This window comes from Pyrgilauda ruficollis, unplaced genomic scaffold (genome assembly GCF_017590135.1).
Source record: "Pyrgilauda ruficollis isolate IOZ18807 unplaced genomic scaffold, ASM1759013v1 scaffold99, whole genome shotgun sequence".
Classification (NCBI taxonomy): Eukaryota; Metazoa; Chordata; class Aves; order Passeriformes; family Passeridae; genus Pyrgilauda; species Pyrgilauda ruficollis.
Genome location: NW_024532043.1, coordinates 1065126 through 1137214, shown reverse-complemented (window position 1 = coordinate 1137214; position 72089 = coordinate 1065126).

Sequence of the window (72089 nt, the reverse complement as noted above, 5' to 3'; positions counted from 1 at the left end):
TTGGTATTAAGAGGACTTCACAGGGCAAAATTATTCTCACTTTAGGAAACCTGAATTTCATGCTTGCTGAAACCAAAATTGCTCTGTAAGTGCAACTTGGTCTGTGCTGATTTGCATGAGAGTGAACATATCGCCAGCAATGCACAGCAAAACAGCTCACGGCAGCAGGCTGACATGTTATGTGTCTCCAGGCAAAGTGAGTCTTATGACAGATCTGAAAGTTCAGTACATAATTCAAAACATTGCTGTAAGAATAGTAAATAAGCCATTAAAGAAAATTCCTCACTTATCACTTAAACTCTTAATACAGCTTAGCAATTCATACATTCATTCTATTCATTGCTCAGTGGTTACAGCTACACCACACTTCACTGAAAACAGAATGAGCAGAGATAGCAATCAAGCTGACCCAATGGGAGCAACTTGGTTTTTATTGCTTGTGGACAATACCCTCAAGAGATTACAGACTCTTAAGAGAAAGAGTTTCAGGATATTTTTCAGGACAAATCCGAAAGGATTTGATCTTTCACTCAATGGGTCACAGATTGGCACTGTAAACAATTTCCTGGTTTCTAAGATTTTCAGTTCTATTGATGGCTGAGGCTATCTTCTCAGGATTGCTTCACCTGTATGGATCAATTTATTCTGAGAAGCCACGCTGGATATGTTCCTTTTTATGTGCCCAGCTGTCAGCTGCAGAACACTGGGTGAGGCTGGAGGGGTTCCAGCATGCTGTGCTCCACACACCCCTCACACCAGACAGGACTGCACGAGGTCCTGAATCACAGGGTGAACCTGAGCATGTTCCTTTAAAGCTCGAAAGGTCCACATTTCCTAAGTGTGAGGCTATTTGTTTAATAATATATTTGGTTTATCTCTGTTTTCGCACATCTCCTGATAGCTGCCTGACGAGTTTCTGAGGGAAACGAAGCCCAGGCTGGTTACAAAGGTTGTGAACTAGGAGGAATTATTAACAAGAGTCCACTGAGTCTGGAGCCTCTGATTGCCTGACTTTTGGCCTGCAGCACGCTCCTGTGAGACAAACAGTGCTCAGTGGGAGTACAGCAAGTGACCTTCTACCTGGGATATGAGGAGGCCTGACAGATGCTCAGGTGCCATGTGTTATTTGTGACACGTGGCAGTTCTGACTGCCCTTCACTTGCCAGCAAGATTACAAGACCCAGAAAAACAAGGAGCCTCAGGTTTTGGGCCTGATGCCAGTTGTAGAGCTGAGTTTGAAGCAATAAGTCTTTCTTTCACCAGCTCATCTCCTGACCCTTATTGTCTTTACCCTCTACTTCTGGAAAAAGTGCAGAGGAGCAGGCATTCCTCCTCTTTCCTTCACATGGCCAAAACTTTTTAAGGTTCATTTCTCTGGACATGGATCCTCTTTTTCTGACCCTTCCCATAATAACTCACTTTATGCCTGCTTTTTCCTTCTTCAGTCTTGCAGGTCTGTTTAGGAGTGTGGTGTTTCTCTGTGCTAAGATGAATTTCACCCTATTCATCATAGCCCCATTAGCAACCTGCAGCTGCAGGGACAGGCGTCTGGTGCCCCTGTCTTTTCTGGGGGACAAAGGGAAGAGCTCAAGCACCAAGCACAGCCCCAGGAATGTGCACAGGAAGCTCAGAGCCCTGGACCAATGTAAGCCACATTTTCTTTCTCTCTTTCCTTAGAGGCTGAAAACTTTGCTTGTGTGAAGGATGCCAGAAAACAGAAGCAGCCTGGGAAAAGCTCCAAATTGCTGCTGCCACTAGGCAAGTGGGAGGAGATATGGAGAAAAAAGGCTTTAACCTAGGTTCTGGCATTGCCAATGTCAGATCTCCTTGTCTCAGCCAACAGGACTACTAAAGGTAGTAAAAACGTTGTCCCTTTCTTTTTTAGAAGTTGAGGAGGAAATTCAACTGAACTAAATCTGTCCCATCTTGTTTATTATTGTTCTTTACACTATCACCTTGTATATTCCATCCACCCACCAGATTCCACAATCCTTTTCCATTTCTTTTTTTTTAGAGAAGTTTTTAAAGTTGCTTTTGGGTCTCATGCAATATTTTATTTTTGCACAAGTGCATGTGATTGAAGCCAGCTTCTGCAGTGCAGGTGTTTACAGATGTTGCTGTAGTGGCCTGGAGTACCCTGGTCCTGGAAAACCCTCTGAGAAACGTCTCACGTGTTTTTAGAGAAGAAATAAACTTTTTCTTGTTTACATAAATCAAATTCAAATATAAACCACTGAGAGCTTTGTTGGCCTTGAACTAATACAACCAGAGTTCATACACTCCAGTACTATATAAATAAGAAGAAGATTTGAATGCCCTATTTTGACTGCAATGGCCTTCAAATATGCAAGCAGTACTTGTGAAGAATGTGCCTGACATTTAAGTCTGTCAAGGTTCCTGGGTAATTCTTTCCTTTATTTCCTTGTCCCAAATTCTGCTCCTCATCAACTTTTAGATGCAGTTTTCTCTTTTTTCCCCCATTCTCTTCTGAAGATGCAGAATAGAGTTTTTGACATTCTTTGGAGCTTTGAGGTGCACTGTATCATAGTTCAAATCTACAGCTATCAAAGCAACATTAAATGAATGTTCATACTGGAGTTTAGTGCATTAAAAAGCAGCAATAAGTAAGGAAAAAATAATGCAAAAATATTTTATTTAAGATAGGAATTTAACTTCTGGGGGAGGGGGAAGTTTCTAGCTAAAAGAAAAAGGATAGCAACTCCTGGTTGATGGGCAATCTTTACAGTCTTTGTTGAGACAAACCATACATCTGTTTAATAGGAGGGAGGCACCACACAAAAGTAGTAGGTTAATTCACAGTCATGCATGCTTGATTTACTACAGGTCACAGATCATGTTGTGTGCAGGAACATGTCCTTGAAAGGGCAAATAAATTCACTAAGTTTTCTGATTTTACTCTGGTGTCGTAAACTATTAGCTGGAGTAAAAGATATTTAGTGCATTTGTACTCCCTTAGGGAGAAATCTGAATTCCATTTTAACTGCTTCAGGGTGATCAATAGAGGAGGTAGAAATGAAGGCTCTCAATGTCTCTCTATTTTTTATGTACTGGCAAGTTAAAAAAAACCTAAATCATAATAGAGTTTTATTTTTTCACAGAAAATATGAATCACTTGAGGATGATACTTAGAACTTAAAATTCACTAGAAGTTAGAAATATCTGCTCACTTGCAATATAAAAAATTTCACCAATATATTTAGAATTGTGAACAAATAAAAGTAGGCTTTGGAGTACAATTTCAAACATACAATGGAAGAATCAAGGAAAAGTTGTGGCGGTCTTCCCTGCTGTGAAAACAAGGCAAGGACAGTATTCAAATAATGGTTAAAACCCTTTCCAGACCACTAGTTTTTGGGTGATGAACTCTCTTCATACACCTATGAATGTAAAACTAGGTTGGAAATTCCACTAAGTAGCAAGCACTGAAAAGTATTCACCCTGAAATCTTAAATCTGAGTGACCTTTGAGAAAATATAGGCCACCCATAGGATTCGGGAAATTACAGTGATTAAACTATTATGTTCATGAACTTTCATTTGATTTTTGTTCATCCTGCATGTGCTGCTTTTGGTCAGGGTAACTTGTGGGCATAGCAAATTTGGGTACAGAAGAGGAAACATTTGTCTAGATTGCACATTAAATAAAAGCAACTCTAGAGAATTATGTTAATCTGTTGCAACTGTCCATCTGAGATAGATTGAAAGCTAATGCATAGGAAAAGGTAGAGTAGACTAAACCATATATACCTTCTACCTGGTATATCCTGCCATTTCTACAGGGGAAGTAAAGGGGAAAGCACATGGTGTGACTCGGGGCTCCTAAGCATGGCCTGGAGTTGGACCAGCTGATCCTGATGGGTCCCTTCCAACACTGATATTCCAGACATCCTTCAAAAACAACATATTCTCTGATTCTATGATTTCATTGCCTGTATTAGGAACATAAGCAACAAATTCCTATATTTATCCTTGAAGGAGTTATGAGATCATGCCCATTGTCACTTGGGAGGAAGCATTCTGTGGAAGCACATTGTTTTTTTCTGATTGGAAGATGACTGTTGCTGCGAGGTCTTTTACTTCATACATGTGGTCTGGGCTTAACTGACGCTTCAGTGAAGATTTTCTTCAGCAATTGCTTTGTTTCCTCCCTGTGAAATGAGGATTTCTCACTTCTGTTAGCCCAAACTATTGAGAATGGAAAACAAGATTTTTCCCTCAAACACACAAAAAACCCCTAGAATAGGACTCAACTGCAGTCCATGTCAGCACATGCATAACAACAGTGGTTTTGTTTATTATCTGCTGGCTCCTCTCCATAGATTTTCTTGAAGACACAGGGTAATACACAGTAGTATGTATTTAGACTGTTTCAAATGATCTGCATATGGGGTGAAGTGGGAGGGGAAAAAAATAGTCATCGACGTGTTAACAATCACCTTTAATTTTGCCCCGTGAAACTGTAAGTGCGTCCAAAAACTCCGTGCTCCGAGTACAGTGTGGCTGGGCTCCAAGCACTCCACCATGCTGCCTTTTAAACACGTGATTGATCTCAATCACCTTTTGTGTGAAAGCTGAGAATGGTAGCAAATACATAGCACACATTTACATTATACTTCATCCCTGTTCTTTTTTCTTCCCAGAACATCTGTTCATTGCTGGCCAAAGCCCCAAAAGGCTCAAGAAAAGCAGACATAATTCTTGAAGATTTTCTAGATGCTGATTCCTGTTAGGAAGTAATTCTGATTGCTGAAATTTAGTTCATTATACCAAGAATCAAATAGTACAAGTGAAATGGATATAAAAAGAAATAACATTAAGTACATATTATATTTGCTAATATGCATAGGCACTCAAAATAGGCTAAGAACAATTAATCTAGGGTTTTAATATTCTGTGGTAAAGTATCTGTCTCAGTTCAAAACTGTATTACAGTTTTGACTGTAAACTCAATAAAGATTTCCTGTATAACAGTGTAACTGAGAGAATAATCTGACCTGTTTTGTCTGCTTTTTGGGACAAATATGCTCAGATTTAGATAAAAGAGCACCACCTTAATCCATTCATCAATCAAGATTGTTTAACATATCCTTCTGTTATTTAAAAAAATTATTATTTTTCTTGACATTGTCAGATGTTTTCAAGAAGTCTGTGAAGTTAGGAAAGTCACTCTGTATGGTTGTCACCCTTTTCCAAGCTACTGGATCATCTGCTGTGGAAGAAAAAAAAATGACATAAAAGCTGTTTGAAGGATTTTCAAAATAGAGAGACACATAGTGTATCTGAATCATAGCTTTTAGTTTATTTGTGGGATTGGAGCCAGGTTGTGGTTATATATATCTGAATTTCAGTTGAGAAAAGACAATATATATTTCTCTTCATATCAGTCTCCCCATTAACAACAAAGGGTAGCTAACAAAGAGAAGAAGAAGCAACCCTGCGAGGAAAATACCTCAGGTTTTCTATAGAATTCTTACCACTCCTTATATAAGACTATGACTTGAACAAAACATCATCTGATTTAGAGTTCAATAGAAGATAATAAAAGGATTGTTTTGCTTTCATCAGTCTTTTTTTTTTTTCATCATCCAGTCATTCCATATGGAACATAGAACAATGTAAGGAAAGATGTGCATAACCACATCTCTTTTTATTTTTTTTCCCTTTTCTCCTGGGGATGTGGGAAGGGGAGGTTGCTTCTCCTTTTCTTAGAAGGGAAAGTGACATTATGGAAAATAAGGAAGCAAAACCCGGCTGTACCCATAGTAAATTCCTGATTCAAGAGGCAGGAAGTTGTGACTCTGCCTGTCCCTTAGGAGTCTTTGTTTCTCTTGATCACCTGATTTACCCACAGGAATGAGTAAGCTTTTGTTAGATACTACCAGTGATTCACATGATTAAACATTTTTTTTTCCACTTTCAAAACACAAAACATAATCCTCCAACTAATTAATCTTGTTTACCTACTTGGCAAATGAATCTGGGTGAAGGTGCAAATGTGAAATAGCTCTCTGACTGTTAATATTTAGTGTCTATTTCATAGCAACGAAGTAATTCCCCTGAGACAAATAGATAATAGGCTTGTTTAAAGTATTGTCCCTAAGCTTTTACTCACTATAACTCTGATTTCAACAATAGTTATCCACTTCTTTAGGAATCTGTCATTTTGGTGGCTAGGGTGTAATATATATTACATAAAATGATGAATACTAGCAGTAGATGAATATTTAGGTAGGACTTAATCCTCAAATTAAGACACTCAAATAGGGTTATACAGGCATTAAATATATGTCTAAACAGGCTTTGTAAATAATTGAGATTTGTTCACTACTGTCTATGAAAAATCAAGACTGATAAACAAAACTTGGGTGTCAAGGTGCCATCTCTCATCTCTAGATTCCTAAATGCAGCTTTCCTTTGTGATTAGAAGTCTGTGCTTAGGGTGGGATTCAGCTACCAGAGCAGGAATGTATGGTGTTTTAGTTCACTGATGGGACAAACCTGGCAGGTGTGGCTGATACTCCGGGGTGCTGTGCAGCCCTTAAGAGTGGCCTTGGCAGTTTGGAGAGATGGACAGAGAAGCCTGCATTTGCCTTTCTTGAATTCTGAAATTCGAGAAAGGCAAATGCAGCTCCTGCACCTGAGGAGGAGCAACTCCACATCCCAGTACAGGCTGGGGTCCAGCCTGCTGGAAAGCAGCCATGTGGAGAAGGCCCTGGGAATCCCGGTGGACACCAAGCTGTCCATGAGCCAGCAGTGTGTCCTGGGGGCCAAGAAGGCCAATGGAATCCTGGGGTGCATTATGAAGGGCATTGCCAGCAGGCCAAGGGAGGTGATCCTGCCCCTCTGCACTTCTTTAGCAAGGCTGCCCTGGAGTGCTGTGTCCAGTTCTGGGCTCCTCAGCACAAGAGAGACATGGAGCTCCTGGAGAGGATGCAGGGGAGGGCAGCGAAGATGATTAAGGGACTGGAGCATCTCTTTTATGAGGAAAGACTGAGGAAGCTGGGCCTTTTCAGCCTTGAAAAGAGTCTCAGAGGGGACCTCATCAATATCTGTCAGCATCTGCAGGGAGGTGTCAGACAATGGACGGGCTCTGCTTGGTGCTGCCAACAGGCAATGGAACAAGAGGCAACAGGCAAAAACGGATGCACAGGAAGTTCCACCTGAACAGGAGGAAGAACTTTTTACTGTGTGGGTGACTATGCACTGGAACAGGTTGCCCAGGGAGGTTGTGGACTCTCACTGGAGATATTCAAGAGCTGTCCAAATGCAATTCTGTGCCTTGTCCCCTGGGATGATCCTGCTTGAACAGGGAGATTGGACCAGATGACCCACAGTGGTCTCTTCCAACCTGATCCATTCTGTGATTCTGTGACTCTGTAGCTCTGTTTTGCTACTCTTGTGTCAGGCTGTCCTTTTTAGAAGATTGTCTGTTATTCCTCTGTCACATCCAGCCCTCACTGACTAGTTAAATGCTGAAGACTCAGAAAATATGCATATGACAATATTTTGATGTAAATGAATTAAGCCTTTCACAGACTGGAGTTAGTAACACTTGAGCAAAATTTTGGAATTTATCAAGACAAAAATTAGTGTGTGCATGCTGGTATAAAAGGCTCCCAGTTAGCAAAGCAATTTTAGTAATTTTGCTCCATATTACAGCAATGGCTTATATAGATGAAGTTGAGACTATCTCCAGGCTATGGGGTTAGACAATACTGCTTAGGGTGATAGTTCTGCCAGCCTTGTGTAACCAACCCATCTGTGGCCCTATCAAATTCTTCACTGAGGTTTTGGATTTGTTCAGCCTCCATCTACCTCACACAGAAATGTTGTTGCTAGCTTGGGACAGCTGAAACCAACACAAAAATTACAGTAATCTGTTTTTATTTATATTTAAATTTTTAATAGCTCTGTTTACCATTTTATCACTGCTTTTCAGACTTATTATATGCTACTATGCAAAATCTCTGTTGTTTTATTTTCTTTGTTTTGTTGTTTTCCTGGACACTTATCTGTTTTTTCTTAGAATATTCTGTTTAGTCTCCCACAGATATTTAATCTTTATGACACTATGAGCAAAACATAACAGTATAGCATCCAGTACACAATAATTTGACTGAAAATAGCTGTAATACACTGAATATATGGCTAGCTAGAGCAGTGTCCATCTGCTGGCCCTCGTTTTTTTTCTGGTGGTCACCAGAGGTCAGTTCAACAATGCCTCCATTGATCCCTTTCTATCCATTAAACTTTCACTACTAAAAGAACAAAACTCTAAACATACACACAAAAGAGAGAAGGAAGAATGTATTCATTGTGGTTCAACCGGAATTCACAAATACAGAAAAGATCCTCTCTACTGGCTGCTTCCTCCTGCAACTTCCGAAATAGAACTATCTTTTTGTACAAGACACAAAAACAAAAATGCAAAAAAATCCCACCAGAAAGCATGTGACTTCCAGAATTGCCTGTAGCTTTCCTGGCACTGGGTTGAGAAATATTTCTTCATCTCATATTGCATAATCATCCTTGACGCATTGTTTGTTCCAGCTCAGTGCTGTTTTCATCAGATAAGAACCACAAATCTAATGGAATATGAGGAGTGTCCCCCAATGTGTATGGGGGATTTTTGTGGCTTTTTTTTTTTTTTAAGTTTCATAATTATGAAAGGTATTTAAAAATATGTGCTGGAGCAGATAATTTTTGAAGCCATAATTCTTGTTAGCTAAAGTTCACAGTGCACATTTCCTGTCTTTTTCCAGTAAGCACACTGATTACAGCAAACTAAGATCTCATTTGAATGAATGAATAAATGAATGAATGAAAGGAAGAGCTAGTAAAGGAAAGGAGGAATCTATATTGGACAAAACAAGCTCCAACGATAAATTTGATTTAGGTAATAATTTATCCTGTAATGTTTCAGTAACACACTCTAAGGGATTTACTCCAAATCCCATAAAATTATGTAAGGTTTTTGTTGGTGTCAGTGGGTCTGGATCAAGTTTCAGAAGGATTAAATAGCTGCTTATTACTTCTTTTTTATTCCCAAAGTAAATATTTTTATGCAGGTAAACCACTTCACTGGATGATCATTTCTTGAGCCTTGTATCTGTCATTGCTCTCTTTTCTGTCCTCTGTGAAAATATCTGCCCAACATTCAGCATTTATTCTTACTTCAAACCCAGATCGCAGTCATGATTGCTCCAAATTTAATATAGAAATCTTCCTCTTACATACACTCCAGGAGCCCTGTGATATCCTCCAAGTCCTTTCATTTAATATTCTAACGATTGATTTCTTCATCTTCCTTGACACTGTATCAAAATTTCTACTTAATATTCCAGAGCATATACTTTGCTCCTTCCATGGAAAAGACTTATGCTGGACAGTATTACATATCTACCCAGAAGCTGATCACAGTGCCTCAAGAGAACATGAAAAGTCAAGTTGCGCCTGACTCATAGCCTGATCACAGGTTTTCCTCTTGTTTCAGTGAGGAGGGAAGTAAATTGGCTCAATTTACAAATTATCACAGATTGTTCCATCAAGTTCAAACATAAGGATGCATTTAGTGAAGCTTGTGGGATGTGTATCTGGCCCTGATACTTGATATTTTCACTAAAAATCCCAAGTAATAGAAAAAATATTAAGTTCTAAAGGACTGAAAGCATTTTTGAAGATAGGACCAGAATTCAAATTATTTTAGTTATTTGAAAAAATCACATGGAAAAAAAAAAGTCATCCTCCTAGGAAGAAGACCAAAATCACACTATTGGCAAATAATCTTGATAGGGCAGGAAGTGGTAAATAAGTTTAACTTTAGGAAAGGTGGTAAAAACTGTGGTGAGTTACTCTGAAGTCTGTGTGTCCAGACCACAAATTTCACATGTGTTTTTACAACCAAATGCAATGGTTTTAAATTTCAACACGGGATCTTAATTTAACATGTCAAGTAGAGGTTCCTAACAATGAAATGGTGAAACCCTGAAATCTGTTGTGTGGGATGATCATGAGAACTCCAGTTTTGAAGACCTCTCAGGTTAAATTAAGTAAGGTGTCAGGAGTCCCATAGATAAACTGATCCTTTCTTGGGTAAGGAGACTGACTGAGTGATTTTCTGAGGTGTTTTCTAGCTCAACCACATCAGTTATGTCTAGCGCTATTCTGGCGCTGTTTGAGCTGCTGAATCTAAGGCTTCATCTTCTTCTTGTTGTCCAGTCATGCTCCATGTAACAGTGTGAGACAGGTAAAATAATTATTCAGAACAGGATATTCAGACCTCCAATTTCTGAAGGAGGGAACATAAATGAGTAAAGAAGTTTAAACAGCATGGGATATTGTTTGACGATTTGAGGTGGAACTTTACATTGTTGCTTTGGGAAATCTAATACCATATCAAGGAAAACTGATAAAACCTAGAAAAATTCAAGTCCTTTATTGGAGACAATAAAGGTAGACAAGTAAGAATTTTGGTCTACATCAAAGGTGTTAACATCTGGGAATTGAAGACCAAACAATACTTGAAAAATACCATGAAGTTATGAAAATGTTTCACCATGTACCAGAATCATGAAACCCAAGTCTAAAAAGGTCAGTGCCTCTTTTTTTTGTTCCTTGAAATACTTTATTTTTATTCAAGATGATATGGCCACCTTGAATAAAAAACCCTTTTCTGTCTTCATTGTAACTATTTTGTTTATGTAACAGAATATCTGAAAGAGAAAGCTGCTGGTTCATGGGCAATTCCAATGGCTGTACTCAGATTAGGAGAATACTTCTGTAAAAGATACTTTGCTTTTACTAGAGAGTGACTTTTCTGAACTTCTCTTTCTCTTGTATAATCACTTTGGCAAGTTTTCTGCCAAAGGTTCAAGTAAACTGAAGAGAGTGGTGATTGCATAGGGAATAATATCGCAACTGTTTTAATCACAAGAAATTCTCACTGAATCATCCTGGGTTTCTTTTATTGCTTTCCAGGGTAGAGGTACCAAAACCAATAGCTTGAAGAGGGTCCTCAAGTTTACACCATCCTGCAGCCCAGCTATCCATCAGGGACTACTGCACTGTTTTCAGACACTTCACCCAGGAGCTGATCTCAAGCCTTGGGTTCTCAAAGGCTCCATGTTTGCTGCCCAGCAATCACTGAAGTCCCTGGGCCTCAAAGTTTTCCTTGACAGTCCTGCAGTGTGCTGGGGAGATGCTGATGATGACTCCAATCGTGAATTTGCTCAGGTACAGCAGTTGTATGGACCATAAATATAACCCAATCAGAAGTCTCTACAAATCTGAGCTGTTTCCAGTGTCCAAGATGGATTGTTTAGTGTTGCTTAGGCAGCTGTGTGCAATACTGCATTATTTCTACCACTAGCAGGGAGTCATGCATGTTACCCTTTTCTAAGAGGGAGAGAGCACATGTGTGGTCTCTGAGCTGTGTATTACCTAGAACAATGCACAGGGAAACAATAATAATACTTTCAACACTATTATTTTCTGAGCAGGCATACAAAATTATGATTAATTACAGGGTGATTCTGATTTACACACACCTGAACAAAATGTTCTTAGGGCAAAAACTCATTTCCAAACCCTATTAAAATCACATTATAAGGTAATTTTTACATAAAAAGGTGAATAACATAAATGTAAATAAATAAATATAGTGTATACCAGGGTGAGAGAAGAACAAATGTCTTGGTTGGATTTTAAGCTGGGCTTCAACTGTTTAGTAAATTTGATTAATTTAGATGCTAGAAAATTGATTGTACTGACTGTTAACCAAACTTCTCCAATTTGCAATCTCTGTGCTGGTCTTGGAGAGTGCACAATGACAGTAAGGCTATGTCAGTGCTGTTCCTGCACCCATGGGGTGCAGTTAATAGTGTCAAACATGTCAAAATTAGTTGTATACCATGAGGTTCAGTTTCTATAGGCCTTTATGTTCACTTTTACTGTACAAGTACAGAACTGCACAGCACAGAGAGAAACAGAGCAAAGTTTACAAAGAAAAATTAATAACCAGAGGTTAACTGTTCTTATTTCCAGACTTTCTCTGCAGTGAACATGAAGACTGGGTTGCTTGCACTTTAAGCAAGCGTCTGTCATGCTGTCCTTCACTTCTTTGAGGAGCTCCCTATGAAGTCCGAGGCAACAATTCTCCTGGTCAACAGATCCCCTTTCCCTCTGGAAAGAGTCATGTGCTGCCTTCAAGCAGAGTCAGAAAATCAAGCCAGCTCTCTGATATTAGAACATACTGAAGGGGAGGCCTGAGAAGTGGGCCAATTTTATTTGCTCAACTGACAACATGATAGTGGTTACTGTCAAAAGGAGCCATTGGATGATATAAAAAGCTTCTCTACATTCCCTGCCAAATCCTCCTATCAGGCTTGCATGAGTTCATATCAGGTCACTATGAGATTCTTTTCATCTCATAACACTGAACTCATTAATTTCCATGACTGATCTGAAACAGTAGCATGTACGGAAAAACCCCTAAATTTAGATGTATGACTAATCTGCTTTTGTTTTCCCTTTCCTGGATCCTCTTTCACATACAAAGTGGAATTTCAGCTTTGCTACAAAACATCATTTTGCTTGTTATATTTCCAGAACATTGGCCTTATATCTGGTGTTCTTTGTTCATATTGACACTAATTGATACTAGCAGGGCTGTGACACTGCAGTAAGTTTTCCCACAGTACAGGCAAAAGCACTGCAGGTTAGGCTGCCCGCCAAAGCAGTTAATGCTTCTCTTTGCATTCTTTTCAGCTCCCCAGAGAAGAGCTAGTTTACGGACACCTGGCACTTAAAGGCCCAGGACATTATTGCCACTGTTGTTGCTCTTAAAATACTTACCTAGAAATGGTGTCACTGCACAATGACATTTCAGAAGCTTAACCTATGAAGGAAAAATTATCTGAAAGTCTTCAGCTACACAATTTGTGATTAAAGCTTTAAGCTATTTTAATTAAACTATATTAGACCATTAAAAATAAAAACCACCAAATGCACTACTTGACCTAGGATTGATAAACATAACAATGAGATGAACAGAGAATATTTTTCTGTGTGCAGATATTAACTCCATGCACTATCAGTCGAATGTATGACAAACTTATTTTTCTGCCTTTTACTGTCCCCACCTGTGCTGCAGTTCCAAGACAGAGGGGTGTGAGAATAAATGGCTACCTGGACCATACAGCTGTTTACAAACTTGATATGCCCCATTTCACATAACTGAGCTTGTTGATTAGTTACTGCCCTAGTATCTGTGTATACAGATTTGTGTGAGTGTCCTCAGAGTAACTCTAGTAGAAAAAGAGTCTCAAAGCGCAAGCATAAAGTCATGTGATGCCTTTTGATTTTTGTTTTCCCATCCCTTAGATGAAAATGTGAGGATATAAAATTTGGCCTACTTCTTTTTTGCCTGACCTAAAACAGCTTTTACATACACAAAACAGACCATTTTCTCCCAGACAATCAAATTTTGGATAAGTTCCCAAACACAAATAAAGACATTCCCTTGAGTCTAATATAAATATTGACATAACATAATTAATCAGAAGAAAAGGGGATCCATATTCAAAGGTCAGTCTTCTAATAATCCCAAACCACACCAATCCCAGAAAGGATGTAATGTTTATTAAATAGAGCAGAGAATTGAAGAATCAGTTCCAGATTCTATACCTGATCAGCAGGGAAAGTAATCTTCCTCTTTCCTGGATTTTAGACCCAAGGTTATCCTGTTTCAGCACCAACAAGCAAGAATCAGGCCAAGCCAGAAAAGCATACAATAAAAGACATGGAAATGATCAGAGATAAAACTGAGAGCAAAAATAAAAATAATTTAGAAAATAATTCACCTTTTCACCCTAGAAGACTTTTTCTTTCTGCAAACATCTGTGTTTGACTTCTAAACTCCATGGGAGCCAAGGTTTCTCTGCATATGTACAGACTGCATCAGCCAGAGCAGCTTGGTCTCTAGTACTGGGATGCAGCTAGTAGTCATTACTTTGTTAAAATTTTCAGGAAGGGGTGGAGGAGTGTCAACCCAGTGAGTGGGCTTCAAACATACTCCTATTAAGACCCTCAGAAAATACATCCTTAAGCAGCACCTTTTTGAAAGAGTGGGTGTTGGGACAGCCCCCTCCAACACATGCACACAGGGACAGACTCTATTTTTCTTTTCTAAAAGTCTGCCAAGTGATTGAAGATCTGTCAGCAGATATAAGGCAAATTCCTCCCTCAGGCAGGCAGGGAGCTAGTTGTGCAGTTCTGCATTCTACCCAGGGTTGTTCACTGTAAGATATGTGAGCCCAGAGGGAAGGACAGGCACCCCAGGCACCCTTTCTCTCTGGCAGAAGCTTAGATCTGTCCAGCCTTGCACTCTTCACCCTCACAAAATCCTGCACTCCCACTTGACAGTTGGAGACTATCCTCCCTCTGCTTTTGTTCATGACTGAGATTGAACTGAGAGAAAGGAAATGTCAGAAGACCTAGAACACTAATCTGAGCTCATAATGTCACACAGAAAAAACTCATGCATGACACTGCTAGTCATCCTCACTGGTTGCCTATCAGCATAGCCTGGCTCAACTTTTGTGCAGATTAGACCACATTTGACCACATCCTCAGTCTCATGCTATACATAGGCATTGCTCTGATGGGTTGCACCACGACTTCTCCATTTATTCAGGCAATTCCAGTGAGAAATAAGTGAACATCATAAGAAAAGATTCCATAAAGGTCTTTAGGAATACCGCTGTTGGATAAAAAGTGATGCAGAGCCAAGTGGTCTGTTACATGGATATGATCAGTCTGTACAAGTTGGTCTGGTCCTAGAGACAGATAGCAGTCCCATGCTTAGCTTTACTTTGTGGCCTAGACCTGGTCGATGGCTCCCAGTTGTGACTAAGTGCTCCCACTCTGAAACTGTCCTTTGAAAAAAGCACTGTGTCCGTATACAAAGGTATATATTTTCTTAAAAGTAATTCCCGCCAAGTTCTTTGAAACTGTCCTCACGCTCACTCTCTAGGAAGAGTATGATAGGAAGAGACAGTGATGGCTTCCTGCATCTCTAAATGAAGAGCTCAGTTTCAGGGGAGGGATCAGCTTTCTCTATTTGATAGCTGTAAGCAAATTCCACCTTTGAGTGAATGTCATTCTGGGGTGCCTACCTTGACTTCTGCATTCAGTCCAGAACTTTGGTGTCCTTAACTGTGTCTGGGTCACCTTCTTGACCTGACTCCTAAACTACTGGCTGCCTTAGCATCAAAGGTCAGTGCAATCACGTCTTTCATCAGCTCTAAACTTGCAGAGAACACTATGGAGCAGTCACTAGGAACAACAGGAAAAACATTAGGACAGTAATGGAGCTTTACACTGGCTTTAGTTTCATGTCTTCATGCTGCTCCATGCATTGCTGGCACCCAGCAGCCCTTAGAAGTGAGTGTGCAGATGGCAGCCTGGCACAAGATTAGACCACATCTAATCAAATGTGGTCAAATGTGGTCAAATCTACACCAATCATGTGTCTTGGTGACAAGAGGCAACGTGTGTTGGTGAACTGTACCTCTGCTAACAAGAACTTCCCCTTCAGTAAAGAAATCCACAGTGTCACAATGAATGTATTTTTCCAGGTCCTGTGATCCATCACACTGATTCCTTTTTTTTTTTTCTCTTATAGCAAGCTTCTGAAATTATACCCTCTGAAATTATACCCTTTATTTTATTTGGGGCTTTTGTTTGGTTCTGTTTTTACCTGTCTTTCCCCTATCTCCTTTACTGTCGCTACCTTTTCTGCAAAAATATTCTTCCTCCTGGTAGTTTGTTACTGGTCTATTTACACCATTCCAGTGTTTGGGAAATATTTAGAGTGGTTAGGTAAATATATCACAGAATTCCCAAGAGACATGTGTCTGTTACGGATGTATGATCCCACCTCCTCTTGGTGCTAGATTATGGCAGTTCCATGTGGGGCAGCTGTCTCTCCACCGTTGCCAGGTCTGCTCATCCATGACAGACATACTCTGGAGTACAAGAGTGAGGGGGAGGCTCTACATGCTGCTTACTCAAGGGTAGAGTTGAGACTGCAGACTAGTGAATTTATCCAGTGTATTCAGAGTCATCATCTACCTGATCCGTGTGAAAGTTTGAGGGAGAGCCTTTTTATTTCAAGTAAAGGAGGGATACAGTCAAATGGAATCTGGCCCTTTTTTTCCATGTGTGTTGATAAGCAGATAGGCAGAAGCTCTTCTGTCTTTATGGTCATCTTCACTTTCTGGAAAACTTCTGTAATACTTGAATTTCCTGCAAAATTTATAACCTTCAGCAATAGACTCAAAAGAACTAATTAAATTCACCAACACCTTAGTGCTATTTGAAATACAATGGTTTTTCCTAGACACAGGGAGTCATTGTCTTCATCACTTCTCAGGAAATCTGCTTGGAAGGCCATACACATGGCACATATTATAATTAATTAAAAATATCACATTGGGATCTCCTCTGAAAAATAAAACCTTCAAATTTTTTGGACATACTGGGGTTTTTGGTATGTTTAATAGTGTTTGAGACAGAGTTTTGTTCCAAACTAGCTGCTGATGACAGGGCTTGAGGTAATCACATTTTACTGAGCTACCATAAAGAAAGCATGACCAAAAAAAAAAGAGAAATGACCTCAAGATCTTTGCTGCTGCAATTTTTTTTTTTTTAATTTGCCTGAAAACATTGTCATGTCAAAAAAGAAACTGAGGACTGTGACAAGAAAATGGGATAAACCCTGACAAGTCAGGAATAGAATGAGTTTTACATATTTGTGTTTGCCTTAAAAGTATTTTAATTTGCAGAAAGATTACTCCATTGTCAATCCAATGCAGAAAAGCAGTTATTAGTGGCTAATAACCAGGGGCACAAAGCTCTTTAACTTCAAGATTTTTAAGTACTTGGCATAATATTTTTCAGATTTTTAAATTTGCATCTAAATAGTACATTCTAAAGTAGATTAATATTATTTAGAAGTATTTGTTAGCATTTGTTAAACAATTTTTGCCTTAAAAATAATCCTTTTCTTTTAAATTTGGAATGCATAATTTCAATGTTTTTTTGTGAGATACACTTTTATTTTTCTATTTGGAAATGTTCATTTGAAGACTGAAGCATCAAACAAGAAGATTGATAAAGAAGAAATACAAAACTTTTAACTGATCTGACACCATGCTTATAGTGCTCTTATCAGTTATACTTTAAGGAGAGGTTCTGCAGGGTAAGGGACTAAGCTTCAACTGGGATCCCTTTCCCAGTCAGTCTTCTTGTCAAAGGACTGCATGAGAGAAAAGTAAGAAATGGGGATTTTTAGAATCATGATTGTTTTGATCTAGGAATATTTTTTATCCATTTCTGAAATGAAGATGAAAAAATTATGTATTTAACAACTTGTTTGCCATCAAGAATCACAAGTGTATTTGATCACAGTTTCTTCCATCAATACTCAGATTCAAAGCAGCAGAAAAGAAAAAAAAGTATAAATTATGAATCAGGAGAGTAAGTTTTGTTGACACCAATGGATCCACAAAATAAGTTTCCTCTTTTCAGCTGTAAACTTTAAGAAAGAGATAAGTAAATGCAACGATGTACCATTTATCTTGTGTCTGGAATGAAAATTAGGTTTAATAGGAAAAACAAACCTACCATCTTCTGCTTAGGAAGTAAAAAACAATCCATTATATCATAATATTATTTGTTTGAGGATTATGAAGCAGTATAATTCTTTAACAAGATCATGCTGTGTGCTCTTGATGTGGAGCACATTGCTAATTCCATTTTGTCTGCTCTCCCACACAACATAACTTGTGACAAAGTATTGTGTTTGTTTCTTTTTTGTTGTTGTTGTTGTTGTTTTTTATTTCTGGAGAAGTCAGAAGTTGGTGTAAGTGACTTTAACCCCTTCAAGTAATAAAAGACAAAAAATACTGATGAACCTGTGCCATCTTATTATAGACTGGTGTCAATAATACATATCATCAGCCACAGCAAACTTGTGTGATCTCATTAATTAGATTTCTGTTCCATCAGGGATTGAGGTCAAAAAAAGCAAGAAATTCATCTTTACCATCTAAATGCAACAGGAAAAAGGAGTCAGTCGACCCAAATATAGTCATTACATGTCCCACCTCTGGAAAATACTACAAACAGTTTCTAGCACAAACATCTTTGCCCCCCCGTAATGTCAATAAGAATCATTATCTACCATAAGCTGTGGGCTGTTTGTTGAATATGTTTAATGGTAATGCTGGAGGGGAATTCATATAAGCTGTGCTGGCAGGAGGGCACTAAAATGTGTGTAGAAGTTCTAATGGCATGCATAATGAGAGCAGCTGTATGTCAACATGCTGTTTCATAGTGCTTCTTTGGGTCTGCTCATGCTCCTGTCGGGACTTTTCAGACAGATTTCTTGTGCTACATTTATTTCCTTGATGCCTGAGGGGTTTTCCTCCATTCCCAAGTTAGAACCTGCTTTGTTCTGTTCCCGGGTCACATCTCACAGTAACCATTTTGGGAGATACACCTTTCATGGGGGCACTGGCACTGTGCCAGAGTCAATCCATGACAGGGATTTAGGTGTAAATCCCAAAATTAAAGGTAAGCATTGTATGCACATTGCATATCTAATATGCAAAACTGATAAGCACATAACACATCAGTCCTAAAATGGCATGAAGTCAGGGAAGAAGTTGAAATCCAGAACTCCCAGAAAAGTAGTTTAAAGTGGAAGAGCTTCTTATACCCTTGGGAAAGTCCAGCAAATGCAGCAGAAGTTTAATCTATGCACATGAGGACAGACTTGGAGAAACTCCTATTAAAAGGCTGCTGTCCATTCCAGAGTCAGGTGGCAAATATCCTTCTGTGGTTCTTTTGACATCAGATTACACATTCTGCAAGTCTTAAAGATAGGTCCCACTCCAGTACAGCTGCTGACTCAGACTGCAGGGAGATAGGGTTTCTGTTTACAGAATCAATGTGGAGCTGATGGGACGACCCAGTGACATATTGGAGTTCATCTGGGGGAGCAGGGCTTGAAGTGACACTGCATGTGCTACACTGCCAGGCTGCAGATCTTATAAAAAGAGCTGCTGTGAAGCAGATGGTTCACTTCCACCACAGACACCATTTTGAGAGAAACAACTGAGAAACAGATCCTGATGATATGCACATATATGCATATACACACACTCTGTGTGTATCTGAGTGTTAGCTAGCAAGTGCACCTGGAATACAGGCTATGATACAGCACTTATGCTTTTGTGACTTCCTGAGGGTTCCCCCCCACACTTTTTTTTTTCTTTTTTTCTATAAGACAGAACATGCCTTTATGAACAGTTTTATATTTCAGCAATACATATATTGTAAAATTTCCATTCTTCCACTTCTCACTCACCTACATGTTAGTCACTTGGGAAAATTCCTTTTCTCATCACCTCAGCTCAGAGGAGCAGACCATGGGCTTTGGAATAAGCCTTGAAGAAAATTCAGGGATTTTTGGGTGAAAGTGCATAGCCACAAAACTGTTGGGAATAAAGGTGGTGTGGTTGGTAGGGGATAAGCAGGAGGTCCTAGGAATTGTAGGCTTCTCTTGTCCCTAATGATAAATTAAAGATGAGGAAGGCTTTATAGTTTTCTCTTGAGGTGCCATACAATCCTACTCTTCACCTCAGCTTCTGGTTCACCTTTGTCAGTCCCTCCTCATAGCAACTTATCCAGGAGTTTTCTGGGAAGGCAAGATGGGAAAGGAGCACTAGGGAAATACTGAAGTGTTGTTGGCTTGTGACAGACCATGTACAAAACACCTGACTGTCTGTCTCTCCCAGTCTAGGCCTACTTTGTCCTACTAAAGCAGCAACAAATGACACAAAACAATACACATAACAGTATGTTGATAAAAATATGAACTGTAAGAACTACCTTAGCTGATTTTGCCTTGCAATTCAGTGCAGGGATAGTAGAAAAATCACTTTGCACTCAAAATTTGGGTAAAGAAGCAAATCCTCTGGGTGTTGCCTCAGCCACATATGTCCACTCCTTGGACCAAAAATGGAGAAAAGGTAATTGATTAATAATTAAATTTCAAAATTGAAATGGATCTCCTTAAGAAAAGTTGGAAGCTAAAAGCGAAAATTTATACTAAAAAGCCACAATTTAGGAACTGTTTCACAAAATGAAATTTTGAAAATGCTTTAGTATGGGTCATATGACCTAAACATGAATCAAAACCACTTTACTTAACTCTTTTGTGGGGTTTTATACCTTTTAAGTTTGAAATAACAATCATTAAAAAGATGGAAAAGGGCTAAAAGAGAGAATTTTTTTCTGGTCTTTCATTTCAAGATCAAATTTCATCATTATTTACATATTTTAACAAAAACCTGTTAGCTCTCTTTAAAAAGATTTTTCTTATGAAATCCAAATTTCTGAATTTAGGAAGAAAAAGCTGTGTCTAGCCCCTGTACCTACAAGGAGATTATCAAATTCCTGCTTGGAAGCTGTATGTTGGATTTTGAGTGATATTTGTGTGACCACTTCACCAGAACCCAGTCAGGTCAGCTCTTTCGATCATCTTTAGCTTATAGTGAGTGGTCTGACAGCTTGTATTTTCATTTCCTTGGGGTGCTCTCTCTGTATTCACTTGCACTGTCTCTCCTGAAGCACAAATACCTGTATTTATACCTGTAAAGTAAGGAGCATCCTGGGATTTGTACAGAATATGTTGCATGTGTTCACCCTGAATAACTCCTGCCTGTGAAAACCAAGTTAAAATACATAAGAAGAAGGCAGCTCACCTGTGAAAGTGAGCAAAAGGAGAGAAAACAGTAGTAACACAAAGTCTGCTGGTAAGTCATGAGTAGACATGAGAGTTTAGATCCTTCTCATGATGAAACCCATTCCCACATGGCAGTGCCTATGTTTCTGTAAGGAGACACCCTGCTGTGGCTGTGTTTGAGGGTCCTCAGGATGAGGGAAGAGATGACAATCTTGACTCCATGTTTCAGAAGGCTGATTTATTATATTATGATATTATATTACATTAAAATACTGTACTAAAACTACGCTAAAAAAAAATGGAGAGAAAGGATCCATCAGAAAGCTAGAAAGGAGAGGAATGAATAATAAAAACCTGTGACTCTCAGAGAGTCTGACACAGCTGGACCATGATTGGTTATTAAGTAGAAACAACTCACATGGACCAATCAAAGATGCCCCTGCTGCATTCCACAGCAGCAGATAATTATTGTTTTCCTTTTCCTCTGAGGCTTCTCAGCTTCTCAGGAGAAAAAAATCTTGGCAAAGGGATTTTCATAAAATATCATGGTGACACCCCACCTTTGCACCTCAAGCCATTCTGGCCAAGTGCAGGGCACAGAGCAGCCACAACATCCACTGGGGCTGCACAAGGACACAGGGGCACAGCAGTCGCTTGAGAAGCTCAAGTTCCTTTGAAGCAGTGGTGGGAATGAAGAGGGAGGCAAACAGGTGCAGATATACATCTGCTCCAGGAAAGTATGCGGAGACTGCCAGGATAACAGCCGCATTCCACAGGCACCGTGATGCATTTCGGAAATACTCTGTACTCACAGGGACTTGGGCATGTGGACCAGCAGAGCCACACAAGTGCAGCTTGTCAAGATAACAAACCTTTGGGAGGCCAACATGTAACTTTGACTTTTGATCTTTAATTACAAACTTTCTCAGTTTGTACTGTGTTTGTTCAGTAGCTGGATACCTTATGCTCCTTTTCAGTTCAGAAGAACTAAAACTGTACCTTGGGGTACTTATCTCAAATTCCATTCAAAAACCACTCTAGAGAGCTCCCTCATGGCTATCATTAAGCTCCCTTCCTGCACACACAGGCAGCAGGTATTAAATTCAGAGAACCTGAGTTTAGTGCCTGACTTTGCTAACAAGTTGAAATCATTGTATATCACTGTAACATTGTATATATCACTTTTGTGCTTGCTTTTTTTCTTTCTTGTCCTTATCATTCGAGGAGGTGTTGATTTTGGTCTGTAGCATTTATACATACATTGAGTCAATGCTTTTAGCAAGAAGGTATTTTTTTAAAGCAGGAAACATCAAAGCTGGAGGGCACTTCTAGGCAGGGAACCAGATAAAGTCTGTGACGGCACTTCATTTAACCTATTGCCTCATGATTTTAAGATGCCCAGTATTTTATGGTGCATAAAGATTGTTGGGAAGTCTATTTAGTCCTGTACCAGGAAAATTTTTTTTGCCTCTGCATTATACTGTTCAGATAAGATGCTGACCATAGCTTCCCAACAGCAGCTCAGAACAAGTATCTTACCTTGTCATTTACCCAGGTCCTTTATACTACTTTCTCATCTTGACCTAAACTGTTTAAAATCAACTTAGGTATCCTCACAAGAAGTGAGGATATCCCTTTGAACTCCATTACAGTCATACCCTGAAGAAGATAAACAGGTAGCTATACAGAGCTTCTCAAGATCTGGTCATGTACCATAGTAGGTAACAACATGACTGTAATATAAATCAACAGCAAAAATTATGTGGGGAAATAGTTGGGTTTGGAACTTGGAAGTGTATCAGATTTGGGACTGCAATTTCCTTTTTATAATATAAAAATTTCTCTAGTCTTCAATATTTAAATTAAAAACTTTGTTTCACTTTAAACTCTCATATAAGTATTTTTTTCATAATTTCACATGAAGCACTCATGAACAAATATCAAGCATTGAAATATATAGATAAACAGCAATCCATGAATTTGTTTTCTTTTTTCCATCTATCTTACTTCCAAACAACTCAGCAAATCCTTTACATTTTAATAAGCCTCATTCTAGCGCAGAAAGAAACAAAGCACTATTACAAGAAATTGTGAAAAGGGAAACTGTAATGACACAGTCTTGACCTGGATTTCATAAAAGGAATTAAATTACTCCAATTATTTAAAAGCATGTGTTATTCGATTATCTAAATCTATATAAGGAGCAGAATTTCCTGCACTAAATTTCTTTTGACCACAAAATAAAAATACAGTTCTTATCCCTTGAAATTTAAAATCCTGATTTACAACCAGATGCATCAGGCACATGGAGGGACAAACAAGACAAGATGACAGCGTCACCTTCTAGTTTGTAGGCAAGGACTTCCGTCCAGCATACATTTAAATTGGTGTGCACAATTTAGGCTAGGCCAGCACTTCAGAGCCCCAAGGAGACTGCAATTAGCCTGTGGATAACTGCACCCATGTTAGGGCTCCTGTGGAGCCAGACAAGTGGTTATGAGCAGTTTCAAGTGACTTCAGGGCTCCTATGGCACTTTCACCTTGGCCTCTACTTCAAGTCCTTCAAAATAAATCAGTGGCACCAGGCATAACCATCTGGAAAGCGGAGCTGGAAGCAACATGCCAAGAGGGGATTGACCTTTAAAAATCCTTTGGAAGTGACCTCCTGATCAACATTTAGCAGAGCACTTGGATGCAGGATCTGTACCCTTATGTCCCTGAAAAAAAATTCTTAATACCAATTTTATGGAATAAAATTACTACTGTAAATGTGATTCTTGGCCTAATTTGCTAAGAGTGGCAGGTATTTATTGTTCCTCTGAGGGATGATTGTCTTCATATTGCTAAGGGTTTGTTTTCCCTAAAATTGTCAGACAAAAGCATAGTTCTTCCAAAGCAAATTGAAAATATGGCTCAGTGTTCTGCAGCCTCTGTGTTTACCCAGCTCCCTGCACACAGGATTGCCTATTCCTGCTATCTCTTCCTCAAGCAAGCTCGCTGCTCCCAGCACAAATACAGAGCAATAGTTTAGATTATCTGACAGTGTTTGGGTGAGCACGGGCTGGAGCTAGAAGTACCTGCCTCACTGAATAACATCAGCATTGATATTTGCTGATGTCTCATAACTCCTGCTCTCTTATTGCAGCTTTGTCAGAGCTGGAAACCACTGAAGAATACAACCTAGTGTGTGAAAGTCCCAATAGTTTAGCAGTGTCATAAAGGTTTTGGAAGAACTGGCTAAGATTTCACATACAGCTTTCTTCATTTTAACAAAGGGCAGAGCCTGGCTGGACAATTTACGTACAAGCTTTGCCTTAAATTTCTTCTTAGCTATACATGTGCATCCAAAATATTTTTGCAACTAGAAGACGAAAAAGCCACCTAAACTTAAGGAGATAAAAGAGAGGACAGATGTCATTGATGTTGTTTAGTTATTCAGGGGTCTGAATAAGAATTCATCACGTCATAGACATGGCTGCTTTACTATCACAGAGCACCAGATCCAAGAAATTTAATTCATCTTTTGGGAATGAGATGCTGGGAAATTTTGTCTCTTGAACTTTTGAAGCAGTAAAATTAAAGATAATTAAAATTAGCTGTGATGAATTGGCACACAAGAAGCAAACAGATATTTTGTCTCTGAACCATGAGTTTTCCTCCTAGAGGCAGCTCCATGTTTTGAATACAAAGCTGGATTATCCAGGTTAATGGGGGAAGAAGGTCTTCCATTTCTATTGAACTCACTGGAAACTGTGCAGACATTGCTCCACAAACTTTTAGAGATTTTAAATCAAAATATACTGCAGTGACCTATTTTCTCCATGCAAATGCCTCACCACCTCAATGTGATTCCTGTCACAGGGACTAACATATTTTACCATTTGTCTCTGTCTGCAGATCCTCTCTAATGTGCTAGATTGATGCTGCTTCATCCATGGATGCCTCTGATGGTCAGTGGAAGTCGAGCCCATATGAGAATCCTAGACATATAGTTCAGCCACCAAGTGTCACTATGCTTTTCAGCTGCTTGCATCCAGCTCAGATGAAAACAATATTATAAACATTATTAATAATTTTGTCCTTTACAAAAACCCACATGTTTTATTGAATTGAAGATCCTGAAAAACATGAAAACATGACAATAATAAAACATGGCTGGAGTGAAATAGTAAAATGCTTGTTCTTAAAAAAATTGCTTTGGCTTCTTTAATTGCTTGAAGAGTTTGGGACTGCAGCTTGGCTTTTTACCACACAAACCATCTGCCTGGCACTGGCCTAGTGCTGACTTCAAGGGACAAATCCTGACTGACTCACCGCTGATGAATCATTGTCTCACTTGGGGATTTCCTCTGAATTGTTCCACTCCAAATCATCATGAAAAGGACATTCTACTCATTCAATAGCATAAATAAGTATCAAGGAAAAAAAATTAAGCAATATATAGTTACTACGGCATAGTAAATCTGCTTAGTCCAGGAGTTTCAATATCAGTTTTGCTAAATGCAGTGCTTTCAGCTGAGGTTTTCGGGTTGTTTTGTTTTTTTTTGTTGTTGTTTCTTTTCTTTTCTTTTCTTTTCTTTTCTTTTCTTTTCTTTTCTTTTCTTTTCTTTTCTTTTCTTTTCTTTTCGTTTGAGGAACTAAGGCCTTTAGAGCAGTCATTTAGTGTGACAGTTTTACATATCACTTTAATCACTTCAGAAGTCGTCTATTTATATAAGCTACTAATTGTTCTCCCCTCAAGCAGTAGCACTGCTCTCTGAGGTGTGCAGGTAATCGATCCTGCTAAAGACATGAATATTTCCACTAAACGCCAATCTAGAAAAAGTAATTAGATCAACAGTGGTAAAAGTGGGGGTCTGTTGCCAGGCAGAGGAAAGGCAAGAAATGAGGGCATTGATATTAAGAACAATTAGAAATGAGCAATGTAGGCAGTGGGAACTGTAGCAGAGAGAGGCAAGGTGAATGTTGTGGTCAATGCATGGTATCGGGAAGGGGAGTGATTTGCAGATAAAAGGAATGACAGAAACATAAACAGCAATTTGGATGGATCAGAGAGAGTCCAAAAATCTCTCAAAGATCTTATGTATTACTCAGGTGGGAGAATGAAGTCTTTTCTACTACATTTATTATTATTATAGACTGCAAATTATCTTGGGAGGGTCTGCAGCTTATGATGTTTATATAAAATGTTATACAACATAGTTGCTGATGTTCTGTAATGTCACGCAGTATAGTTTGAAAAGATGCTGCATGTATTAGTGAAACAACATACCTTTACCTTCTGTAAGGGCAATTTTCCAGTTCTGGCTCAGAAAAACGTTGAGGCAGTCCTGGAAGATCCTCTTTTGGGCACATCTATCCCAGCCCACATTTCTCTGCATTTTGTTCTGTTGAAGAATAAAATATTCAATGAGAATTTGAATTGGTTTTCCTTTGCATGTGACTATGAAACACTGAGGTTATATCATATAATATTGATGTTTTAAAAAAAATTTCATTCTGGCTCTGTAACTTTTGGCAGCTGGCAATATGTGTGAGCCCTTATACCTCTGTTTATGCTGAGCACACTGTGCCTCAGCATGGTTCTGAGGTGGTGAAGAGGACTGTGTGCACTGTAAGGTATTACCTCATAGAAACACCAAATGTTGAGATTTGTATTTACGTAATTGCTGCGTATTACATAAGAGGATAATATCTAGTAGCTGGCTTTTGGTTTTGTTGTTAATTCTTTTTCTTAAGGGAAGTGTCAAATTTGTTCCTGTTTGCTTAGCTGATTTAGAATAGGAGGTCAGTTCGTGCTGAACTTCCAAACAACACAAAGCTAAAGAGGTTTTAAACAACCAAAGGCCAAGGGTTAACAAACACAACTGGTTCCAGGCAAGCCTGTGGGCTGGCAGGAGTAATGTGTTACTTAATGGACAAATAATCCCAAGCAGGGATGCCCAGTGGATTAAAACTACTTGCAAAAATGTCACACTATAAAACTAAATAGGAAAATGGTTAGTAAACTGCAATTTGCTATGATATATGTAGTACTTGCTCATAAAATAACCAATGACATTATAGAATTTGTGCAACCAGGGGTATCAGAGAAGTTTATTGTCTTATAATTCTAGCATAAAAGTTTACATTTTGGTCTCTTGCTTTTTACAATGCCAAATACAAAGAAGCTCTTATTCTGATCTAACATAAATTTAAAAATATAAAGTTTTGCCTCTTCTTTACAATCTTAACTTTATTTTTTCTTAATAGTAAGGAGCAGCAATAAATGCACAGCCAATAAGCAATCAATTTTCCAAATTATTCCTATATTCCAATGGCCAAATGGTAAACCTGATTTTGACTTTGTATAAAAATCACATGGGTATCTACTGAAACTCTTTTAAAGGTGTCTTCACTTTAATGAGGATGTGGAAGAAGAAAACAACAGAAAATGAAGCAATATCTAATGTCAGCTCTTCTGCTGATAAAAATTGTTTTATAATAGTGATTCATTATATTTAAAGTAACTCATTACATGTCAGGTACTGGCAGTATATGTGGCAAAGCCTTTATTTCTAGATTGTCCAGAAGAGATTGTAGGTTGATTACCTATGAGCAGCAATAATCAATTTAAAATATTCAATTATATTACAACTTCTTTTAGAGAGGACACCGACTGCATGTTTTGCTACAAAGTCTGGGCCTAATGAGAGTCTCTGGCTGCCCTCAGTGAAATTAGGATGGTCACTGCCTTAACCTATCTGTCAACTTCCCTCTTACCTCTCTCTACACCCAGGTGCTCCAAGGAAAGAAATATTCACTGTGGAAGAATATTGTGTCCAGATAGAAAGGGCAATGACATGTGTCTGTTAAGCAGCAGAAAAAGTTTCTCATATATAACTCATTTCTGGCTACCTGTAAGAAAATTTCGATGTTCAGGAAAAATTCTCTTTCTAATCACCAACCAGATTTACTAACAGTAGCAAGTAGCATCGGAGATTAACCCCACAGAGGATATACAGGGACTCCTCTGATTACTACTGTATTCAGGCTCAGCTCCAAGTTTGTTATAGTTGGTATGTGTAACTTACAGCAATTAAATTAACCTTTGACTGATGAAAATTAATATATAATGAAACCAAATAGAAACCAGGGGATTAATTTTTAAACCTATTTCAGGATAATTATCTTTTTGTCTTTTACTTCTATATGAAACTTTGTAATATTGCAGGTTTTTAGGGATTTTTTTTTATTTTCCCTTATTCAGATCCAATGAGTGAAGACAGGCAACCTTCAACTTAGGCAAGATTTGGCCTTTTTAATGTGGGTTCTGTATTTATGCTACAGAAACTGGTTTTCAGTTAGCATAGATTCAAATTTATTAGCAGGGTAATCAAATGAAAAAGTTATATGAGGTTTGCCCAACTTGCTTTCAAACAGAAACACAGCTTCCAAAGTGATATTAAATTCATCCCAAGGTTTTGACCAGTTGCTGATCCAGTAACGAACAATTTCAGCCAGGCCACAGCACCCCCAGGTGTGAACTGGAACCTCTGGGAAACACATTGCTTCATCCTCGATTTAGACTAAATCTTCTGCAGCTGAAAGAAACACCTTCAGCTGTTCAGGTCAGAATGGATGCAATCATTTTAACCCTACTTAGCCTGGATAAGATATTTGATCTATTTTCCAGTCAGCAAATACAAGATTACATTCTCAGCTCGTGTCAACCAAATTCAGTGGAGCCGTGTCAGTTTATACCAGGTGGGGAATTAGCCTGGGCTTTTGTTTTCTCTTAAATCAAAGTTAGACCAAAGACAAACCCAAAGCCTCATCACATGGATTGGGAGTTTGTTGATAATCTTTGCAGGTGTTGTCTGTGGTGACCTCTGTATTGTCTAAATATGAGACAAAGCAAAATGCCTGTGTTTATTATCTCTACTTTTCAGCACTGTAGCTGCACAGATACAGGGTTAGCCAGCCTGTTTGTCTATAGGCAAAACAATGTGTATCTTACAATAAAGCTCACACAAGAAAATAAAAGGGAAATTAACAGCACGTGATCATCTTATAAAGTAGATAAACTTTAAAAAACTAAGGAAAAAGAAATAATGATTATCTTCATTAGAAATCAAAAATATTATCCAATTTCCAAAAAGTATTAAATAGAAGTTAATCTATAAAGGTAGTAATTTGTTAATAGAACGTAGCATAAATGTCTTTCTAAAATCTTAAAGAAAAAAAAAAATATCATTGAAGAGGGAGGATATTTAATTGTGACCAGTATATTTCTCAGTAAAAGCCAGAATCAAATATAAAAAGTCCCTCTGGATATCACTGCAACCATTTGTGAAACCTCTCTGCTCTGCAGACTTGCTATCTGGTTGATACCAGCAAAAGCTTACTGTCAATCCGTCTCATCATCATTAAGGTAGACCAGCTGAGCATCACAGAAAAGCAGCAACCAGGAGCATAGTGTCATGTTTTGGAGGAAACTCATTTAGTAACTGAAAGCAGAAATCAAAAATGATTGAAAATTTTTGTCAGCATACTTTGGAGGATAATCATCTTTTAAGAACATCTCAATCTATATTCACTTTTCAGAATTAATGCTATTTTCTATTCTTCATTTTATTTCTTTAACACTTTTACATAGACACATGCAGGATTGTGTTTGATGCATACATGCAAATGTATAAAGGTACATGAAACTTTGGAAACTGTTGAGTAGAGAACGTAGCATCATATGCTCTGTCATGAAAACCTGAACTAGTATTTGCCAGTATCATTAGGGAGCTGTGAAAACAAAAGTAACTTCAGAACAAGAATGAGAACACGTGATCATGAAGTCCTGCACTCAAGTTAATTGAATTCCAGTAGGAAGAAGCTCATGTGTCACTTTTAGTCACTTTAGTCTTTTTAACAGTAGAAAGAGCCAGCCCCTGAATAAATCACAACTCAGTATACTGTTTTAAACGAACTACAGACAGAAGACAAAAGCTTTGCCTTGTGAAATTCCTCATCGTATCTGACTGTTGTTTCACTAGTACACTATTAGGTCTCTGTTGAAATGTTTAACAAACTCATACATGGGTCTTCTTGTTTTTCTTAAGGATTCAAGGTGTCCCATGATTCAAGGTCCCTTGTCTTATCAGACGAACACCAGCATTACTCTCTCCTTGCAGGAGTAGTCCTCTAGGGCATCACAGGTTCTGCATTAAGTAGTGCTTTTAAATCCTCATGCTAAATTTCTCTCTGTTCCACAATTCCTCTTTGGATATGTTAGACAAGTTACCATAATAAAATAAACCAAGTTTCTTTCTCCCAAATTCTTGTTATGGTCCAAACACTGCAGAGCAAGGTTGGTTACCACTAGCTCTGCTGCAATATCTCAAGAAAACCTGTGATCTTTGCTGCAGCAGAAAAACTTCACTGAGCTCTTTCTCGTAACAGTTGGGAATTTAAATAATCATACAATATTTTGTGTTGGAAGGTACCTTCAAAGATCATCCAACTGTCCTTAGGCAAGAATGACTGCCCTGCAGGCTGCTCCACCTACCCCAGGGGCACAGAAAGTGTGGCTGAAGTGCTCACAAGGATTAGTTCAAAAGCCGGTGGGACACTTACAATCCAATCACTATGTCTCACAGGTAACTATCCCTAGCCAGAGCTGATGTATGGTATGAAATTAAAGGACAATTTTGTAGTGGGAATTTGAGGAAGTGGGGGCCCTGCAGATCTCTACTCCCCAGAGATATGGTTTAAGCATCTCATGCAGCTCCCAAATCCACAGCTTTTCTTGCACAATAGCTGTGCATGTAGCATGTGTTTCATCCATCGCTGGATTTCTGCAGTTTTACCAAATTAAGAATGGCTGGCATACCTTCTGGATTTAACATGAGCCAATTTTTCTCCCCAGCAAGGCAACTGAACCTCTCACACACTTCAGCTGACACTAGGCAATATCGCCGCAGCGTTTGCAGTATTTCCTAGGAATTCCCTGTAGGCCAGAAATAGCACAGCAATGCTAGTTGCTTATCAAAGGAAAAGTGGTGAGGTTGGAAAGCTGACCTCTATAATAGAGAACAGCAGATTGTGGTCTGTAAGCAGAGTGTCATGTGTCACCAGCACTCAGCACATAGGTGTGCAGCCCCTGAAGCACAAGCCCGAAGAGAAGGAGCTAAAAGGAGAGTCTGAGGACAGCTATGGCAGCTGTTTGCACCCCCCTGCACTGCTGGCTGTCACAGATGGAACCAAGCGGTCACATGCACTGGACTATGGAAAGAATGTGTGCTGCCTGGGACAGAGAAGTGTCACTTCGTGTGACTTCCCCACAGACAGCGTTTGGCAGTAGTTAACAGAGCTGTCTCCCCAGCTGACCCCTGAGCATAAAGGTGTTCTCCATAAAAGCTGTACCAGCCTTCTCATAGTGTATCTTTTGGATGTCTAAGGCAGTTATTTGAAGCTAAAGAGCAGAGCTTCAGGCTGTATTGGACTCTGGTATGGGCACCCCCAAGCTACCACTAAGTGGTTCATTAATTCAGTGAAGGAAAAATTTCAGTCTTGAAATGCATCACAGTAATATTAGAAAGATCTTGCACCCAAATGCATCAATCTGGGCAGACTGCCATGGTCATAAGACCAAGGATAATAAGACCAAAAAGGCCCTCAAGAGGTCATCCAGCTCATCTCTCTACCCAAAGGCAGGACAAGCTCTATCTGAATAGTTATTCTATTCTTTCTAGTCTGTCCCTGGTGATGGACATCCCATGCCTTTTCTGAGTAGCCTCCTACAGCAGTGAACTGCTCCTAATATGCTAAACACTGCTTCAGCTAAGACTATTCTTTCTTGATCTAGATGTGTCACACTTGGCAATATTTATTTTTAAATTTATCCCTTAATTTTCTACAAGTTTTTAATATATTTGAAGATGACTACCTCCCACCACTTTTTTCCCTAGTGTAAGCATCAGCAAGTGCTTCAACTTTTCTTTCCATGCCAGAGTCCTTTAGTCAGTGACCTGATCATTGCTGTCCCTTTCCTCTAGACTCTATTTCATTGTTCTCACACTCCTTCTGGTTTCAGATAGAGCTTGGTGTAGACATGCCCTTGAGGGTTCTCTTAGGAAACATTTCATGAATATAGTTTTCTCTATAAGCAGAGGATAAGCAGATAAGCAGAAGACAAGTGGTGAGCACTTGTCACAATTTTCCATGGAGTGTATATAACATTTATAGCACCCTTGCACTATGGCGTCTATAGTTTTGTCAACTAAAACAATTTAAGTGACCTATGTAGGAGTGGTAGCTGCCACAAGGGACATAGCTGAGACTAGCCACCTGAGCACTTAGATTCCCAGGAAGGAGTCACAGTAAACAGCCCACACTATCACATCCTTCATCCTCCTAGACCACCAGATTTAAAACTCAACTGGTCATGACCATCCAGTCTCTGTTAAGTGCCTGTCAGGTCTTCACTACATATATTCAGGGGTGTTGAACGGTTACACATCCATGCAGACTTTTGGTTAAGAGATATTTGATTTTTTTAAAAAATAATTTTCTTCAGACATGTTCATAGCAATACTGAGGCTACCTTGTGAGACTACCTTTCCTACTGGAAATGATCCTTTTCCCACACTTTTGTGGAAAAGGAACAGTTAAGTAACAACAATTCCTGAAAATACCTCATACAATGTTGAATTAGAAGTAGTATTATGTGCTTTATAAGCCTGACTTGGCCAAGCAACATAATTCAAACATGGACTAGTCACAGTAAATCCTCAATTCAAATGAATGGCAAAAACATTTTACAAAATAGAAAAAAAATAGAAGGTGCTTCTTTTTACTTATTTTACCAATGTACACATCCAGGACATATCACTTCCATGCTGCTCTGAGAAGGCACACAGCTTGGACTGAGCCCAGAGCCTTGGGGCTGGAGTAAGCCTCAGGAAAACACACACTTCTGTGTCAGAGCCACACTCGTGCATGTGAGGATCACACTGGCTTTTCTGAATGGAAGATAAACCTTCCTGAGCGTGGATGAGGATGCAATGCTTAGTTTCAAATGAATTTACTTGATTAGAAGTATTAATTAGATCACTGGATCATACCTGTGTTATGTGTCAAGGTCAAATGCTTAGATTTCCCTGGAGCCATGGATGTAATTTGTGTAACAGCAATACCACAATGTAGACTTATGAAACACTTTATGTTATTTTAACAATGTAGCCCTAATCACATGTATAACGTTAGAGTCTAAGAATAATACTTCTTGTCCTTAGACAAAATTCTTCTGATTCCTTTCTTATCTCAGCTTGTCTCCTCTCTGCTAAAGCACACCCAAACACTTTGTGCCACACTTTTATTTATGTTATAATTAAAACTTCTTAATAATTTCTTATGGGGAATAGTCTTGTTCAGTTCAATATGTACTCGGATGATTGCTCTCTTAATTGATTGTTGCACATTGTTACACAATTATCTAAATATTCATGATTATAATCTCACTTCATTTCTAGTTGCTAGTATATCTTCATCATATGACCAGCTCCTGACAAATCATTTGCATCAACATAATTTTAACAATGTTCCTGTTTCCCATTAAAACAAACATATAGTTAAAGGTTAAAGTCTTTGTACCATTTTTTTAAAAGAAGGAGCTTCTTGTCCTGATTTAGTTTTGGGTTTTTTTAAAACAATTAAGTGTCAGTGAAATCATCTGATTGCAGCAAAAGATACAACTAATGTATATTTAATTTTTTTTCTTTTTTTACTTTTTTTTTTTGAATCCTCATAATAATGTCATGATTAACATTACTGTCAGAGGAGTGGGCTCTTGAAAAAAAATTAACTCTTACTGGGGAAACAGCAAGTAGAGGTAGGTGACACCTGGGAAGTTATAGGGAGGGCTGGAGAGACAAAAGCCTCCAATAAACGTTGTCCAGAGAGGAACACATGAGCCCAGGCGAGCTGTATGTCTGCTCCTCAGCCCACATTGACTTGCACCTAAAACAAGCTGTGAGAAGTGATCTTCTACCTAGAGTCTCTCTCCAAGTCACCTGCCAGCTGTGTGTAGGATAAACACAGTTCTGTGATCACTTTAAATATTGAAACTCTTGAATCCTCATTGTTTTCCCAATAATTCCTACTTTGCAACTTTTTTCTTGCTGAAGGCTCAGCAACCAAACATTTCACTGATGTTTTCAGGGACCTTATGTAGCCTCCAAGAGCAGCAATAGCTAATTGAGAGTCCATCACTGTGAGTAAACAGTGAAGGTTATTTTTTTCTCAGTGCATAACTTTCCATTTATTGACATTGATTTCATCTGTCATTTTATTGCTCAGTATCATAAGACTGGTCTATCACTCCTCACATCCAGCTTATGCTTTTACTATCCTGATTAATTCTGTATCATTACACATAAAACTACCTTTCAGCTCACCACCTTTCCACGTTTTTGTATCCAAATCCCTAGAGTGCTGATGGTTCCTTGCTGTGAAAAATTATCATTCTCCCTACCTTTCAATTTTACCCCTCTACTCTGAGTCAATTCCATTTCATTAATATTGTTTATATATTTTTAAAAACTTAAGCTACTAAGTTTGAATCAACATTATCCAAATAATCCTTGGCTTTTTCAGAGGATTACCATAGTTTTGCAAAGTATTGCTTTTTTCTACAAAAGTTTTTCTGATTCTAGTTCAATATATTTAATTTACCCTTTTTTCTACTAATATTTGTAATTATAATTTCTACCACTTTTTCTGATAACCACATCTGACCTACTGACCCACTAGAGCAAGGAAGAGCCCCGTTTGATGGCTGATTGCCCATTTGCCACTTTCTGTTATTTTGGTGTCAAATTGCAAGGTATAATTCCCATGAACCCTTTCCAGTTCAGATTTTTACCTATAGAGAAAATCTGCAGGATAGGCTGTTCCTTAATCTTTCCTATAATGACCGTAAAGCAAGAAGAAGAGGAAAAAAAAAATAGTGTATAGTGTATAGGCTTGTCTTTCTTTACCACAGTCTTATTCACTAGTGAACCCTTTCTTTAATAGACTCCTTTGCTTCTAATTGTTTTAAATGCTTCCTCTCCCTCCCCTTTTTTTTTCCCTTTTGTTTTTTTCCTTTTTTTTTTTTTTTTTTTTTTTTTTTTTTTTTTTTTTTTTTTTTTTTTTTTTTCTGTTTGGGAAAAGTTTGATTCCATTTCTGAGAGAAGGGTTTGTCTATTCTTCATATAATCCCCTGTCCTCTGCTGTTCAATCACTAGTTTAGGGAAGAAAAATTGAAGAACATTGTCCTTTTAGAAGTGTTTTTGATGAGTACTGCAAATTTTCCAAGCTTCTGAAGTGGTGTAAAGCCATTAGTATTTTAGCCTTTTAGCTAGAGTATTCCTTTTAACTACTTTTCTCAGTTTAACACAATGCTATTCTTTAGTGGTACATATTACATGAGTAGGATAAAATTTTTTTGGTGTTTGTTGATTACTATTATTGTATTTATTTCACACTTACAAGGATATGAAATTTGAATATTCTGTGTCCACTGTTTCATGGTGGCTCCTGGGTAACTCTTATGTTTCATCAGATATTGTGCATTAAATTCTGAGATATAAATCTAGAAAGAATCCTTATTTTGGTTTTTTTGACTTAGAGCTGCAATGTGCAGATAGTTATAATGATGTTTATTGTGAGTAAAGTTTATCAAATGTTCATTTAAATTTTCTATTAATAATCTAGACTTCTTAATTGTGCTCTGCTTTGTATGTCAGTATTCTTTATTTTGTCTTGGTTTCTCTCTTCTCTAGTCCTCTGTCTTAAATAGGAAGAATAGCACATTTTTGTGCTGGATTGAAATTAGGAAGACAAATATTCTATAATTTATGAATTATAACTGGGAGATGGAATGATAACAAGATTTATAGAAGCACTCAAGATAAAAAATAGAACACCCTTCAAAACATCTGGTTTCTGCATACAGTGCTGGTGCAAATATTGTGCCATGATCAGCATTAATGTTTATAGTTTTTATTTTTAATGTTTTGTTAATGTAACACCCAAGTTGTGATAGGTTTTATAAGTACATTTTGCAAACACTTATCATTATAGGGGAAAATATATAGTAAGATAGGGAAAATATATAGTAAGATAAGGGAAAAATGTCAGAGGTATATTTCAGATTTTGTTTTTTTCCATCTCGTAAAGTGAGATGTACCCGTATTTATAATTCAATACAGAAATTTTTAATTGGTTGAATTTTGGTTGCATTTTTAGCCATATTGACAAAATTTTGTCTTAAGAAGAAATTTGCAGATGATGGAAGCTGAAGGCCACATCAGGAGAGGAGTCCCACGTGAAGCGATTTGCTCGGGAGACTGTGCAAAGAAAAGACAGAAAAATTAAGGAAGAGAAAACTGGATATGGAGCCATTGGTGCAGCAACAGGGATAATAACGATCGAGCAGAAGAAAAGAATAGTCACACAGGAAAGGGGTGAACTCTGTGGAGACCTCAAGGCAAGGCACTGATTAGATGCACCAGTGAAGCATAAGCCACTGAAAGAAATAAAAGAGAGTTGAGTCAAATGGATGAGCCAGACAATGATCTTTTAGTGAGGTGAACTGGGGTAAAGCAGAGTGATCTCAGCATGGCCTTGCCAGTGAGCAAACCCAAAGATTCCCCAGTGGCAGGGCAGAGGTTTGGTGGAAAAGACAGGGAAATGCATTTATAGGGTATCAACCGTGCAGCTCAGTGTTTGCAGAACCACCCAAAACTCAGATGACCAACATAACTATAAAGTAAGCAGTGTTATACTGCAGGTGATTTGAGAAACTGTAAAACATCACTGTGTCATGTAAAATCCATTATTCTGTGTCCTGATGTGTCGTGAGCAATGATGTAGCCCTATGTTGTGACATATTTGATTTAGGAGACTGACTTAAAACCCTATACTCTTATTATAAAAGACTGTAACTTAACAATCAAAAAGACATGTTGTAAAATACTTGTATATATCAAAAGAATATCCAAAGGCAGTTTTCAGGCAGCTCATAATTTCAATATCCTATTTCACAGCACTGGAGATAGTTTCATAATGTATGGATTAAGTTCCTATATCTACATATTCTTTAACAATATACAATAAAGGTACTGCTAAATCACAATTTTTCTCAGTCATTATGATTAGAAGCATATATTTTATAGGCAGTAGGAAACAAACCAACATATAAGAAAGGCCTGCTTTTGAATCATTCTTGGTATTATTTAATAGTCTGAAAATAGTACACTTATTTTTGCAATAAAAATCAGGTACTGTGTAAAAGTTTTTAGGTTCTTTAATAATTCACAGAAATTGACTTTAGATTTAGTTATTCAAATAAATTCTTGTCATATGTTTTCTCTACCTTACCTTCTGAAGAAGCATAACAGAGGAACTCATCTCACCTCATTTTACACAGCTACAATGTCAACAAGTTCACTGAATCTACTTGTATAACTTCCTTTTATTTTCAGTAAGACATATGGGCATTTCCAGAATGTATCTCATCCCAATGAAGAGATGCAAAATGAGTCAGATGAGTCACAGCACAAATGTCTATTCCTGTGAACAGTTGCCAAAGGAAGCCTTGGTCAGCAATTCAGGTGCAGAATTCTAATTTGTAAATAACTAAAGGGAGATGAAACCTATTCAGGAGGTCTAGTGACACCACAGCCATGGAAAAAAGGGCAACATAATGAATAATAAGAGACTTTAGAGAGCAGGATGGATGTGTTTTCTCATGACAAGAGTTACAGGAACGAACAAATCTAGGAAAGAATGTTCATATTTAAGTTCTTGAGATGAGGAGTGCAAGACACAGATGACAAAGCAGAAAATGGCCAATGAAGTTTCATGTCAAGCAGCAGTGAAAGAAAAGAAATGAGGAGCCTAGCAAAATGCTCAAAGAAAAATGTGAAATGAAAAAAATGGGATAAAATGGACAAGTATCCTTTTTTCTGAAAACAGGGAGACTGGGCACCCTTTCTATTTTACTCCCTTAAAGGGAAATGACTTATGCTCTTCTGTAAAGTCTGTTGGAAAGAAGAAAGCAAAGAGGCTGGAGCTCCTCCTCTGCCCCATCAGCACCGCTCAGTGAAATATCTGCGCTCCCAGGCATGGGGCAGAGCAGCAACTCTGATATGATGCAACTCCCCTTTCAGTAACACTGCTACCTCTAACCTGCAACCCATCGTCACTTTAATAACAGCCTCAGATCTCTGATTCGCCCTAAAACTCCTTGTAGTTAAAGGGAGGGTTTTTTCCCTTTGGCTTTATCTGTGGTCAGCTACATTATTTCTATAATAACAGTCTTTATCAAGATCCTGATTTTGATCCAAATTTTCTGTCACAGTTGTGCACTTCTTTCCTTATGTGGGTTTATTTCACATCCTTAATATTAATTAAATGCAGAGGAGTGGTTTTTTCCACATTAATTTCTTTTCTCAGATTTGTTCCTTTCTTTTTTCACCAGTAATTGCAGTAAGATTAACTGCATTGTTAGAGTTCTGAATACAAATAAGAGGGTTTTTCCCTTTCTTTTCCCGACTACATTTCTATTACTGCAATCACAAGTATTGTTAACAACATTAAAGCCCACAGCAGATGTGAACCAGTCTATAGTGAGAGAATATTTTGATTCCACAAAAAGGTTCAGTGCTGAAACATAATGTTCTTGCTTCTCAGCTATTACAGGGCAAACTAGCATGCACTTTTGAAAGTTAATATCTAATTTTCTAGATGTCTGCTGCCAATCTGTTTTCATTCTACTTCAATGTAGAAGGCAATGAGAAGGGATTTTGCAAAGATTACTACTGGGCTCATTATTATTGCACAAGTAATTCTGGAAAACAAAATACCAAAACTCAGCTGATGATGACATAGTTATACAACAAACTCTGGCTGCTCAGAACTCAGAGCTTGCAACGAGCCTCCAGAGTCTCACACCCTTACAATGTAAATAAGCCCAACTTATCTTTTATGCTATGGCTTTAGCTGTATTGCAAAATGGGATTTATGTAGGAACTGAAGGGCTATGCAGTCTTTAACCTCTCTCTACCCCGTGTTTGGAAGATAAACTAGGCCAGGAGTGACCACTGAAAGCTGCTGCCATCACACAGCTGCAGAACCCCTTCAAAATATGCTGCCTGAAAGCAGGCAGAAATCCTTCCAGGCATATACTAGGTCTGTGTCAGGCTATGGGCAATTTAATGGTCCTTGTGTCTCCAGCCTGGGCCATGCTGCCCACAGACCCCAGACACTCACAGGTGCCTTGTGTGGCATCTCTCAGCTCCCCCAAGGTGCTCCCTCTGCTATCCTGCAGGCAGGGAATAAAGCAAAGTCGTATGACTTCCATGACACTGCAGGAATTGCCAATATACTTGTACTTTTGGAGTGATTTGCCTCTACCAGAGGAGAAAAATGAAGCTGCTGGCTTCAGGATAGAAGAAAGGAGATTCCTTCTTACTGGGAAGACTTCCTGTAAAAACTGGAGGTTGGCTTTGCCCCTACTTTTGCTATAGGTGATTTTCTAAATATGACCTGGAACCATGTTTGAATTTCAAGCTGACAAAGTCTTTGAAGTTTTATAAGATATGCAGTATTTTGTTTCAATTATATTCCAGCTCTTATCCAGCCTCAATTGTTTGATTACAATAATATCCACCTGAAATGTACATTGACATTTCAAGGATAAGGCTAGGGGAATCATGAGTAACTAGCAGTTAATAAAGACTAAAGAAAATTAAAATTACAGGAAAAAAATCATACAAAAATTGTTAGAAACCCATACAAAATCTATAAAATTGCATTAAAGAATTGCATGAAAATTGAGCCAAGTTTAAACCAGAAAAAATATTCTGTAATATGTTCTCTACCACAAGTGGGTACAAGCTTTGCATGTTCATAACCCTGAATTGCTGCTTCCTTTTCTAATTAAGGAAAAGAGCTTTCTAGGGATGTCCTCAGAACATTACAAGATGCTCTGAGGAGATGCCAAATCATAGTGGAAATAAGTTTGTTCTCAGTGTGAGTACAAGCACTTGAGAACCCAGTTGTTTAGAGGAACAGAGATATCAGATGCTGGCACAAATTCTTTCTATATTCCATCAAATAATTAGGCAGCCCTAGATGTTTTAGTCTAGGTCAATTCTTTCAAACACTCAAGCTAACAAATTTAATGAAGTCTAGGGCCTCTATGAAGAAATATTTACAGGACCACAAGCAACCCAGTTACCATATTTTCAGGAAACACCTTCCCCACTTTCAAGTGGAGCTGAGCCAGCAGAATGTATGCACACTCATCACTGCGCCGAAAAGCAGAGCAGTGCTGATGGATGTCCCCCTTGTTTTGACAGCATGCTTTAAGCAGAAGCTTAGTTATCTTACTTGTGACATAGGTCATAAGATAATCTTTTCCCTCATGTAGGATAAGAGATCTTGTTTAAGCAGAGGAAGTTGCGAAGGACAAAAAAATATTTGGTAGGTGGCAATGGCAGAGCTGGAAACAAAAATACTTAATTTTCAGCTCAGTAAAACTTCTTTAACTGAAGTAAAGACCATCTTTCTAATTCTATATTTACCTACCTCCAACACCTTTCCCCCCCTTATCCCAAGGCCTTTCCTTTCAGAGAATAAAGTTTGTACATGAACTAAAAATTATAAAATAAAAATATTTCTGGGGAGAATGTATGTTGTGCTTGTCACACAAACAAGCACTACACAGTGACTCCCGACCATGAGATGTGACATTCAGGTGCTCAGGTTCACTGAAAATGCCATTCATGAAAGCGAAAGCTGAAACAGCCTCTCACTGCTACCTGTGCAAAAGAGAAAATAATCATGTAAATTATGTACTTTATTTCTGTCTATAAATATTAGTGAGAGTAGAATAAAGCAAAAGGTGAGCCCCTCCCCAGAAGAAGATGCTTCAGAAGGCCCGTGAGCTCTTTATCTCCCTCACATAAGCTCACATTTTAATGCCGCAAGGTGTACATTAAATTAAGGATTCCTGTCTATGCAATTATTACATTTTAAAGAGTTTGTTCAGCAGTTGTTGAAAATAAGTACCAGCTATTCTGGGCAATTAAATTTCATAGCTCAAAATGACAGAAGCAGCTTTCTCCATTAGCACAAACAGTAGGGAAGAAGATTGATCTGAACGTGGAAATTACTCTTGCTAAAAGAAAACTGGAAGGGCCACTGTCTCTTGACAAAAAATATTATTATTTTTTAAAGAAATATTAATTGATTTTATATACTAGAAGGATGAAGAGTTGCCAAAACTGTTAGCTGCTCCACATGCCTGTGTTCATATTAGAAAATATATTTAGGTTTTCAGGAATAAGAATTTTCATCACTTGTTTATAACATTCCCAGTACAACCGAGCTCTAGTACCTGTCAATGGGCCCTGTAGTCTACTGTAAGACTGATTATTTTACCATTGTAATGACAGAAAATCTAGTAGGGCTATCGTGTTTCCTGAGTTTTCATCTTCATAGCAGAACAGGAACTTCAATGAAACCAATTAGATCTTCCCTAAACCATAGGTTTTCTAAACATTATATATTGTTTAAAATTATTTGGTTGATCAACAAAACAAAGTCACCATATGTTTTTTCATATTCAATAGTTCTCCAGATGGGATAATTAAAAATGTACTGTAATTACATGATGTACAAAAATCAACATTATTTACATTAATTGCATGAAACCATGACTAATACAGCAGAAGGTGTCAGAGATGCTTTCTGGCAGTAGCAACTAATTTGTGATCCAGAAAGACACATGCAATATCTACCCAGCCTTGTGTAACAGTTCCACGTGTCACATCACCTTTTGGAAAATACCTAAGGCACACACAAAAAGATATGGCATGCACAGTTTGAGTCACAGGCAAGGTGAGATCTTGGACAAAAATCTGCTCTAAAAATAAAAATGAGGTATAGGAGGATCTCAATACCTGCTCAACCCCAGAGGGAGAAAAATAAGAAAAAAGCATTATAGAAGGCCTCTGCTAACTTGTTGCCCATAAGTCAGAATTTTCAAAGCAGTAGAGACTGCACAAGTAAAGTGACATGTGCCCCAAACCCAGGGTGATAGTGGGAGTCCTGAGCTTCATGAACTGCTCTGGGAAAAAGGCTCTACAGACATGTGGGTGCTTAACACATTTATCTCTATAACTCTAATTTTTTTCTAAAAGTTTGCTGTCTAGAGACCAAAACCATATTCTGCAGTTTATGAGGGACAGGGCTGTCTAACGTTGCTATACTTGTGGCCTCACATGGCTCCTGCGGGACACTAGGGTATGACAGTCTGAGCTTGGATCACTCATCACCCTCCTGACCTTAAATTTCAGAGCAATTCCAACTCCTACATCAGGTACCTATGACACATCACCCAAATATAGCTCTTTGTTCCCACTCTTAGCACACCTGCACGTTTTCTTGCTCTCAGTTCATATCCGCAGTGCACTCTGTCACCACCTGCCCCTGACAGAGAGTGCAGGAAGAAACATTCTCTATTGTACTATTTACATCTTAATCTTACAACTTATACTTTTTTACATTTGTTGTACTCTGGGCACAAAGATCAACCCCAGAATACTTAGTTTTTTACAAGAGAGTGCCTTTTGTGTTTTCCCTATGATTTCAGGCTAATAGCTATTCTGCAAAATTTACTGTTTTAGTCTCCCTGTGCTATCTTAGGATTTGCATACATAAGTCTTATCTCTTTTAATGGTGCTGAGAAGGATGTACATAAATCCCCACACAGAGAGATGAAATAATGTGACTCATATGGCCTTATTTATTTCACACTGGAAAACATGTTATAGCTATTGCAATAATCTCTACAGGTCTGATTGGGTATATGAAAGAAACAGGGACTCCATATATTGATTTGTAACTTCATTTAATGATTACTGTAAAATAAAAAAAAAAAAAAACCTTTACTATCAAAAAAAAAGTTATTCCAAGCACTTCTTGAATATACATTATAATATATATTTTGACTGCTAATGACATTATTTTCTTTATATTATCATTCATACAGTGTAGATACTGTGCATGCCATTTTAAGTTAATAATATTAGACTCCTGCAATTATTTTTCACAGAATCCAGTGATAGTATTAATAATTCCTTCAAATTGTTCTTCCAGACAATGTAATTTCTTCCAGTCAAATGTACAATATGTTCCCATTGAACATTTAATTAACTACTTCCCTTAGTGCTCTTTGGATTATCTTTACTATGGCATCTGTGTATTTGTAAAATATTTGGAGTATTGCTTTAAATTCTTCATATTGGGTGTTGTCGTATGGATTTTTCACCTTTTACTGGGTTGCAAAGTCTTATGTATGCATTGAATCATAGGTATGTAGTACTCATTTGAATTTCAACTATGATCTGCCCATTTCTTTTCTATGTGAGCAGATGAAAAATGTGGGTCAAGGGTAACTCTTAGCCAAATGGCAGTGAACAGTGAAAGCTGAACCTGGTAGATCTGTAGCTGATCTGGTAGATGTCTGTAATCACATGAGCTGAAATTGCTGGGGATCAGATGTCATTCTATTTGAATATTTGGAGAATCAGCAAAGTGAACTTGCTGCTAGCTGATAAAGATTTGTTAACTACAGTGGTTAATTTTTAACTGAGGGAGGAGGTCTAAAGGTATAGCAAGTTATTAAAAACATGGGGTTTTTTTAAAGTAAAATGCTTTTCAGGTTTTCAGTATCTCATGACAGCAAATCAATACCTTAGGGTATGTTCACGTATTCATGGATTAGACGAATACACATTCTTGAACTTTAGTCTGCAGGCTATCTGACTTCACTAGGAAGCAATGGTTAATAGGGTTAGAAAAACAGTGCAGACTGAAAACATTTTCTTTTCTGAAAAACAAAGGGGTGTTACCTCTTGCCCTTAATGAAGATAGTTGTTCAAATATTTAAGTTTCTGAATGGACTCTGAGAGCTTAAGCAGTAGATGCCTCAATCCCAAGTGTGCCCCTATCCATGTTACACCATCCCAAACAAAGACTTTTGCAAGCATTCAGAAGCAAAGGAAATTTTCAAGTTAGACTTCAGCAGAGATGTGAGGTCCAAAGTGGGAAAAGGAACAGAGGATCTTTGAGAAGCAAAGCAAAAGAGACAAAGAAGTAATCACCAAAATCACAGAGGATCTCTGGGAGGGAGGAGCATCTGAGCTCACTGCTGATGGACACAAAGGCATCTCTCTGAGCTCCACCTTCAACCTGGCCTGGTGCTGGAGGGCGTGTGGCCACACTGCAGTGTCCACCAAGCACTGCAGCCCTGTTCGGGTGTCCCACTTGCCACTCTTCCAACATCTTGATTAAATGCTGTGCCTTTCACAGTAAGCTAAAAAACCCCATCCTTCTGATTGCCATTTGTAACTCCGTTAACAGCTCTGTGGCATCTCATCAGCAAGGTGGGACATCTGTCCAAGCAGGCCTCCCCACATTTCTGTAATTGGGACATATATCAGGGAAATGGATCCTCAAAGTCTGTGATCCTGCAAGCTTTTGGGGGTGCCAAGGGACATCCATGCTCTCACCCCAACATGTAGGCACAGGGTGTCAGGCACCACTAGACATTTGGCTCAAAGTCCCAGCAATACTGGAAGGTTTTCCATGATAGGCAGGACTTAGGGAATTTACCAAAATTTTCACAGGACAGGGGTGCTGGTCCCACCAAGCAGCACATTTTTGAGAAAGTGTTATGTGATACATGTGAAGGGAAACTGTGGAAAGCAGGGAGGAAGGACCTCAGATCAAGGTAGAGAAGAGCCAGCAGTTGTCCTGTGGATTGTCATCTAGGATGTAAGCAGAGTGAAGGCATTTCTGTAGTAAGGCAGGATTTGATAAGTTTGGATTTATTCTGTATGATCTGATTTGCATAAGTGGTGGAATCCTGCTAGTCTTTTTGGCTTCAATATTTAGATCAGGGATAATGTATTATATGGCGTGACAAGCTGTGGATTGAAAACACAGAATTTGTAACAACCATTTTCCAGAACACTCCTTTGATGCAAATGCTTATTTTGATACACCTACACAAAAAAGTCATCTCCATAGAAACCTCATGAACCTTATGTCTTAAATAACTACTTTAAAGGACTTATCTTGAGAGTTATTAAGGATGCTCAGCTCTCACTGCCTCTAAAATAGCAATAACTCTGGAAACTGCAGTGCTATTTTTCACTGTGTATTATCAAAAGTGTGGACTTTCAACTCAGATTAATGTAAAGAGTTCAATATTTTAATAAACTGAAAAATAAATCTCTTTACATGTTCAAACCTTCTTTAACTTATTTTGTATATCTTTTCATGTAAATGCATTCAAATAATGCATATGCAAACTTAAGTGATTTTCCACTGAATTAATAATTAGGTATTGGTCTCAGATAGTCAATATTTTCTGTGTAGTCAGGGGAGAGAATAGGCTACCTGCAGACAAATATTGTGCCTAGTTCAGATTCCATCTTCTCAGAGATTTGGTTCAGCATCCTCATCCAGGATGTACTGACATGAGAAGGGAAATTGTAGGATGAAGTTTCTTTTTATAGAGATTGCAAAGAACTGTCACGACTAAGCTTTTATTTCTCCAAAAGCCACTTTCTGCTTTGGCCAGTAGCTTTATGACATTTTATATTACTCTTATTATGATACTAAATACTATTAACTCAAAACATCTTGATTAAATGCCTGTACTTTCACAGTAAGCTAAAAAAACCCCCATCCTTCTGATTGCCATTCGTAACTCTGTTAACAGGTATCCTCAGTTAATACTGATACCAGGTGATTATCCTCAAGCTTCTCAACTACTCTGAGAGTTTAATCTTTCAAAGTGGAGATCTTCCTTAGTCTGGAAGCAGAGTGAATCATGCTGAAGTCAAATCTTATACTGCAAAGTGCCTGAACAAAAGGAAGGCTGAACAGAGAGGGTAGCATTAGCAACAAGAGGTGCAGAGGAAAAATAACCTGGGCTATATTTACTGCAATGGCTTCTCCCTGGTTCCTGGAGGCCTAGAGAAGTTCTGGAGCATTGTGCCTAAAATAACCTGTACAGTAACTTCTTAAAGGAATCTTGACTGATCAGATCACATCATAATTCTTTGTATCACAATGCTTTGAGACTGGATTCAGTATCTGTGTGAGGAGATGCTCTGTGCCATGTGGATTTACTACCAAAGGTCAGGTTTTGTTTTAGTGTTAGATTTGTGTTCTATATCCACAGCAACGTGTAAACATACCAGAAGATTTGCAAAAAGTTCGTGGCCCAAATGGTAGTATCAGAGGATCACTGAAAACATTTTTTTGGGAAAGACCTCTGAAGGCCATCTATTCCCAGTCCTGTTCAAAGCAAAGTTAATTTCAAAGATTCAAACAGGTTTCTCAGAGTTATGTCCAGTTATGTTCTTTTTAAAAGAAATCCCAAGGATGAGACAGCCTCTTTAGACAAGATGCTCAAGTGCATGATTACTCCTATTGTGAAGTTTCCATTTCAAAGTAAATAAAAGTCTAAAAATGAAGAAGAATAAGCTTTTTTGCTGGCCACCTCCATGAAAAAAAGCAAAATAAACCTTTTGTTTCAAACCAGTTTTACTTTCTGTTCCTGAAAACCTACACAGCATAAACCTGAAGCAAAGCAATGTAATACTCTTTATCAAGGGAAAATGAACAAGATTTGTAAATAGGTACAGAATTGAAGACTGTCTCAGATCTACTTATCAGCAAGGATTTCCCTCAAACTCCATCCTAGAGTAATTAGTCAGGAATATTCCCCAAGTGACAGTGTCACTAGTCAACAAGGGTCAACCTCCCTGGAAGAAAAATGGAGCAGTTGTGCCATGAAACCATGAGTTCAGAAAAGAGAGAAGTGAAATAGATGTCTGCTTGGGATTAGAGGGCACTCTAATCCCAAGAGGGAGAAGCAAGTGTTGGTGATAAGTATGCAGGAGCTTATCACTGTAATATCCAAGCAATTTTGGAACATATGATCATTTAATGCAGCCTTTATTTTAAATTATGTAATAAAATGTACATTCAATTCAGAAGAGATTTTTAAAATTAACTTGATTTGATTACCTGGGACTTTTTCAAGGATCCCATTGACAGGCTCATTTCAAGAAAGCATTGAGCACTGGGAATTTGGAATTGCTCATCCCTTTCTATTTGTTGAGAGCTATACATCCAAAAACACTATCCACTTTATTTACAAAGAGAATTTCATTTGTATAAGAATACCCATCAATTTGGCAAAAAATACTCTTACTGGGAAGTAATGCCCACTATGAGGAGCTTCAGGCATCTTCTCCCACAAACATCCACTCTTTTAACCCAGAGGATAACAGCCTTCCACAATTCCCCACAAATCCAGTCAATAGGTAATGTAATGTGTAACAAGAGACTAAGGTGTACAGGGAAAAGACTGGCTCTGCTTCAGAAATTTGATGATGCATTTTCTGCAGTCTACTGTTGCAGAAGTGCATGTACACATTAAATGTTACCTTCCAATTCCACTAAGATTATGTTAAAATTAATGTAAGTTTTAATTATCAAAGCCAAAAAAGGAGTGTTTTCCTTGATTTCCTTTCCCTAGCCACATCAATGTTTTATATAACATTCTACCTGCTGGTTATCTCTTCTTTTGCTAGAAGATAAACTGTGAAGTGTAGCCACCATGTCTTTCTCATATTTTTGTTTTCAGCCTAACACAGCAGGAGCCAGGGGCCTCTGGTTGCTCCACAAAATGGTACTGATAAACATTTGTTTGGATAGCAGGAAATGTGACAGCAATAAACACATTTTAAAATATTTTGCCCTGCAGTTAGAATATATGTTTTTCATCTCAGCAGAGCATGTTAGCTGAGGTTCAGTGACTCACTAAACTGTGGTCATGTGGGCTTTTTGTGAGCTTAGAGTGCGGACAGAGGTTGCTCGTGTCTGCCTGCAGTGCATGTATGGATGTACCCTGAGTCCCTTGTGGATTTCGGTCTAAATTCTAGAGCTGCACAGATAATGGATCTTTGTCAGCATGGTTGCTGAGTCAAAAACTCTGTGTGTATGTTGTGGAGGGGGAAAGCCAGGAATGTGCAAGCAATATGTTTTGTTCTGTTTTAGTGCAAAATGCTTCATTTGAAGGGAATCGTCAAGGCTTTCTTTCTGAGTTTTGAGGAGCTCTTCTACATTTGCAGGGTTGCAAGCTCTGACCAAATAGTACCAGCAAAAGTGTCCATAAGTGTATATTGCAAACAAGACCAGCTACTGTCATTGGAAGAAGAATTTGGGTGGCTGAGCCTCACACCGGGCTAGAGAAGATGTGAAGTGCAGCTGTTACCACAGGGGAAGCTCTTCTGCTCCACCAGCTGCATCCCACCTCCACTGCATATTGCTGCAGTGTCAGTGCAACACTTTGGGATATCCTCCTGTTCTCAGTGTAGAGGAGACCAGGAGCAGATTTACCTCAAGACCTTCAGAGTTTTCCACTGTGTGATCCAACGAGTGAGCCAAATTTCAAATTAGATGAGCCACTGCACAACCCATCTTTTCATCCCCATACACTGCTTTTACTCTGACCTATATATCTCTAAATGCACCTACTTCTAAGTAAGCATAACTCCAGAATGCCAAATTTCTCAAAGCCACTCAAAGAGAATTGTTCTGCCTTATGTTACCAGGACAGATTTAATGTTAAAACTACCAATCAGGGCCCATTCCTTCTTTGTCAGCTGGTTTTCTGATATGGCTGTCACAAGAGATGGGCACAAAATCCAGCGCTTGTTCCCAGCCTCATGGAAAGGAGGTCTGGCAAATTAAGCCTAATGCATGCTGCATTCCTAGTATGCCATTCAGACACATCTGCCGTGCCTTAGAGAGTGCCCATTACCTGTGCTGGGAGCTTCATTTCAGTGTACTCATGATAAAAATTTGTTTTGAACTCATACAATAAATCTCAGTCTTGAAGACTGTTGTTGTATGAGCCAAAAACTGTATGCTGCCTGTTGAATCAGTCTGTGGTTCATGACAACTACTTGACACTCTCCTTGGCATCAGTGACCTCTTTCCCTTTTTTATTGCTGACATCTACATATAAAAGTAGTAAAAATCTGACATTTCCAAACTACTGTTCTTAACAGATTGCATCACACTTCCTACAGACAGTGTCAATTGTTTGGCCAGCCTGAGGCAGCCTCTGCCCAAGGCACCGAGGGTGCTGGAAAGCCAATGAACTCAGCACCCAGCATGATTTGGCCTTGCTACAACAAGGTGACCTGGTGAACGAGCAACCTGGCTGCCAGCGTAGCCCTTGGGAAACAGGTGGCAGCGTGATCATGTAATTTCCTTTCCACGAGCAGCCTGGCAGGTGCCCTCTGTGATAGACCTAGAACTTTGGTCTCTGGCCAGCAAAGGTCTGTGAGTCCCTACTATAAAGATCAAATGCTGCCACCACAGCAAAATTAAAAAAAAAAAAGCCAAACAATCCCCTCTGCCCTTCTCTCCCCCACAAATATACTAAATACATGTCTCAAAGTAAATGGGCAGCTCTGGGTTAAAGGTCAAATTCCAGATGTTGCAACTCAGTTTTGTTGCAATCCTGCAAACAAATGCTCAGTAAGGAGAGAGGAAACAACTAAGAAACTGCTATATGAAATAGCTTGTTCCTTCAAAACTGAAAGGAACAAAAAGTATTGTTAAATAAATCATATCAGAAATGGCAACAAACTGGCAAGATTTTTTTACAGCCCTACATATAACTTGAATATTTTTGAATAGTATAGTTAGACCTATTATGATAGCATTTAAATAAAACAGGAATTCTACCTCTGCATGATCAAATAGACAAAATTCCATGACATAGTTGTTTGAGTTAATAAGATTCCCCAACAGTTTATACACTCAGCTTTCATGGACTTATCTTCAATCGTTTTCCCAAAAATTACTAGGAAATTTTTCCTTCTTAGACTAATTTTTTTCAATTAATATTCTTCAGCAATTTCAAATTTAAAAAAAATAGAGAAAAATGCAAAACTGTCTGCTTATCTTTAAAAATTGTTTAAACCTCCTTACTGAAAGGTCATACCTCTGAACAGAGTCCTAAGTATAGTGTGATCATGTTTGCAAGAACATACTTTCTCCTACCCAATAAACTGACAAACCTAATCTAATCTGTATTGTATAAATCTGTATTGTATAAAATCTCTATTCAACAGAGCCTTGAAAGCTAAGAGCAGAATTCCCTGAAGATTTTGATTACAAAGACCACTCTCTGTTCCCTCAAATGCCCCATGTTTCTATTTGTCAGCAAATGAGTGGGGCAAAGACCTTATGAAATTATGGTGATTGCTTAATGAAATACAGAGCACCATTCACACTTGCCAAGGGATTGCATGAGTGAGCTACATCCTGGCATGTAGTTGTATGCTAATGTCTACTTTCTGAATATGACATTTTTAATAATTTTGTTATTGTTATGTTAACATGGTTTAGGTAAAGTGTTTGTATTGAGCCTAAGTAAGGATCTATCAGAAGTGAGATGGTTATATTTGCATTGCCCTATGCTGCAACATGAGAAGATACTCCAGGTAATGCCACACAAGCTGGGTCTCAAATTAGAAGCCATGTAGCTTTAGCAGCACAAAAGCTCTGCTGGCCGTAAAATTATGCTGATGCAGTTTTTCTGAGATTCACTCATGTCAAATCTCTACATAGTGCTAACTAGACATAGCTAGACACTATCAGAAACAACATCAAAACACTTGTATTAGCAGACAAAGATAAACATCAGTGCAGGGTACATCTATACCTTGGCCTATCAAATGTAGGAAAACCTTCTTATGTATTTAGGAGAGATCATTATTTCTTAGGTCAAACCATATAAAATTTTAAATTGGCCTGTGGGAGAAATAGAACTGAACTTTTTGAGGATGTATAAAAGAATAGTCTATAGCTTAATATTTTTCAGAATGCTGAGTGCCTCCTAACATCAGTGAGAGTCCAGATTGCAGATATAAATCCGAAAATGTTGAAATTCAAAGACTTCCCAAAAAGTGCCCGAGAAAGCTGAATAACTTTCTTTAATCAGCTAGATTATATGCTGCTGCTACAACAGTGCGGTCCAAGCCACATGACCACTGTCCTCCCAGTAGATGAATGGTTGAATGAATGAATGAATGAGTGAGTGAATGAGTAAATCATTACAAGGTCTATTACAAGCAGAGTTAGTGTTATAACGAAGCCTGGAAACAGTCTAAGATGTCTTATGTACATGATTACGTTTAAAGTGAAAAAGCAGCAGTGCAAAGAGCATTTTATGGGAAGATCTTCTCAAGAAAACCTTCTTTAAGAATGCTTACTTTTATATATAAGATTACTTGCCAAAGGCAGATTACTGTGTGTTTTTATCAGCAGTGAAATAGAGTCTGTAAATAAAAGGGAGGAAAAAACCAAAATATTCACCCTTAAAATAAAATTGAAATTATTTCATCAAAATTAAAGTTTCGACAGCTAAGATATTTGAGTATGTCAGCTTTGTAATTAAAAGTCTCTGTTATAGTGAAGCAGGTAATTCAGACTTTATTTCTTGCTTTGCCATACCAGAATTGTGTAACTCAACTTCTCTGGATGGGTTTCTCCAGCTCTGTTCTATCTGTGCCCTTGCCATGGGTCATACATTGCTCAAGTCTCTAATAGCAATTATGGTCTTTGAGGCATTACCCCACTCTTGAGATCAACTGAAAATGGTCAATACCTTCATTAGTGTTGTAATCTCATAAACGGAATTCCTTAAGCTAAATACGCACCCCCAGAACAAGAACTGAGGCTGAAACAGACTAAAGATATGTACAGACTCAAACACTCCCAATCTTTACAAAGATTGTAATCCTCAATCTCTGCTTTTGACACTCAGAAGGTGGAGGTCTTTGGGTTCCAGCATGGAGAAAGTCTACATTTCCCAAGACGAACTCTCACTGACTTCAGGAACAGTCCATACTACAGTGCCTATTCAGGCACCTGCTTTGCATTTTAGAATAAGAAACCACAACACACAAGAAGGTATTTTTAATGTTGTTTATTTGTTTTTCCCAATAGCTCTAAAACTTCCAGAAGGCACAGTGAGTGTTATGTTGAGGGAACTCAATGGTGTGAAGAGTTTCCAAATTTAGGATCAATCTCTGAACAACATCTGAAACATTTCATTTATGTGAAGGCACTTGTGCAGAGAAATATGCACATTTATGTTTATACAACATTCTTCAGAATCACACAGATTGTGAGAGCTGAATCATTACAAAGGTCATATTACTTTTATGTTACCAAATATCTCAAACAAAAGACTTAGAAATTTGCAATAAATTTGCCAGTTGCATTGCCTGAATTAAATAAAAGCTATAGCATTCCCTATAAATATCATGATTTGAAGTAACCTCAGAGAAAACATTACTCCCGGAGAGCAGTTAGCTGCTTTGAATAGCAGAAATTGTGACAAGTAGCAACAATTCTCTATCCTGGTTGTGGAAATGTTCAGTTCACTATGCAACTATGACTACTTGAATGAAATGCTGCAGTGATTAGTAACTGTATGCTTCTGGAACATAATCAAGATAATTTTGAAAGAGACTCCTTAAAATCCTCAATTTTAAAATATAAGGTTTTTTTCTATGAGTGTTATCTTTGCTAGTTCTCATCTGCTTTGTGTTCATGAAATGAAAAGGAAAGAAATACAAAATGAACCACATTTTTTTTGTTTCGGTTTGGGTTTTTTGTTCTGAAAACAAGGAAATCTTACCTAGAAAAGGTCAAGGGCCTCTTAAGTCTTCAACACCTAACACATCAAGTGACACTCCCCTGATTAAATCAAGTCACAGGATGTGTGCCCTACGGGTATTGGTTAAAATGTTCTGGAGCTAAGTGGATTAGACTGGCATCCTGCATTTTACTTAAAAGTGTACTATGCCAGAAAGGTCAACAATATTTCAAGGAAGTTGTTAATTGAAATCAACCAAATGAGACAACTCTCTTCCTGGAGGAAAACTTTGTCCAGCCTAGCTTTGCCTTCAGGATAATACACATCAGAAGTGGCATTTAGGCACTTTGATCAGAATTTAGCTGTTGATCAGTTTGCACAGCAAAAGCAATGATTCATGCAGTTTAGCAATTCTCCCCAGATCCTCAGAAAACTGCAGCATTTTTTCTGTATTTCTTCATTACTCTCATTTAGGAAAAAACACTCAGGATGACCTGTGATTTCAAGATTTTACTTATTGTAAGTTTGTAAATTCGCAAATATGGCTACTTCTATCATGAATATCCAGCACATCCTCTGGAATGTTCAGGTCTTGGAAAATGGAGAAATAACTTAGTTTGACTGCAGTTGTGGTTACTCTAGGTTTTTGGGAAGGGCTGACACCTTCTATTAGAAGTGGGTATAATGGTGGGTATAATGGAGAAAAATAGATACAACTTTGTGTACACATTTTTTTTATCTATAAGAAAAGAAAGGGTTTTGTCAATACCCAGATCTTAGCTGTGATTTTCTGTTCTCTAAGACTTTGTTTTGCAAATGTTACTGCTTCAGAGGGAAACTGTAATTTAAAACAGATTCAATGAAAGCTTAGAATTGTTCTCATTTCTTCATCAAGAATGCTGCACTTAGCTAGACAACAACAGAAATAGGTGAGAGTAAATTTCTATTAAAACAAAATATTCCTTTTCCAACTTTTATTTTAAGTAGAGGAATCTAAGCCCTTTGTATTTTCATGGAATCTGAATGCACCTCGCAGAGTTCATCTCTCTCTCATTGCATGAATTGAAAGTGAATGCTGAGAGAAAAGTTGCAGCACAATACTAGACACTGCTGCCAGACTTCCAAAAATGACCTATCCCCTAAATGAGAGTACTTCACTCTTAGTCACAAGATCATCCCGGTGCATACATTACCTAAATGGAGTAGCAGTGCACGTAAGGGTCATTATAAGCAATAACTTACTTAAGTAAGTTATTAATATTACTTAAGTAAGTTATTCTCCACCTGAATATGAGGAAGATCTTCCTTCCTGTTTGAGTGACTGCACACTGGAACAGATTGCCCTGAGAGGTTGTGGAGTCTCCCTCACTGGAGATATTCAAGAACAGTCTGGACACAATCCTGCGGCCTGTGCTTTGGGATGACCCTGCTTGAGTACAGAGGTTGGACAAGATGACTCATTAAGGTGGCCCCTTCCAACCTTACCCATTCTCTGACTCTGATTTTATGATTCTGTGATTCTGTGAAGCATACTGTCAGACATGTCTGTCAGCCTTACAAAAAGGCAGGCTGCCATTCACTGTAACTACTTGCCAAATGATTTCAGGTTTCTATAAATTTAGTCCGATATAAGTAATAAGAGCCAATGTTAATTGCTTATACCATCGTTTAGTGGTGTCATGGCTCTGTTCTCTCCCATGCCTCAGCAGGAACAGGCAGCCCATCTCACAGGTAATCTGCCTGCTTGCCACCTGACATGCAGTGTTACTGCACTTAACACTTTTGCAGGGCTCAAAAATCTGCCTTTACCTTCGTATTACCATGACCTTTGCCTATGACTATTTATTTTCTACAAGTATTTGACAGAAAGCGGAAGGCGTCAGTACACCTGTGCTTTAGTTCCACTTCCCTAAATACTCCAGCTCAAATTATGCTTGTTTATATGTTCCATACCTCTGGTGTGGCTTCCTTCAGAAGGACAACTTAATGACAATGATGCTGCAACTTAAATACTAACAATCTTCCTATATCCAAAGTCTGACTAATGTGTGGGAGCTATTAAATAATTATAGTAAATGTTAGACTTGAGTGCCCTTTCTATCATATATGTGGGTGAAGATTCTTCACCACTGACTTTTGTTGGGACAGAATAATTTGCCTCTGAAAAGAAATTTAAAAAAAATTAAATAAAAGCCACTGTTGCTAGAGAAATTGTTTCAACGGCTTTCAAATGTTATTTTCAGGAAGCACCCAGAATAGTTTGGACAAGATGAATCAGAAAGACAGAAGCAGTTTAAGACATCTCTATTGCCAATTCATCTGGGAGCATCCAAACACCAAAGCTGTTCCCAGATTACTGTATTACTGTTTCTGCAGTTTCTGTGTGTCTGGAGACATGATCAGTGACTTCTCTCTGGCAAACACTTCAGCATTCTTCCCTAGAAAGCTGTGTTAAGGCTGCAGTGATCTGTGCAACACATGAAATGAGAGAGCAGTAGATTAGCAGTACTGCACAAAACCCAGGCAGAGCAACTCATAGAGATGGAACCAGGCTTAAAGTCAGCTGTGGTCTAATGCATGCACACAGTCTAACAGCAGAGCTCCTAAGGACCTCTCTTTCCAGAACTGTGACAGCATTGTGACTCTATTTTAAGCTATGACATTTATTTAGATAGTTATGTTATAATTCATTTGTAAACATATGTACATACATAACATATTTAAGTATAACGAGGAAATTCTGTGGAAATTGGTCACTGTGAAACTGGGCCCTGTCCTGAGAGGTGCACAGGACAGACCCACACCCAGGACAATGCCCCTGCAACAGCTGAGAGAAGGGAGCAGTTATCCTCCCTTGAGTGGCAAAGGGTAACCAGATATCAGGTCTATCTCAGGGTGCTTACCACTCAGCAGGACACGTTGCTGGTATGTGGGCATGACAGACCCAGCTGCACTGGCACTCTCTCAATTGTGTCTATCTTCATGTGATGCCCTCTGAACCACCACACACAAACTCTCCTGGTCTGAACTGCTTTCAGGCATTCTGCCACTTGCTTCTGCAGGCCTGACCCCAGTGATCCTTGCTCCAAATCACATGTTGGTCACTGCAATCATCTGAGTTAAAAAAAAAAAAAGCTAGAGTACAAACTGGAATGAATTCAAGCCTCATGTGACTATGTCCTGTTCATTGTATGCTTCATTGACTTTAGCACAGACACACTGTACTAGCCACAGATATTTTGTAAATACCATCAGCAGCATAATTTAAGTCTGTTCAGATGAGGGTGGAAGAATTTTTCTTACGTGGATGGTACTTTTAATGGTCTGGGTTTTGGAAGCTAAAAAGCTTAACACGTACTTTTCTGAGAACACAGTGAGACCCTTTAAAAACAATACATGCAAGAAATGAAGGCTACATGCTGACAAAAAATCAGAACTGTGTGTTTTATTAGTGTAAACATCATTTTAACATGCAAATACTTATAAATTAATAGATACAAGTAAATACTCCCACTTTCTTATTGAAAGGATACTTTAAATCATTGAGGAGAAATACACCAATTCTTGGTTTGTGTTCTTCATGATGCCTTTTTTCCTCATAGCTCTTTTCTAATAATCCATCTAAATAAATATAGGCCTTCCATTCCCTTACCTACATTGGAAAACACAAAGAGTTAGGAAGCAAAAAGAGTTTTATTGCATGACAAACAAACAAAGAACAGTAAAATATGGTCACTCCTGGCAATGTAAACAATATCACCAAAGTACTGGTACATTGATCCAAAGTCCTTTCTGGTTTGCACTGCTGTTAATGTAGTTATTCCGGGTTTACACTAGTGTACCAGGGAGCAGAATTTGTTCCATTCAAAGATCAGTTTTATCTTTGGATCAGTTGCTGTCCTTTCTGAATATCAGGCAGTTTTCCACAGGCTGGCATTTGAATGTTTAATAATTTCTGTGTCGCATGAGAGAGAAATGAGTAAATATGTTAGCTCACTGCTCAGTCAGGACGGCTCCTCAGTCACTCTGATTAGGCACATTGACTCCACCAGCCCTAAGAATATAAGAAGGAGGATGGGGCTCATCCAGCCGTCATTAGCCATCAGAAAATCAAGCATCTGCTCTGATAAGTAACTGCAATGCAGCCAGAAGTGAGGGTCAGGGATCTTGAACAGGGGTGATTGTTATGTCTCTTCTAAAATCTTAGGAAGGAGTGAGTTTCCTTTTGGATTTATATACATATATATACATTTTTTTTTTTTAAATAAATTTTCTTCACTGAGAATAATCTGAGTTTGTGATGAGGTCTCCTTTTTAAATGGCTATGCTTAGGAGTCCCAAGTCCCACCTGCAAATGCCACTGCCTGAGTGCTTAAGGATATCAGATCCTTAAAGACTAGGCTTCAAATTCTGTACCACTGGAAGCAAATGGACTGAATCACTAAAATTCACCAAAAAGGGGAAATGGGAAGGGAAAATTACTGGGACACAAACAATACCTTGGGGTATAAATTAGTTGCTTGTAAATATAGCACTTCTTTACTCACATATACAAAGTGAATTGATTGCCAAATCTGTGGTCAGGAAGACATTCTTGCCCACCTCCCCAAACATGTTGTATGAGATCTAAATATTTTTGTTGTCTTTCTTGGGCACACTGAGTCAGGCATCATTTGCTCCATGAAGAGGGCATGTCCCCACCACCAGTATCAGGTGACTCTAGCAAGACTGCAGACTTCTGACCATTTCTTCCACCATATCTCTTAATGTTTATGATTAGAACTTAGCTTGAAGGTGATGAAACAAATAGAAAATTGAAAATAAAAAAGGCTGTTTTTTACAAATGTTTTACAATCTGTCCTTAAACTGGCACTTTGCTTCCACAAAGAGCAGAAGTAAAGGCATGAGGCAGTTTCTTTGGTTCATAAATTTAATTGAGGCATAGTTATGCCAATTTTTCTGACTAATTGGGAATGATGAGATGCTGGCAAGCCCTTTAAACACTGCACTCCCACACATGTTACTCTTCAAAGACCAAAGGCAGGCACTCAGTAATACACACAGATATTTACATACTACAGTTTTTATTTAGGCACATGAAAAAAAGACAACTGCAGGAGTTTTTTTTAAGCTGCCCACAAGAATTATCCACAACAAGAGTATAATGAGGAAAAAAAAAAAGATAGAGGGAGAGAGAAATATAGTCAGAAATTACTTTCTTCATTTGCCGTTTCAGAAATAAATCAAAAAGGCAGAAACATTTTCCAGAATTTCTCTTCTGGTTAGCTTGCATCTGGCTCACAGGTTACTGTTAACCATTCTATTGATAGAACTATCAATTAACAGCCTTTTCTTCTCTGACATGCTATCACCATAGATATTGAAAATCTCTTAAAGCAAAAAAATTAACATCATGTTTCCATCACACATTTTCTAGTTTTGAGTTAAGATTAATCCATGTGTCTTCATAACTGACAGAGAAATCCAAAATAGCTTGTTATTTATCAGATTTTTCTGGATGTAGGTAAAAACAACTGTCTTGTTTTCAGAATAGGAAAGATAGAAACAAAGTAGTACCATAACCATCAGACTCTGTTTACTGGAGGGTCTCCTTTGTCAAGATTTTTCCATGTCAAGTCTAAAGTTGCTATGGTTTGTAGCTGGGACAATAGAATTGCTCTTAGGATTTTCTTGTAAGATTTTTATTACCATTTCTATCCCAAGAAGCTAAGAGCTGGTTTGGAACCCTATGGTCATGCTCAGTTCTCAGTTAATGCAAGGCACCTTACATTCATGAAAATGAATGAAGTTAACTCTCTGAACACAAATAAACATTTGACCCCTAAAGAGCACAGCTGAAGAGCCAAGCTAAATCACTTGTAAATGAGCTAAAACAGATGCTCACATACAGTTTTGTAAAAAGCTGTCAAGAGCTGCCCAGAGCTTCCCTTTAAGTCACGGCCTGACTGGATAGGATAGGATAGGATAGGATAGGAAGTGCTGAATTACAGCATCTCCTTTGAAGAGGTGTTTTGTGCTCACTGAATTTCTCTTAAGTGGGAAGATATTTACCACATACCTTCACATAATGTGCCTGATAGATACTTCCTTTAAAATTCTAGTGTCCAATATCAATAGGAAGGTATCTAAAACTTTTTTGTGTGTTCTTTGATAGTTTTAAATATTTTATTTTCTTTCCTTTATATTACTTCTCTCTTAATAAATATTATGTGATTAACATCTGTTTTGCAAGACTTTTGCAAAGATTTCTGGATAAATTATGGAGTGTAGGTACAATAGTTTGAAATTCACTCTTCCATAGAATAAGATTAGATGAGGGATAAGGGATTTGAGATGCACTGTTAATTCACAGCTGAATTCCCCATTAATCAAATATTAACTGAAATTATTTCACTATGTAGAAACTACAATTGTTTTCAAAATAATGATGTAAAACTGATGTACCTATCCATTGATGAAGATAAACAAGTAAAATGAAATGAAAATCAAAACACTTGGAATCCTCACAATGTATAACTACTGCACAAGTGGGACACTAATATTTCACTACTACAGGTTTTTTTTGCACTGCCTCATCATTTTCCTTTACAACTCTCACCCTTCATTTGCTGTGTTAAGGCTGTGAATTTTCTAGCATGGGAGCTGGGTCTTTGTTCTGTTCTTTGCTGGGAGATCATATAAATAAATTGTAGGGTAGAATTTCACACTGTTCCCACTGCTGGCAATGGGCATTTTACATTGAACTCTTTGTGAGAAGAGTATGAGTCATATAGCACATTTCTGAAACCTCCCAACACAAGGAGTAGTAAGTCCAGTTTAGACTGTTCCTTTTCCCTGTCCTGTTCACTTTAATTGCTTTCAGCAGAGGAAGAAAGAAACTTTCACAACAAAGTTTGTATCTGACATTAGGTTTCTCATTTTTAGGTAACAGTGCTTGTGCAAACTATTCCTGTTACTCAAGTTCGTTAAGCTGATGCTACACTATTATTCATTCTTGTGCTCTTCTGAGAAGACTGTGAGGTCTGGTGATTTCAGCAAGTCTTAGAAGCAAAAGGTCAAAATTCCGGTAGAGGAGAGGAGTTGATTCAATGAAAAACCATGACTAAACTATCTTATCCTCCGTTGTCACAGCCAGCTCCACTGAGTCTGGGGAGAAATGTTATGAAGCATGACTTTGGATTGAACTACGTGATTCAAACACAGTGGTTGAGATTTCCAAAGCTAATGAGGGAAATCCCCTCAATGAGTTTGAAAACCTCAAACACTTTTAAAAGATCTATTTACATTTTTATATGTAGAAAGCACAGAGTTCTCTGCGGATCGTTCATTGCATACAGCGTTCATTACAAGTGCAGGAATTTGGTGTTCACTATAAAATACTTGTTTCATATACTGCCTTGTCCTTTCATAGTGCCCTTGGAAAAAATGTCATTGTCAATGTGTTTTAATCATTATTAGAAACCAGCATGTGAAAGCAGAGTTAAACAGAACTTGAATCTTTAAAGGTGACCTTCAAGTGTTTTTGCATATGTTGTGTTGGAGTGAGTGAATCAGGGACATCTTCACTTTCAGCTCATTTTAACTTTCCCCAGTTGTTCTGCAGTGATTTATCAGGAGGACAAATGAGAATGCTGATTCTGCCCCAGAAGCTGTGCTTTGCACACCTGCTTATTCATAAAATATTCTGCTTGCTTTTCAGGCAGACACAATATAAAAGTATTGGCTGGAGCTGGAAATCTCTGCAAAACCACACTCTTCCCTTCATATTTAAATTCAAGGCAGGCAAAGCCTGTGAATGATAGAGACTGTCTGAGGGTATAACTTTGCTTACAATGGAGGGAGTATGAATCAGCAAAGGACAGGTACCTACTTATGTTTGAGACTGATTTACACAAGCCCATAAATCGTCCAAATGAGGAAAGCTAGAAGTGGAAGTCAGGAATGCCACATGTGCCATGACACATGGAGCAATACTTAAAAAGCGTCTTACAGAATGATTCCAAGTATCAGCACAGCTATCCAGAATAGGAACCTGAGTCAATTAGGGCCACTGAACCCATGCTTACAAACACTGCAAATTGCTCACCATCACACCATGGTGATTATGGAGTTTCAGAAGTAGGTTATTAGCAAGGTTTTCTGACTTAATCCTTCATTTACAAAGTAATGTGTTTGCCTATTGTGAGCTCAGCCTCACAGTCTTGGGGCAGTAATTAATACTGCCTCTTCCTGAAACACTCACTGGAGGTCAAAGCTCTTGGGGAGCCTTCCAAAAATTCCTCTGCCTGGACACTGCTGCCACCCACAGTTTAAGAGACAAAAGATTATAAACCCATATTTTTTTTTTCAGCAGCTTTCAGAGCTCTTCCAAGTCTTGATCATTTTTCTGAGCACAGTAATTGCTTCTCCCAGCAGAATTCCTTGGCATTCAGGTTTTCACACAGGCAATGGGCACACAAGAGTAACCTTCCTAACCCTGATGCTGATGTGGAGTGTGAGTCCATCTTAGCAGCTCAATGCAAATTGTATTTACAGAGCCAGCTGATACACAGCCTATGAAAACTCCTTGCTTAAGTTGACATCATATCAATGAGGGAAATTATAGATCAAAAATTAAGAAGTGTGGTCATATTTAACATAGATTAATATCTGCTGTAGATGAGAATTTATCTGTACTCCCAGTACAATTTCAAAGCAAAGCACAGAGGTTTTGCTACTTGAATTCCAGTAAAATTGTTGGAATTTTTGCCACTAGAGCCTTTCAAGACTTCCTCTGTTTTCCTTAAAAGCTTTATAACAAACAGTGTATGAGCTGTTCTCTGGGATATTTCAGTCCCCACGAGGAAACAGTGAACTTTTAAAAACTGTTTGTATCCATTGAAAAATGAGTGCCTTGCACAAGCTGCTACCCATGGGTCTCTGATACAACTGCAGGGACCCTCAGCTGTGGGACAGAGCACAGGAGGAAGGGGGAGGAATATTTCTTCCTGAAAGCCTGAGTATGGGAAGAAGTCACAGGAGGCAGATTACACAGGCTCTCAAGGGAAGCTGTAAACCCATGCAGGCCAGTGCCTAAATGCTGTAATTTTGCACAGAAAGTTGAATTATATTTATTTTTCTTATTCCCATTTTATTGGAGCAAAGTTGAACCTGAAAATGATCAATTGCAGAACAGATCTGCAAGTACAAATAGACAATCCTACTGTTTGTTATTTGTCACAGCATTTGGGCTTCTGTTTTACTTCTCTGAAGTGCTGGAGAAAATTATCTGAAGATGACATGAATCTGTGAAGCATCTTAATAACTGTCACCTTTGCAATATTTTTTCCTGTGTTGCCTCAACATTAATATTGGTGTCATTATTATTGTTGCTTTTAAAAGATTTTTAATATGAATCCTTTGAGAGATATTTTGGAATTAAGAAATACAGAAATGCACAAACCAATATAAAATTTCTTAAAAATTAAGGATTGTAGATGTTGAGTATTGTAGTCCATTACCGTACCAGTAAGGCTTTTCAAATTTCTTGCCTTCTATACGTTTAATCTTCAATCCTATAAAATCTTTGTATAATGTATAATTATTTTACCTGTCTCTCAGCGTTCTAGGCTGAAAACCTGCATCATTATGTGCTTCTTCAATTTCACCTAGATTTAGAATTGAAACAGATTCTTGCTCTAAAGAGTATAAATCTACTATCTGCACGCTAAGAGTCTGACCTTATGAGGGTTTTTTTAACTGGATTGTTTAACAATCCAGTGAACAACCAAAAATTGTGAGGTATTGAGTCTTCTGTTGCAGGACACTCAGCATAATTTAAAATTATTTTGCATTAACCTTTGACTGTTCTGCAAACACTTACTACTCTTTGTAATTTACCCTATGTCATACTTTGCACGGAAAAAATGGAGATTGGGCTGGAAGTAAAACATTTATCCACCTTCCTCCTGGAAATTATCAGTAGGACTATTTTCCTTGTACAGTGAAAAAGTCTGCAAAACTGCTGTGTGGAAAAGAGATTGTGACCTACTCCACTGCATGTTTTTGAACTGAATGCAAGCCAGTGATTTCAATAATAAATCATTCAAGGAGGAAAAAAACCCCACAGGACCTAAACCAAACTGCTGTGTTTGAAGAAAACTTACTCAACATTATGGGTTAGTCAAACACATAATGTGTAAGCAGCACAAGGAGTTCTACACATGCTTTACTTCAGAGTCTGCAGACCCCACACCGGCAGCTCACTGCATGTGCAATGCTGCACAGCAGTGGTTCCAGCTCAGAAACCCTCAGAGGATTAGAGCTGGATCCAGCTGATGCAAAGGCACTCTTCACATAAAGGAAGTGGAAAGAGAGCTGAAGAGCAATGTGGAATTCACTCAGTATTAGGAGGGAAGAAATCCCAAGAACACAAATTCTGTATTTTTTTTTTTTTCACAGAAGATGAAATCCCATAAATTAACCATACAATTTAGATTTATGTTAGTTTAATGTGACATTTGAGATTTTTCATCATGTTTTCTTGCAAAAATACACATGCCGGTTCATTAAGACTTGAATGCTATAACATCATGTCTGTACTAAATAAAATTGCTTATTTTATCTGATTGGCCATCAGAGTTATGTATCAGCATCAAGATCCTAACTTGTGGGAAATCAATTTGCACAATAAATTTCTTGTTTCATAGCAAAGAAAAGAAATTTTTCATGCTTCTAGGAGCTGTCTGTTAGCTGGCAGAAGCAATTCTGCCAGTATGCTTTGTGTTCCTGTGTGGTATGTTGACCTTGACTAGATACCAGGTGTCCACCACTGTGAACACTCCCTTCCTCAGCTGGACAGAGGAGAGAAAATACAATGAAAGGCTTGTGAGTTGAAATGAGGACAGGGAGAGATCCCACACCAGTTACTGTCATGGGCACAACAAACTCAGATTGTGGAAATTAGCTTAATTTATTAACAATCAAATCAGAGCAATGCAATGAGAATGAAAAATAAAACTTAAAACGTCTTCCTCTGTGCTCCCCTTCTTCCTGAGCTCGAATTCATTCCCAATTTCTCCACTGCTTCCTCTCCATTAGAAAAGCTCAGCTTTGGCCTGCAGCAGGTCTGTCTTTTTTCTGGCTGACATTGGCCCCTTTGGACAAACGGGAAGCTTCTGGAATCTTCTAACAGAAGCTGCTCCTATAGCCCCTCCATGCTACCAAAACATGGCAAACCCAAGATGTACTACATTTCATAGTGAAATGCCACTTGAACATATTTATTAAAACAAGACAGCTAAAATTTTCAAATTAAAAAATGAATGAACATTTTGGTGAACAGAGAGTGAAGAGCTGCTCTTTAAGCCAGGATTAGGCCTTGTGAGTGTAGCCTGGTGTTTTGGGGCACTTGTTAGGCAATGTAAATAATCCCAATCTTTGTTATGAAATTGCTGTGTCATTAAACACAGCCAGCCATCAGAAGATTTTCCAACGTCCCTCCCCACCCTTTTGGAAAGTGTTACAGCACAAACAAAAATGTCATTAGCAGTGGATGAACAGTGCTTGAACTAAAGAGAAAGCCCAATGGAGGACCTTTTTTTTCTCTGGGGAGGTACACACTCATACAAATAGGAAAATCCCTAAACCAAAGAACAGAGAAGCTGTCTTTTTTGTCAGAGGGGTCCTTTTTGCTGAGATTACAGTACAACAAAGAGAAAGAAAGACCACAGAAAAGGATTCAGGAAAAGACTTCATGTGAGGAGGGCATCTTGACCCACTCTTACAGAGCAACAGAGAAGAACAAGTGTTTGGACCCCAAATCATCCTGCCATAGCTACACCAAGGAAACAGAAGTGGAAACAACCTTCAGAGGTTTCTCTACTCTTTGACAGTATCTCTCCAGCTGAATAAACACTGTAAAGAGTTCCAAGCACAGGGATTTGCTCCTCTGCATTTTGCTATACTACCAGTATGTTCCCTGGGATGGATCCCTCTACCAAACAGTAGGCTCTCCTGGCATTTCTAGCAGGTGGTTTGGATGGAGATTTTTATTTTAAGAATCTTATATATTGCTTTATATTCTGTTTACTCAGGCTGCAGAGTTTAAGAACACCAGAATTTATAATTTTATTAGTAGACTTGTAGTCTTTTCTTTTGAGGGTCCTGAGTGCCTCCTCAAGCTCCCCTCTACATTGTAATGAAGAAGAAGGTTTGTTTAACATGACATGCCAGATGTTCATGAGCAAGTTCTTCTTACAAGCAAACTGATCTTCACCTCATTTTTTCAATATCAACTTAGTATCAATAAAAAATACAAGTTAAATCAGAAATATGTGCTCCCACTGATTGTCTCTCTTGCTCCCTGTGAGGGTGGCCTTGTAAAGCTTTCAGTGGAAGAAATAATGCAAAGATCTATTTGCACCCTGGGCTAGATGGATGCTCCTGTAAAGAAAAGGCAACATATGATCAACGAATGACCTCTCTGTGTCTTAACAACAGTTTGGATACTGTGTTAATAACCCAGCTTGGCCTCTTTCATTCCATATAGTTATTTGTCTAGACTTTGAAGATTCATAGTACTCTTGAGCACTTTTATATAATTTCTAATTAAGAAATAAATTACTTCCAGGAGAGTTACCCAAATGGTCATGCCTATTTAAATATGCAAGAAACTTAACTCAGGTATCCCAACACAGCAGGGTCCCTGTGATCAGCTTCAGGAATAATGTGTTCTTGATACTTTACTGGAAATGTTCTCCACCATTATCCAACATCACAGTAAACTTTGCTTGTGGTCCAATGCTGAGCTTCCAAAGCTGGTGGACAATCCTTTCACCTCCCACTATCCCACTGTCACTTAGGATACTGCTGTTCTCCTGCTTCCCCCTACCACAACCACCCCTTCAACCACTGTCCAAAGTCAGAGTCTGAGGGGAATTTTCCTGGTGGCTCACTGGCAGCATTCTTCTTATCTTTTTATCTGTGCTTGGAAAAGTTGCCTTTCATACAGGAAGACTTTGCAGCTTCTGTTGTTTGCTTTAGATCCACAAATACATGGAAATTTCTTCAGAAGAGCCAAATCAGTTAATAAAATTCAGGTGGTAAATGAACAGCTTCACAAATTACTTCAAGTCTCACATCTTTGTTATAGAACCCTTTCTCTTCCTTGCCAAGCAATTCCTCCTCCATAAGTTTCATTATTTCAGCAGGCCAGAACATAATTAAAAATTGGTTCACCACCAGGATGGATGTTCTTTTACTGGGCAGCTCTTTGAAATCCAAGCTAGAGGCATGTCCATTGACACAGGTACCACCAGAGACTGGGGAGACTTGAGCCCACAGATGTGACAAATGAAAGAGAAGAGAATGTGTCAGAATGACACACTGGGAAGGAGATTGTCCATTTCTCACAATTTCCCCTATGTTTTATGTTCTAAATTCCTCATTTGCACGACACAGAAAAACTGAAAACTCTACTGTGCCTGTGGTGAGACCTGATTTCCTTGTGATACATCACTTCACATCCCATAGTGCATTGCATCAAAAGGTGACAAAAGACCTACACGGCCCTTTACCAACAAAAGTGCAAATTGTGAGGACATGCAGTGCTGGTACAGACTCTTTGGCCTGTGGTGCTCCCGCAGCTCAATTTTGTTATCGCAGGTGATGAATCACAGAAGCATGCGTGCCAAATTCTGTAACACAGAGGAAGCTTAAATTAAATTCAGTTCTCATAATACAAATTAGCTGGAAAGCAATGGCAGAGATAATATTTTAAATATTAGTCTGAATCACACCCCAAAACTGACAACAGTTAATTTTAAGGGGACAAACATTTTGTACCTCTGGGAATATGCACAGTGGAGCTAGTGCAATGCCCTTTATTTAAGACTGGTTTCTCACAGCTCACAGCCTACTATCCTGTTATTTAGATGACTAAATCACAAATGCATGCTCAAAACTCCAATTTAGAACTGGCATGGCTGTCTCTGTACACACTGCATCTGTCATGTTTAGCTACTGCTAATGTTTTGCTATCAATATAAATGAATCATCTTCTGAATCATTTCAGATTTTCTCTCAGAGATCTTTTAAGAGCCATTATAATACTGTTATTCTGAATGTCAGCTCTCAATGAACCAGAAGGTCTGATGTCAGTGGTAAGACTCACCAATAGCTGGAACAGACCCCAGATATTACATGGTAATTCAGATTTCCAACAGTCCTCTTTTTATTGCTTTCTCCTTCCTCTGTGACTTCATCTCTTTGCTTCTTCTCCCCAGTATGTTAGATTCATAACACTTTGGGATGGCAAATTTCTCTAGTTAGTGAATCTGCAAAACGCTATAGATGCCCACTTTAGCACAGATGTTGTAATAAGTCTGAAGAGCAAATGTAGCTTCCAATCCCATCTGGACCAGGCACCTTCAGGTTCTTTGAAAACAAATCCCAGAAACACTAAAATATTGAAGTTTACCAGTTTAATATAAACTGGTCAGGAAGCATTTTCATTTGAACTTGCATTCATGTTTTAAGATCATCTCTGATTCCTAACTGTGTCATTCATCAGCATTGATTTCTTACTAGATTCTTCTGAAAGACTGGACCTTTGTCTAATGCTGTTCCTAAGAGAGACATTTAGCATGAAAGAACAAGATTAAATACTTGACAGAATTAATTTCTATCAAAGTATGCATTCTTCCTACAGTCATATATGTCAAGTACATTTATTTCAATTATACTTGTCAATCCTAACAGAAAATAATGTGAAGTGATTAATTAGTTATATTAGTATTAGAATTAATACTTAATATAGCAACAGTTTGTGGCTTTTTCAATTTCCAAGGTAGAACAGTACTGCTTTTAGAACACTAGAATTTCCTTTGGGATTAAAAAAATGCTTTTTTTCAACTAATTTCACATTAAAAAAAAAATGGTGGAGCTCCATCCCAGTGAAGCGCCTTTGATTTTATGCAAAACATAGAAGAAATCTTGCCTAAGGCAACAATCTATGACATAAATACAGAATTGCTCAGAAATACAAGACTGCAGCCAAAGAAAGTTAGTGTTTCTAGGATGGTTATGCCCATATGGATTATGTCCAAAGGCCTGCCAGGACCAAGGAGCGCCGTGAGCTGCAACCTGCAGCTATCAGGGTTGCTGCTCCTTGCCCAGCACTTGACTGCCCACAGGGCGGCTGGAGGGAGCCAGTGTGGCCCACGGTTTCACCCACATCAGTCCCTCCCACTGTGATGGATTCTGTGTCTTTGTCACTGTCTGTGAGGTATCTTTTCAAATGACCAGCTACTCAGACCTCAGCCAGGAACAAAGAGAAAGAGCTCACCAGCTGGTAATGCTCTTTATCCCATCCCTCTGTTCTAAATTTCAGTTTCTGCAAGCTTTACACGGCACATGGTTAGAGGTTTCACTGTGCCTTCCATCACTTTGAATTAACAGTGATAATAATAACGCTTAACCTTTGTAGAGTCCTTTCTGTCTCTGCAATGCTTAACTAACATTAGCTAATCACATTACAACGGCTGGGCTTATCATTCCTACTCTTTACAGCGCCATGAATAATCTGATAATTATTTCTTTAGCCGATATAAACAGCTTGTCCACTCTTCTGTATTTTCTATTTTGCTTAAGCTATAAATATCTGATATTAACTAAAGAAATGATGAAGTTTTTCAGGATCACCCTAAACTAAAGCAGATAATTATGTTAATATAATAGATCTGAGAATGAATATAAGCATTTTACTGTATTTTTAAAATACCTATATCCCTAATTATGAGCATCTGATAAGGATTATATTGTTCAAGAATGAAAATGTGTAAACTACTTTGTCTGGAATCTGTTCATATCAATTATTTAAAAGCACTCTGTATTTATTGCTTCAAACATTAAGTACTGACATACTATGCCAACAGCACCATACTGTAGCATGTATATGTTATGTGTATGTAAGAGTAGGCAGAGACTGTGGTTTAAGCAGCTTACAGTTAGTATTCAAACTCTGTTTTATTGTTGAGAAGCACCAGACTGTGTCTTTCCCACACCCTTCTCAATAAATTTATAACTTCATGACTCAGATAATCAGCAGAGGGTTAGGTTCAAGAAATAAGAATTGCAAACATACCATGTTTTATCCAAACTTAACTATATATGTAGAATGGTCTCTCAGTAGCAAAGAAATTCATTTCCACATTCAGGAGTAAAATTAATTTCTTTGACAGATAACTGTTTTTATGTGCTCTCCTTATTCAGTGGAATAGCACTATTGCATTATCTTATTATATCTACCATGTTTTAGGCCATGATTGATTGCCAGTCATATTGAGAATCTCAGCTGAATATAATACAAACTGCTTGCATTGATGGTGCATCTTCTTTAGGGTCCTGACCCCTGATTTCTATTTTAAGACCCAATTGCTTTGAGTCTGCATCCACAGGCCTCTGTACTTTATAGTCCTTGTATTATCAGTCCCCAGCTTTATCCAAGATACAACACAAACTAGACTTCAACCTTATTGGCATCTGACACAGAATCAGTCATCTCTGGCCCAGTCTCTAAGAGATGAGCAGATCCCATCATTATTCCTTCATTAACACTGTTCTGTGTGCATGGTGCTTTATTTGGGAAAGATGAGTCACTGTTCCAAGAGATCTTACCCTACAAATAAGAGGTGCCACATGGAATGATGACAGTAGAATGACTGAGGAAAGAATACATTTTAATATATGAATTTTTTGAAAGATTTTGTGAAAAATTCCCTTTACATTTGTATCTTTTTTTGTCCAACAAATACTATTCAAAAACAAAAGACAAGGTGCTATGGTCAAAATGGGACTAGACCCATTCCTCTTGCAAGCTCTTCTGTAACAGCAGAAAGGACAGAACTTGTTCAGAAGAAGGTCCTGTAGCACTCTGTCAACAAAATTTTTCTTACCCACCAAAAGAGATACTAAAATGAATAATGACTCATCTCACTAGGCACCGAACTTCTACCCTAGTGGGAGAAGAGTAACATTCATAATGCTACAGGTTGGAAACAAATACTTTGACACAATTACAGGTACTCCAAAAATATAAGTGAACATTTCTCTTGCTTTAGTCTGTGAAAGAGCATCCTCCCTCTGCACCAGGGCACAGGGATCTGACAGAAAACCTATTCCAGCCCTACAGGTGCTCCTTGCAGATGTTCCCCTCAGCCACCCCAGTACCTGAGCAGCATCTACTGATACAAACCCTACCAGCAGAAGTCAGATAGATAATTTTTTACTTTGAAAGGCAAATCTAGCAATTATCCACCAGTTGAAATGGCAGTTTTGACTGTCCAGCCTGTACATCGTTAATATCTTGCACACCTGTAATCATGGACAACAGGAAGTACTTATTTTCCTAGGTATTCCTAGGTATTATGGTAAAGTAAGATGTAGTTTAATCCTTCCAGCCAAATTAGCACAAAGCAAAGTATTTCAGTCCTTGTTACCTGAGTTATCACACTGAGATAATTCAGCTCAGCGCAAAACCGGGAATACTTTGTTAAAAACAAGTTTTTGTTGAAAACAAGAAAGTACCTAAGCCCCGTAACCGTGAGGGTAGGAGGAAGCGGCTTCCTGGGAACGCCTGGCGGCTGGGAGCACCGGGACCATACGTGACTGCACAGGTAGTCAGAGGAGAGGGGGTTTTTAGTTATGAGCAAAGGAAGAAAGGGTGGCATTAGAAGAAGTCACCAGCACTCTTGGACAGCTTCTGCCTTGCTGTGTTATAATAGACCTGCAAGTCCTGCAGCTCTCCGCAGAGCCATCCAGGAGCTCCTGACAGGGACGGCAGGCTCTGAGGGACGCAGGGCGGGATGGCAGCCGGGCGGCTCCGGGGCGCGTCACGGCTCTGCCCCTCCATTTCCTCAGGCTGTCTGGAAGGAATTCAGACAGGCTCAGGGCACGGCTGAACTGTAACTCAGAGGAGCGTGTTCGTCTGTCTGGAAGGGTTTCTGCAGCCGAGGCAGCCCCACATGAGGCGCGGTGTTCCCTTGGCACCACCCTGCCCGGCTTTGCGCCGTGCCCGCGGGAGCCGCGTGTGACGGCGGCGAACAAAGGGATGACTGTGGCAGTGCCGGGAAAGCCGCCTGCTCCCGGCCTGGAGCAGCTACCGCTAATTGGCCCTGGGCTTATTTTGTGTTCTTACATTGCCACCCTCTGACAGCCCGGTGGATTAAATCCCTGCCCTTCAACCGACTGCTGAGGCTTGAGCCTGAACGCAGCGCAGTGAAACGCATTGTTACTGCCACGCTTTGACTTGAATCTTTTAGGTTCTCTAGTAAGACTTCCTGCATATTTGTCATCTATTGGCATATGAGAAAGATTTGTTTAAAAGCTGATTTGGGGATGTGTAGCAGAGAGATAATTCAGCTCAGTGCACAAACCTATATCAGACTCCGTGAGTGTCCCAGAGGAATCAGAGATGAGGAATGGTGTTATCCTGTGCCTGATAAATGAAACTAAGGCATTGGCTATGTACATGTCATGCTTTGACTCCAGCCAGCAATGATCAGGCAGCCATTTGATCACTATCCTTGTGCAGAATGTGGGAGAGAATCAGAAGAGTAAAATATGAGAGAACTTGTGGGTTGAGATATAGTTTAGTAGATAAAGAAAAACAAGAACTTCATTCACCACTGTCCATGGGCTGGCAGGTGTTCAGCCATCCCCAGAAAAGCAGGGCTCTGTCACGTGGAACAGTTACTTGGGAAAATAAACACCATCACTCTGAGCTCCCTCCTCCCTTCTTCCCTCAGCTTTATATAATGAACATAATGGCATATGGTCTGGAATATCACTTAAGTCAGTTGGGGTCAGCTGCCCTCTCTGTGTCCCCTCTCAAATTCTTGCACATCCCCAGACTATTCACTGGTGGGGCAATATAAGAAGCAGAAAAGGCCTTGGCCCTGTGTAAGTTCTGTTCAGCAACAGCAAAAATATCCCTCTGTTGTCACTCTTGTTTTCAGCACAAATCCAAAATACAGCCCCATAGTAGCTACTGTGAAGAAAATTGACTCTATCCCAGCCAAAACCAGCACAACAGAAGAAGCATTTATTGAGGAGCCACAGAAGTGGGAACAACAAAACCTTAAAACAAAACTGCTCAAGCGCATTGGACACAGACACTTTGAACACTAATCCACCTGCAAGAATAGCATCCACTGCTGCTGTTGAAACTGTTTACCATGTCTTGGGGGATACATTTTGTCATCCTGACCTACCTTCCCACCAAGAGCTTGTCTGTGAAAACATAACATTTCTATCTGTGTGAATGTCAAATTATATAACACCTAAAGGGCACAAAATGCAGGGCACAAAGTAAACACTTACATCTGCTCATATGAAATGTGAAAGGTAATTTTACATAATGATTACTTTCAGCCAGAATTGCTTACATCTGAGAGAGCACTGCATG